The sequence below is a fragment of the Conger conger genome, chromosome 12 (assembly GCF_963514075.1).
Source record: "Conger conger chromosome 12, fConCon1.1, whole genome shotgun sequence".
Lineage (NCBI taxonomy): Eukaryota > Metazoa > Chordata > Actinopteri > Anguilliformes > Congridae > Conger > Conger conger.
In genome coordinates this window covers 46,382,578-46,454,666 of record NC_083771.1, presented here as the reverse complement: position 1 = coordinate 46,454,666, position 72,089 = coordinate 46,382,578, and the positions used below count along the sequence as shown (strand labels likewise).

The 72,089-nt window shown below is 47.1% G+C and overlaps 2 protein-coding genes across 2 annotated transcripts; both read left to right on the top strand.

Annotated features, from left to right (window-relative positions):
* The first annotated feature begins 13,474 nt into the window (after positions 1-13,474).
* Positions 13,475-45,919, top strand: LOC133105520 (PHD finger protein 24-like). The gene is made up of 8 exons (XM_061215671.1): positions 13,475-13,859; positions 23,881-24,357; positions 28,971-29,156; positions 36,838-36,916; positions 37,608-37,795; positions 38,518-38,684; positions 44,721-44,813; positions 45,019-45,919. The coding sequence occupies exons 2-8, from the start codon at positions 23,926-23,928 to the stop codon at positions 45,113-45,115; spliced, it is 1,242 nt and encodes a 413-aa protein (XP_061071655.1). The 5' UTR covers positions 13,475-13,859; positions 23,881-23,925; the 3' UTR covers positions 45,116-45,919.
* Positions 45,920-54,579: 8,660 nt separating this feature from the next.
* LOC133142353 (serine/arginine-rich splicing factor 9-like) lies at positions 54,580-62,029 on the top strand. Its single transcript, XM_061263522.1, has 5 exons — positions 54,580-54,694; positions 57,250-57,427; positions 58,184-58,353; positions 58,763-58,935; positions 61,616-62,029. The coding sequence occupies exons 2-5, from the start codon at positions 57,270-57,272 to the stop codon at positions 61,841-61,843; spliced, it is 729 nt and encodes a 242-aa protein (XP_061119506.1). The 5' UTR covers positions 54,580-54,694; positions 57,250-57,269; the 3' UTR covers positions 61,844-62,029.
* The last annotated feature ends 10,060 nt before the right edge of the window (positions 62,030-72,089 follow it).

Sequence of the window (72,089 nt, the reverse complement as noted above, 5' to 3'; positions counted from 1 at the left end):
AAAGGCAGGAATACACCCTGGACAGGTCGCCAGTCCATCACAGGGCACACACACCATTCACTCACAGCTATGGGCAATTTAGACTCTCCAATCAGCCTAACCTGCATGTCTTTGGACTGTGGGAGGAAACCCACGCAGACACAGGGAGAACATGCCAACTCCGCACAGAGAGGCCCTGGCTGACGGGGATTCAAACCCAGGACCTCCTTGCTGTGAGGCGGCAGTGCTACCCACTGCACCATCCGTGCCGCCCAGACATGAATATGAAAACTAATAAATTACAAGGATAACAAACAATGATGAACTAACAGACAGAACTCAGGAACATAACAACATGAGCATTGATATTAGGACACCCTTATCTCCCCCAGGTGTCAGACAGTATTTGCATACGTCCGTGTTGCGGTAGCAGAGAACTAGACATTTAAAAGTAGAGTGGGATCTGTGGTAGATGTAGAGCTCCATAGATGCCCCATTAAATGCTAACACAGGCAGAACATGATTCGACAGCCCATAATATGCCAACTATAATCCGCTTAATGCCGGTAATTACATTCCAGAAGACCACTGCCATGATGCTGGTGTGTCCCAGGTCTCCTGTGTGACAACTAATCTGGTTGCCATGGAGCCTGATTATTTACTCACCTGACATTGTTAAGAGGAAGGAGTCCTTCTCCTCCTCCTCTGTTCATGGGCGACCAGCCAACACAGACACTACGTCAGTAACACAGACGCTACGTCAGTAACACAGACGCTACGTCAGTAACACAGACGCTACGTCAGTAACACAGACAGTCAGTACCGAACAGCATCAGCTCAGTGAAGATGAGACACCAGACGATGTTTATGGGAGTCAGGTCTCCTGAAAACGGACAGCCAAAAAAATCTATACAACACCTCAAAAATGGGCTCGTGCGAAAACTTTCCCTTTCAAAGCCCAATATCCTTGTACAATTATGCCCATTTAAAAATCGGATTTTAATATAACTCGGCACTTTTTAGGTGATGCCCCCCCCCACGTTTTAGCAGGCTCCTGCGCAGAAACAAAGCAGGGTATGAAGCTCGACATTTCAGGATTTCTATTCCTCACCAGACCACACAAACAACGAAACGATCTGAGGAGATGTGGGCGACACGGAATGGCCCTGCTGTAGCCCTGCTGTAGCCCTGCTGTAGCCCTGCTGTGGCCCTGCTGTGGCCCTGCTGTAGCCCTGCTGTGGCCCTGCTGTAGCCCTGCTGTGGCCCTGCTGTGGAACCCAGGGCGTGTGCTACCTGGCAGCAGCCCAGTTCTAAAACATGGTGATGAGTTCAGTTTGACCTTGTGACAGAGGCCCTTATTTGAGGGCCTACACCATTGCCGAAATAACCAGAACAATAATAATAATTCAGTGCAGCTATATAGCTCTTCTGACACCAGCCATGCTTCACCATGTTGAGGGGGAAACTCGCCACAACCACCACCAACATGGAGCACCCACCTGGGTGACACAACAGCAGCGGCAGAATGCTCCGGAATGCTCCGGAATGCTCCGGAATGCTCCGGATCGGTCTGGAATGCTCCGGAACGTGCCTTCCATATCAGCTGATGCTGAAAGGGAGAGAACATTCATTGAGCCAATTAAATCAGGGGATGATTAGGCGGCAGTTTGTCAGAACCAGGTTGGAAATCTTGCCAGGATATTAATTAACAGGGTGACAACATTGCCACGGCTCAACGTTTCTATTACAAACCCAAAAACCTTTCACCGGTCTTGTGGCATGCGTTCATTAGATTTAACTGCATAAATAAAATGTCAGAAATGAACACGGGTTCTTCATCACCCAAGTTGTCACATTTATGGTCATAATACAAACGCATGTGATGATTCGTCATAATCAAAAACAAGATAATTAAGGTAGGTAACGAAGAGACCCTCAACTACTCATTGAATAGCATTTCCATAGGAAATGAATAGGGGTCCATTATACAGGTCCTTTTGGACCCATGTTGTGCACTGTAGGGGTAATCATACAAAAACAAAAAAATCATAAAAAAATTGTATTTGATCATAAAAAAAAATTATGAATTGAAGATGTCCTAGCATCCTGAATGATAAAATTATTTTACATAAATGTGGTGTCTTGATATTCAATGATGAATCGAGTCCCGGACTGCAATTAACCATTTACTTGGAGTAATTACAGCAAGATGATCAGAGTGTGAAAAGGAAAATCTAATATTTAGCCACGACAGCCTTGACAATGTTTATTTTCAGAACATCATATGTCTCCCATTAATTAAAAACAAGATTTGTTTGTAATTTAGATGGATGCCAAGGCTCAATCATCCTCCGTCTCTGACCTTTGCCTTAAACACTGCTAATTCCCTCTCAGGTCTTATGGTTTTGTAAATTAATTTAACTAAAAATGAAAACACTGACAGAATCCTAACATTACCTCCCAGTTTTCAGGCATCGATTATGAGCCACCAAAATGGCTTTCTGGATCAAGAGCGGCCATTTTATTTAACCTGCACATGAACCCTCACAGGAGTGAGATGATGTCATAAAGACATGCCAGAGACTGTCAGAAAAATCGACCAATCGCGGGCAGACCATTATCCTTCAGAGAAACACTTCCTCCACTCGACACACCGGCTCTGCTATTCATGAAAAGCAAATACATTTTTCATCTTCATCCTGTCCAGTGCCATGAAATATTCACGCTGCACATCTGCTCAGAGATGACTGCAGTAGATCACCTCTGACGGGATTGTGGGCCTCTGGAGGACTAGGTGAAGATAATCACACATTTACAGCGTGAGCCAGCGCACGCACACACACGCACGCACACACACACACACACACACACAGACACACACACAGACATATACACACGCACGCACACATACTCACACATACATATACACACGCGCGCGCACAGACAGACAGACATATACACACGCACGCACACATACTCACACAGACATATACACACACACGCACACATACAGACATATACACACGCACGCACACTCACACAGACATATACACACGCATGCACACATACTCACACAGACATATACACACACACGCGCACATACTCACACAGACATATACACACACACGCACACATACTCACACAGACGTATACACACGCACGCACACATACTCACACAGACATATACACACGCACGCACACATACTCACACAGACATATACACACGCGCGCACACATACTCACACAGACGTATACACACGCACGCACACATACTCACACAGACATATACACACGCACGCACACACGCGCACGCACACACGCGCACACACACAGACAGACATATACACACGCACGCACAGACTCACACAGACATATGCACACGCACGCACACATACTCACACAGACAGACATATACACACGCACGCACACATACTCACACAGACATATACACACGCACGCACACATACAGACATATACACACACACGCACACATACTCACACAGACATATACACACGCACACACACATACTCACACAGACATATACACACGCACGCACACATACTCACACAGACATATACACACGCACGCGCACAGACAGACAGACAAACACATATACACACACAGAAACAGACACAGACACAGACACAGATGCACATGACTTCAGCCTGGATTGATTGATCTCTCCAGTCTGGGCATAGGCTCCGATTGGCAGATCCTCTAATTGGTTTGTATTTCTATTTTCACACTCTTTACATAACACACACTCAGCGAGCACTGTATTCGGTATTTATTAGACTTGAGTCTTCTGCTGCTGTTGTGCATATACATCCCAGGAGTTTCTGGTCTGGCACCAACAATCATTCCAATTCCACAGTCCAAAGTCACTTGGATCGCATTTCTTCCCCATTCTGATGGTTGATGTGGACATTAACTGAAGCTCCTGACCCGTATCTACATGATTTTGGGCATTGCACTGCTGCCACCCGATTGGCGGATTAGATAATCGCATGAATCCTAATAAAGTGCTTAGTGAGTGTATTTTGGTTATTTGCAGGAACAACAGAAAGACCCAGTTTGACCCATCCTAGTTACTTAGGAGCAGTGGGCAGCCACAGTGCAGCGCCCGGGGACCAGCTCCAGTTCTGAGGCCAGAGCCTTGGTCGAGCGCAACGGCAGGAGCACACATGACCTGATACGCACGTCTTTGAGTGTGGGAGGAAACCGGAGTACCGGGAGTAAACCCACACGAACACGGGGAGAACATGCCGGCTGGGATTCAAGTCCAGGACCACCTTCCTGCGAGGTAACGGAGCAATGGGCCACTGAATGTGTGCCCCCTGTCTGGTGAGATGGACTTTGAGGCTGCGGCTTTTTAGGGCGGCCTGTAGCGTAGCGGCTAAGGTAAAGGACTGGGACACGCAACGTCGGTGGTTCTAATCCTGATGTAGCCATGATAAGATCTGCACAGCTGTTGGGCCCTTGAGCAAGGCCCTTAACCCTGCATTGCTCCAGGGGAGGATTGTCTCCTGCTTAGTCTAATCAACTGTATGTCGCTCTGGATAAGAGCGTCTGCCAAATGCCAATAATGTAATGTAATGTAATGTAATTAATTGAATAAGGATCTTTGTTTTAACAGGATGTGATGTGGATGCAGATCCAAGCGTCTGGCCCTTGGTTGGTGTGCAGCTTCCCAAGAACACGTGAACAATCGTGCTAAGCACCACTTAATTTGGCATGGTGCACAAATTTGGCAAAAGAATTCTCATTTCAAAATGCCAACCATATACCCACCATGTATAATATTTTACAAAGTCATGTTATGCAAAGTAATGGAAAACAAAATGCTATGGGAAGTGCTAGTTTTGATCAGGACCATCAATGTTTTGCCACTGATCGCTCACACACATAGTAAGGCCACTTCCACAGATGCAGATTAAGCCTAGTCCAAGACTAAATTCAATTTTGAAAATTTTCCATAAAAAACTCAAAATTCATCTGATGACGAAGATGACAAGTTTAGTTTTTTTATGCAAATGCATTTTTATTCATTTCCTGCCGAACTTCCTTGTGAACTTCCTTTCCCTCCCAGATTGTTTTAGGGAAACAACCAATATAACAATTACAATCATTCCACACTGGCCGTGTAGCATAATTAACTGGGTTGATACTGTAACTCAAAGATTTTGGTTTGGATTCACAGTTGGGACATTATAGTTATAGTCGGTATAATGGACAAAAATACAATGGTCTCAATTGTGTTACACTGGCGGTAGCGTAGGAGCACTAATATTATATTACAATATTATACAATTTACAACACTGTAAAACAATGTAAGGCTCCTCCAACTACAAATGTATGTAGGGCAGATATGAGGCAACAAAAGTGCTTCAAATATGTCATCTTAAGGGCGGAAGTTGAGCCAGCTTGGGAGTGCACTGTAATCGATTGCTGACAATTTTGTAGCTGGACGAGCCTTACTTTTTTATTTTACGGTGCACAACTTACAAAACATAGGCAACGTTCCAAAACGAAAATACCTCAAAAACTCTATTTTTAGGACTAAAAACCCTTCCGTTCAGGAAGCCCCCTTCCCACCACACCCGACTTCGGAGGAGGGAACACCACTTTCGTAGGCGGAGCACTTCCATCGCTAACGGTGCTATCAAATATTAAACGAAGAAGAGGACGTATCGGGCTCTGTCCTTGTTAAGAAGCGAAATGTTCCTGTAAACGGTACTTAGACCTGACGTCTGAGTGATGCTCCCGACGCCGGGCCCCTCCCTCCATCGGTCTAATGCCTTTTCCATTAATTATTCCTGCAAACTTTTACAGCCTCCTTCTTCAGGAAGAGAGTGTGGAGTGCTATCCTGATAAATTAAAGATGCGAGCTTTCTTAATGCAGAGAGGAGTGGATCCACTGCAGCCTTTTCATCTACTCCAATTAACTTTGCCAAAGTGTGTGTGTGTGTGTGTGTGTGTGTGTGTGTTTCACAGGCAAATTTAATCTGAATCCGGCCTTGACGGACACCGACAGTAGAAGATTTGCGGATAGTGCCTTGGCTTTGGAAAGGGGGGGGTTAAGTACTTTTAGGTGAGACAAATAGAAGTCAATTTAGTCAACGAAAACTAACATTCTCCGTCTAATTGTAATTATTTCACTAGAGTGCCCATACTTAATAAATACCAATCATCCTCTTTTGACGGATCATGCTAGATTCATTATAATTTAATATTTCTTCCAAGAATCATCACACCATGGTGTTCAGTTACTCATGCTCAGTTTGTAAAAAGGCTTCATGTTCTATAGTTAATCAGACCCATACTTTGAGTTTGAGTCAAGGGATTTGCGCTTTCCAAATTCTCTCCAAACACTTTCCATAGCAAAGCATTAGGACTGGTTCATATCAAGGAGATATTGACAGAATATGATAACCATCATCCACATTTTCCCGTCACTAATGTGTTTTCCATCCTGGTCTCTTCCATTCATTCACTTTTCTGACTTCTATTCGCTGCTGGTAATGCAGGGACATAAGCCAACACATTAGTTTAAAAAAAAAAATTTTTTTTTTTATTATATTCACTTGTGAAGTAATTAAGTTATCTATTTGGAAGACGAACTCCGCATGCACTTTTCATCTTAGATTGGCTTTAATTGCGCTCCTCGGCTCCGTCGTTGTTAAGACTTTTAAAAGAATTAAGTCCAAGTGTGTTTAAGCTCTGAAATGTTATCGTACTGCGTCGTGTTATTCCTTTGAATGAAATATTAAAGTCGCTTCAGTATGATTACATCGCCGCTTCCTCCATCGTCTTTCAAATGCGTCGCATTCAAAAGTTATTCGGGTTAGCGAATGATGAATGTCCGAATTTGATTGGATGCTTTGAAGTTACATTTAAATGGAAGATGGATTGAAGCTGATGGCAGTGTAAATGTCAGTGGACATTTGACTAAGTTCATTCATTATAGGACCGCTAAATGAAAATAGGCTCATGGGTAACGTTAGGTCTGAAGTAAACTACGACCTAGGCCGATGAGATGTTCCTTTTTAGCTGTTGGAATGTTGCTCGCAGTATGACGACATGGCTAGCTGCAAGATTATTTTCCCATTCGTCAACAACAAATGCCACTGTTACACTGTTTTGAACAGTGCTGTGCAATTTTATAGAACTACTTAAAGCTAGTAAACCGTTTATCCATTACACGCTCAGCTTAACTATTCATCTACCAACGCCAGATGTGAAATTATTGACCACCACCCAATTCAATCACAATTGAACATGTTTTACTATTCCCTGGTGTAAAGTCCAGCGATGGCCAGCTTGACCAGCTACCAGCGGTTTAACTCATATAGCTTGAGCTGGTCAAACCATGTTGACTATAGCGCTCGTCTAACTGGTCAACGAGCTACCAGCTGTTTCAAAACCTAGCTTGAGCTTCTTTTTCCAGCAGGGTTTGCTTGTTTAAATATGTGTCCGGTTGTAAAAAGTTGTGTTTAAAAAAAGTTGGAGCGATTACCATCTTAAATAAAAATGCTAATATTGATAATTGATAATTAAATTGATAATTACATGAATCAGATTAGCTTGATTTAATAAGGTAAAAAAAAATATATATTTTTTTAAACTTTGTAAAAGCACCGAACACTTGTGACTGGCGAGTAGGCCATGGGTTCAGTAGTGTCGGGTTTTAACTCCGCGATAAAAATACAAAATATGGAAGACAACAGCCCCGTCATAGTTTTCGTAGCCAAGTCTCTCCGCTCTCTATGCAGTCAGAGCGTTAAGACATGGGCGCCGGTCTTACGGGCTCCGGCTAATTGGGGGTGATATCGCGGAGTGAGCCCGATGAAAACAGACTCCGATTCCCCCGCGCTCGTCTAGAAAGACCGCTGTGGTGAATGAGGGGGTAGCATCAGCGGAACAAAGCACACAGCATCGACCTGCTGAAGCGGTCCCCCCCCCCCTCCCCCCCCCCCCTCCCCCCGCAGGGATGATATTGTTGAATTAATAACGGGTTCTTTGTAGAAACTCATTCGGCACACAACAGATGAGTCTGGGAAGCTGCAGAAAGACCAGTTCTCATCAAACGGTAACACTCTATTTGAAGGCTCCCACTTAAGAGCTACAAGTCCTTCATAACTACACTACACAGCACATTCATAAGCCCTGAATTATTGCAAATAGGCATTAATGCTGCAATTGGTATTACCATGACATACCAAGTGAACGGACACAAGATCCTTACACTGTACGTTGGTTATTGACATAAGCACTCATGTTATATCACTAATGAAGGATCCTTCAAATAAACCGAAAAATCTTACTCCACAACGCAGTCTCTCTGTAGATATTACAGCCACCCGGTCGGGAGGAAACCGTGAACAGAGGAACACATTTTCTTTTTTATCCCAGAACAACCAATAAAAACCATCAATGAGTAAATAAAAAAGCAAACAATCAGTAAAAATGATCAAACACTCAGGAAGACACTAAACCCCAATAGAAGAGTAACAACTGCAAATCAATAGAACCAATAGATATATTCATATACATATATTACACATAAAGATATGTTCATATATTGTGACTAAATTGATTTATGTCGTGCCCTGAGGCAATAGAAAGTAATAGTTTGGCATCCAGAAGTTGTTTTAGAATTCAGCCCAGGTTGCATTTTGAAGAATATGCAATTTATCTTTAATATTTAATAATTCATCTTTATACATTTAATATTTTACAACCACATCTCAACATTCCAGGGAATGACATTGCTGTAGCCAAGTTGTTTAATTTAATGTAAGCTGCGTTACTCAGAGTGATATATATTTATACACTCAGTGAGCACTTTATTAGAGGTATTTATTAGACTTATTTTTTAGACTTATGGCTCATCTGTTGCTGTAGCCTAGCCACTAAGAGGTTTTATGTGTTGTGTGTTCAGAGATGCTCTTCGGCATACCACTGTTGTAATGAGTCATTATTTGCATTACTACCACCATCCTGTCAGCTTTGACCAGTCTGGCCATTCCCCTCTGACCTCTCTCAGTAACAAGGCATTTCTGCCTGTGGAACTGCTGGTCACTGGATGTTTTTCATTTTTCTAGAGACTGTTGTGCATGATAATCCAAGGAGATCGGCAGTTTCTGAGATACTCAAACCACCCCGTCCGGCACCAACAATCATTCCATAGTCAAAGTCACTTAGATCCCATTTCTTCCCCATTCTGAGATTTGGTCTGAAAAGCAGCTGAACCTCTTCACCAGGTCTGTGTGCTTTTATGAATTCAGCTGCTGCCACATGATTGGCTGATTATATATTTGCATTAACAAGCCGGTGCACAGGTCTACCTAATAAAGTTGTGACGGCCCTCTCGTGTCCGTTTCTGGTTTTTCTTTTTGCTTGTCTTTCACGTGGCTGGCTGAGGAACAGGAGGGCCATCAGGTTAACGAGGGGCACCTGCGGCCGGAGGCTTTGTGCTTAAAACACCTGCCATTCCTGCAGCTCGGGCTTGCTTCCTCCCAGGCTGACAAGCACTTTTGTTTGACTGACTAACATTTACATTTACGTGTATCCATTCATACATCACATACATTAAATACATGACACATAGCTCTACACACCTCATTACCAATTTTTGTATATTTTGTTATCTTTTGTATTATTAAATTGTGTACTTTACGTTATGTCATTTGGTGTCATTACTACAAACCTCACAGACCCAGCACGTCAGAGAAACTTATGAATTGACCATTTTATTAATAAATGGCTTGAATGGAAAGACTCAGGCCACATATTAATTAGACAGTTACATTATACACTCTATACAATGGTTCAAATAGGGTTGTTCTATGGAATCACAGGGTTCCTTGTCTAGTTAATGGGTTCTTTGTCAGGCAAAATAGTTATTCGACTGGGAGCTTTCGCAGTTCACACATATGACAGAGGGTTCTGTAAATAACTAAAAAGGGTTCCTCGATGGAATCAAGCGAAAGAACCCTTTTGGAAACCCTTGCCTCAGGGTGTATCTACATTGCACTGTAATTGGCAGACGCTTTTTATCCAAAGCGATGGACAATAAAGTGCATGCAGCATGTCATTGGAATGACCACAGGGCAGGTCGGATCCGGTACGATGCACAAAGAGTCGGTTCTGCAGGCAGCCCCTGTGTAAATGAGCCGTTAGGTCAGTACAGTGGCTCCTGCAGAATGCTCCTAAATGCCAGGCAATGCTTCTGCAAACTGCTGTTTGCTTTCGGCCCCATTGCTTAAATATTGAGCGTGTCAGTGTTTCTGTTACTCAGAAAGTAAGCAAAGCATTTTAAATATGTTTTTGTTATGTTCATATTTACTAAAGAGGCTCAAAGTTCACAGATTTTTTAAAAGCAGGTTTCATATCCCCCTGCTGTATGAAGGCGCCGAGAGCTCCCGCTTCTGTTCAGCTGGGCAAGGGCTGGACAACATGGCTGCTTGTTTGCAGACAGAGACACATCCATCCATCCATCCATCCATCCAGCCATCCATCCATCCATCCATCATCTTAACCTGCTTATCCTGAACAGGATCGCAGGGGGGCTGGAGCCTATCCCAGCATACATTGGGTGAAAGGCAGGAATACACCCTGGACAGGTCTCCAGTCCATCGCAGGGCACACACACCATTCACTCACACACTCATACCCACGGGCAATTAAGACTCTCCAATCAGCCTAACCTGCATGTCTTTGGACTGTGGGAGGAAACCGGAGTACCCGGAGGAAACCCACACAGACACGGGGAGAACAAGCAGACTCCGCACAGAGAGGCCCCGGCCGACGGGGATTCGAACCCAGGACCTCCTTGCTGTGAGGCGGCAGTGCTACCCACTGCACCATCCGTCGACGACAAAGTCAAGAAAATCCTTGGTTTTGGTTATAAAAGATCCTTAACCGCTGTAAATCGGCAGAACAGTCAGACACCCGTATCATTTATAATTTAGCCAACACGTTTACCCAAAGCGATTTACTAGGCTTAATCCTCATCTAACAAACCAGCCCAATGAGTAACAGCTACATACAGCTACCCTAACTGATTCAGCTGCTACCATGTCTGTGAGTGGGGTTGGTCTCTCTCCTGTGAGTGGGGTTGGTGCTGTCTCTCTCCTGTGAGTGGGGTTGGTCTCTCTCCTGTGAGTGGGGTTGGTGCTGTCTCTCTCCTGTGAGTGGGGTTGGTGTTGTATCTCTCCTGTGAGTGGGGTTGGTGTTGTATCTCTCCTGTGAGTGGGGTTGGTGTTGTATCTCTCCTGTGAGTGGGTTTGGTGTTGTATCTCTCCTGTGAGTGGGGTTGGTGTTGTATCTCTCCTGTGAGTGGGTTTGGTGTTGTATCTCTCCTGTGAGTGGGGTTGGTGCTGTCTCTCTCCTGTGAGTGGGGTTGGTCTCTCTCCTGTGAGTGGAGTTGGTCTCTCTCCTGTGAGTGGGGTTGGTCTCTCTCCTGTGAGTGGGTCAGGTACTGTATCTCTCCTGTGAGTGGGGTTGGTGTTGTATCTCTCCTGTGAGTGGGGTTGGTGTTGTATCTCTCCTGTGAGTGGGGTTGGTGTTGTATCTCTCCTGTGAGTGGGTTTGGTGTTGTATCTCTCCTGTGAGTGGGGTTGGTGTTGTATCTCTCCTGTGAGTGGGTTTGGTGTTGTATCTCTCCTGTGAGTGGGGTTGGTGCTGTCTCTCTCCTGTGAGTGGGGTTGGTCTCTCTCCTGTGAGTGGGGTTGGTCTCTCTCCTGTGAGTGGGTCAGGTACTGTATCTCTCCTGTGAGTGGGGTTGGTATCTCTCCTGTGACTGGGTCAGGTGCGATATCTCTCCTGTGAGTGGGGTTGGTATCTCTCCTGTGAGTGGGGTTGGTATCTCTCCTGTGACTGGGTCAGGTGCGATATCTCTCCTGTGAGTGGGGTTGGTCTCTCTCCTGTGAGTGGGGTTGGTATCTCTCCTGTGACTGGGTCAGGTGCGATATCTCTCCTGTGAGTGGGGTTGGTCTCTCTCCTGTGAGTGGGGTTGGTCTCTCTCCTGTGAGTGGGGTTGGTCTCTCTACTGTGAGTGGGACAGGTGCTGTATCTCTCCTGTGAGTGGAGTTGGTCTCTCTCCTGTGAGTGGGGTTGGTCTCTCTCCTGTGAGTGGGGTTGGTCTCTCTCCTGTGAGTGAGGTTGGTGCTGTCTCTCTCCTGTGAGTGGGGCAGGTGTTGTATCTCTCCTGTGAGTAGGGTTGGTCTCTCTCCTGTGAGTGGGGTTGGTCTCTCTCCTGTGAGTGGGGTTGGTCTCTCTCCTGTGAGTGGGGTTGGTCTCTCTCCTGTGTGTGGGGTTGGTGCTGTCTCTCTCCTGAGAGTGGGTCAGGTGCTGTCCAAGGTCCTGTATCTCTGTTGTGAGTGGAACTTACAATCAATCAGGATGAGACGGTGATATTTTCTCAAAGGTGTTTGAGGTGGCAGGGGGGTCAAAGCGTGTATGTGTGTGTGTGTGTGTGTGTGTGTGTGTGTGTATGGGTGAACGACAGACATTAATTGTAAAGCGCTTTGGATGAAAGTGCTAGCCTATATAAATGCAGTCCATTTTCCATTTACCACTGACCTCAGACCCGCACACCAAAACGCGGCCCCTCCTCCACCGCCCTGCCGTGCCCTACCCTGCATTTCCCGGGGTAAACAAGCAGAACGGACCGGTCTGCGGGGCTCAATATTCCTTTTAACGGTCCCGTTCCCCTCCACTTCCTCCACGGCGGGGAGCACTGGAAGCATTTAACTCCCCTCCAATAGCGCACAATCTTAGACCGAACCCGCTGATGGAATGGTAGTCAAACTCCCTGCTACAGTTCGGACACAGTCACCGTGACGGTAATTAGCCAGGACCCGTATTTCCCAGGCTGACCAAGATCTGTCATATAGAATGCATTTCGATATTATGCCTGTTCATAAAGACCTGACATGTAATCGCTTTTGTTTATATACTTCTAATGTATAGGTGTGTTATTAAAAACAGATTTATGGAGATTTTAACTGTAGGCCAATGAAAGCATTTGCTTTTTCAAACATTCATATAAATGAACTCATATTTTGTCTGTAATATTTTGTCTATCGTAAATGCAAAGATGAAAGATATGCTCCATGGTGTTCACACCAAAAATTATCACGCGTTTTTCGGTTGAACTGCAATTTGTGACAAAGTTGGATCTTAAAAAACACTCGCGCCTGCTATTTTCTGCTGTTGATCTCCATGCGGGGGGGATTTACATGAGACAGAAAACGGCATCCTGAATCCACGCGTATTTTACAATTATTCAAGTTCTGCACACCTTGACTGCCTATCAAACGCTTCCAATGTAAGCTAACGGCGTTGCTTTCACTGACGATTTTTAGCTCAAAAGTAACGGAACCCACCGAACGTCATTGGCGTTTCGCGGGATGAACGTCACTTTCTTGAGAAGCGCAGCCCTCCAATGGAGACAACCTGCTGTCGAGCCGGGGTACAAGTTAGCGAGAACATTACAGCGCAGCAGTGCGTTGGCAAGACTGTCAAACAGGCTACTAGCATTTGTAAACAGACGAATGTGCGCGTGTCCATTTTTGGAGATTGTTGTTTTCTGCCCGCAGAAAAACGCTCGTAGTAATAGTAAGCTGGCTGTCCAATAACGTCTGGTACATATATCAGTCCCGGAGATATCTAAGGGCGTCAGTCAACCACGTTCACCGTCAAAAGATAAAGTGTGTCCTCGTGACAAGGGAACAACTTGACAAGGGAATTGACTGTTACGCACAAATAGGCAACCCAAAGACTTTGAGAATCAGAGGAGAGTTGCAATGCTATACAGATACATTTAAGGGAAAGGAAACCTCAACTCGCGAAGCGCTCAGTGGTTACACCCAGGTAAGTGACGCTTCACGTTTTTGCCGACTTTCGTTGACAGCGGTTGCGGTTTAGTGTACGAGCATTTAATTTTCATTGAATTTATTAGTCTATTTCAAATGAACAAGTATAGATAACCAGCAAATATGAACATGTGCATACGTCGTGTTTATAGACAAAAAATTAATTTCCCTCGATGGGCATTGTATATGCATCAGTTACATCACAAAATCGAATCTGCTGTTTAAATCCATTTAAATGTCATTCGGTGGAATTGTATGTAATGATATACATTTTACAGATTTGAACGCTTCTCCCGCTGCAGCTAAAATTAGTCCGTCGTCATGTCACCGTAATGTCAATAAACAACTTATCAGAACAGACTTTCTGTATAAATGTGTCTCTTTTACGATTAAATAAAGGGCGTACGTGCTGCACGCGTTATGGTGGGGGCGTGCGTGCTTTCGTGGAGATGTACAGCGCATCCTAAATCACCACGACTTTGGCCACGGTTTTCACGCTGCTGGCACCACGCTCTCCGCTCCATACTCTCACGGTCACACGGTTACATTTCTTATGAGTAGGTACTTCAGCCCGTACTGTGGCTTACAGTGGCAATGTAGACGATTCGAGAACTGATTAGCAGTGGCAAGCGATGGCTAAAAAAGATGAACGCATTCAACACGTGTTTTAAAAGTGTATGCACTAAATAAAACATTGAAGCAAATAGTTCCCAGCGTGGGAAAAAAAAATCAATCGAATACGTTTCATTTATAAAGCTTACTTATGTTTCATTCTCAATAGACAAGGTTATTCGAACGCTAAACATGAATGATTTAGAAACAAGAGTGTATTACAATAATTTCACATGATCACACAATGGACCTATATAAGATCGTTGCCCATAAAATCTTCGAGTCATATTATGTTGTTAAAAACGTTTTGAAATGAATAACAAGGTCCTACACTTAAAAACGAAGTACTATATGTTCGACCAATAAAACGTATTCCTTGAGAGGTAGGCTTCCTGATTACGTACATGGCAACAGTTGTTGATTGCCTACGCGCAATTTGGCATAAAATCTTTCGATGCAGTAAAATAAAATCAATTAAATCGGTTTAATAACTTGCCATGGTAACTAGAGACAAACATTTACGCAGTTACGCGCCGCGATAGAATGATGCTTATAGTCGTATGGCAGCAATACACACCCAGTGAGCACTTCATTAGGTAGACCTGTTCACCAGCTTTTTAATGAAAATTTTTTATCAGCCAATCATGTGGCAGCAACTAAACGCATAAAAGCTAGAAAAAGCAAGAGCTTCAGCTTCTCAGGCCAAATGTCAGAATGGGACACGTGATTGTTGGTGCCAGACAGAGTAGTTTGAGTATCTCAGAAACTGTTGGATCTCCTGGGATTTTCACGCACAGCAGTCACTAGAGTTTGCAGAGAATGGTGCGAAAAACAAAAAACATCCAGTGAGCAGCAGTTCTTTGGGCTAAAGCACCTTGTTAATGCGAGAGGTCAGAGGAGAATGGCCAGACTGGTCAAAGCTGACAGGAAAGTGACAGTAACGTTAATAACCACACATTACAACAGTGGCGTGCAGAAGAGCATCTCTGAATGCACAACGCGTCAAACCTTTAAGTGGATAGGCTACAGCAGCAGAAAACAAATAAGTAAAAAAAAACAATAAGTCTAATAAATTCCCAATAAAGTGCTCAGTGATTGTAAATGGCAGCAGTCAAAGCAAGTCAGTTTTCATACTGCAGGGGATTTTTTGTTAGATTTACACCACATTTCCTGAAGTAACGCATGGCTCCTGAAAACCCAGCGTCCACTCCCTTTACATACAGGAAGAACGCACAGGCCGGAGGCTGCTAATGCTCGCTGGGCTCCCAGCTTCCGTCTCCAGATCGTCCTCTGCCCGTTTAGATTCCCAGAAGTTTTAGTTTTTAGTATTTATTCTCGTTATATTTTCCTGCACTCTGGTATAATAAACTACAATGAAAGTATGCGTTATCCTCAGAGGAATTAAAAGGTGTGTGTGTGTGAGTGTGTGTGTGTGTGTGAGCAAGCATGCGTGGGGGGGGTGTACATGTGCGTTTGTTTTAATGCGTGTGCGTGTGTGTGTGTGTGTGTCTGTTTTAGTGCGTGTGGGTGTGTGAATGGGCGTGTCTGTTTTAGTGCGTGTGGGTGTGTGTGTGTGTGTCTGTTTTAGTGCGTGTGGGTGTGTGTGTGCGTGTCTGTTTTAGTGCGTGTGGGTGTGTGAATGTGCGTGTCTGTTTTAGTGCGTGTGGGTGTGTGAATGTGCGTGTCTGTTTTAGTGCGTGTGGGTGTGTGAATGTGCGTGTCTGTTTTAGTGCGTGTGGGTGTGTGTGTGTGTGTGCGTGTCTGTTTTAATGCGTGTGGGTGTGTGAATGTGTGTGTCTGTTTTAGTGCGTGTGGGTGTGTGTGTGTGTGTGTGTGTGCACGCTCACCTGTGTATGTGTGTGTACAGGGTTTGTGCTGTATGGCTTCTACAGTGCAGTGTGTCGAGGACCTTTACGATGCCCACGCTCCTACTCACAGCTGAATGACCACAGCTTGGATTGGTCAATAATTCAGTAACCGTGAGAAATTATGCCCCCCCACACCTCATAATTCCCTCTCCCACAAGCTGGAGGCCCCACACCATAGAATTCCACCCTCTCCCACAAGCTGGAGGCCCCACACCATAGAATTCCACCCTCTCCCACAAGCTGGAAGCCCCACACCATAGAATACCACCCTCTCCCACGAGCTGGAGGCCCCACACCATAGAATTCCACCCTCTCCCACGAGCTGGAGGCCCCACACCATAGAATTCCACCATCTCCCACAAGCTGGAGGCCCCACACCATAGAATTCCACCCTCTCCCACGAGCTGGAGGCCCCACACCATAGAATACCACCCTCTCCCACGAGCTGGAGGCCCCACACCATAGAATTCCACCCTCTCCCACGAGCTCTTGGACCCTCACCATAGAATTCCGCCTTCTCCCACGAGCTGGAGGCCCCACACCATAGAATTCCACCCTCTCCCACAAGCTGGAGGCCCCACACCATAGAATTCCGCCTTCTCCCACGAGCTGGAGGCCCCACACCATAGAATTCCACCCTCTCCCACGAACTGGGCACCCCTCTCCCAAGCACCGGATTCTTATTCCGTCTGTGTGCCCGACCCCTCTGTGGCACATTCACACGCTGCTTCTCCCTCCTGCCGCTGCAGGCTGCCTGGCGCTCCCTCTCTGTTGTTGGCAGGAGCTGAATAAATTTGGGGGGGGGGGGGGGGGGGGGGGTCTTGTTAGAAATGCATGGGTGAAACTCTCATGGACAGAATTCAGACCCCCTTGTTAGAGAGAGGTAGGGCTGCTCGATGTATCGTATAGTTATCGTCATCTCGACATGCGAGAGAAGCACATCACAAGAGACTGAATGAACGGAGATGAATAGTTTTTATTTGAATCAGGTTCTGTTAAATAGATTGCCTGTTCACATTTGTTCAATAAAAGCATCATTGAAATTTTACTATAAATATAATTTTTTTTATTCAGTGGGCATAAGATATTCATTGTCTGGGGTCTATGTTAGCAGGGTACCCAAAGCAGAAAGACATCCAGGGACAGAGGTCGCAAATTAGACTTGGCTAGAAACCCTACATGCAACACATCTGTTTCATGGTGCTGGAACCTGTTATAATGTGCTCTGCATTGACCCTGTCAAATAAACCAATAAATTAATGAATTAGAACTGTGCACATTTCAGTATTTGTTTATTTATCATTGGTCACATCGTCATCGCAATATTCAACAATGTTATCGCATATTTTACTCATATCGTGATGAGCTATAGCTCCCGAATATTATTTCATAAACGCAGAAATGTGCATACAGACAGTTATATAACAAAGCAACACAGTGTAAAGGTTGGGGAATTGAACTCGCAACCCCAATTTTCTCTGCTCGGTTCCAGTGGGGCACAGCCACTCAATCTGAATCTGAATTAAATGCCCGGCATTATGAATCCGCATGCAGAAAGGGTGCAGGCGCTGGAAGAGGCTCTGTTATGGGCTAAAACTCAAGGCAAATACCCTTGTGTTCATTCGGCACCACCCAGAGTGGGATAGATTGATTGAAGAGGTCCCCCCCCCCCCAAAAGAAAGACAATCTAAATAATTTGTTTTGCTCTGAACTTGTGCAATACCTTAACATCCTATCGTTTTTTGTTTTTTTTAAATAGCATTTTTCTCCAGATTTAATATGCGGATCGTGATTTTCATTCCAAGATGTGGATCAAGTGCCGTCTTCTTTTAATACAAGAGAAAATTGGGCGACGTCAGAGAAAACAGCTGCTGCTGGAAGGGGAATTGATGAGCTAGAGGAGAAAGTTTGTTGTACCGAAGATGAAACTAACGCAGTTTTGAGAGACATGGAAACAATTCTCAGTTAACCCTTTCAGTCCCAAGCCCAATATGAAGTGGCTCCGTCAAAATCTCAAGGGGCTTTGGCTTCGGTCGAGAAAGTTGAGGATTTGGTATGCTTCTAATAGGGGCTCAAAACAACAGTACAGCGGCCATTTTGATAGGTTGGAAAGGCATAAAGTCGAAAGTGCCCTATGACAGGGTTAAACAACACCTGAATATCAAAGCCATCAAAGAACCCGGGGGTACTTCAGGAAGCGGGATTGCTGGACTGTGCGGTCCGTGCTCCAGATTTGGGAGGGTTCCGGGTTTTCCTCGGCGCAGTTACCCAGCGAACTCGATAACCCCACATTTGGCGAGAAACCCTGCACAATACCGATGTCTTTTAATCCGTCGTCCACCGAGAATGAAAAGACGCATTGTGCAGGGCCCGTCGACAGAGTTCCACACGGAGGAAAAGCCGGAGAAACGTGACGGAATTTAAGAGCTACTTGAGGGCAGTCTGGAGACGGGTCGCACTGAGAGTTCCTCATCTCTTTTAAAGCCAAGGTTAAATTCTAGTTTGTAAATCCAGTACCCTCTGGGTAGGATGGAGTTGGCTTTGATGGATTGCAGAGAATATAATAAACTGGAGCTCGGTTTCACATTAATAAACATCCATCTCAGAGGTATCTACATATGCTTGGCAATCATATCAGGTCACACACAACAAGCACTTTATTACGAATATTTTTACTTTATTACACCGACTTATTCATGCGATTATCTAATCAGCCAATTGTGTAGCAGCAGTGCAATGCATACAGTCATGTAGATACGGGTCTGGAGCTTCGGTTAACGTTCACACCAACCATCAGAATGTGACTTTGACTGTGGAATGATTGTTGGTGGCAGAGAGGGTGGTTTGAGTATCTCAGAAACTGCTGATCTCATGGGATTTTCACGCACACTAGTCTCTAGAGTTTGCAAAAAAACTAAAAGAAATCCAATGAGCAGCAGCTCTGCAGACAGAAATGCCTTATTAATGAGATGTCAGAGGAGAAGGGCCAGACTGGTCACAGCTGACAGGAAGGTGACAGAAATGCAAATAACCACACATTACAACAGTGCTATGCAGAAGAGCACCTCTGAACACACAACGCATCATAACTCTACGTGGATAGGCTACAGCAGCAGAAAACAAAGAAGTAAAAAAATAATAATAAGTCTAATAAATTCCCAATAAAGTGCTCAGTGATTGTAAATGGCAGCAGTCAAAGCAAGTCAGTTTTCACACTGCAGTGGATTTTTTGTTAGATTTACACCGCATTTCCTGAAGTAACACACGGCTTCTGAAAAGCCAGCGTCAACTCCCTTTACATACAGGAAGAACGCACAGACCGGAGGCTGCTAATGCTCGCTGGGCTCCCAGCTTCCGTCTCCAGATCGTCCTCTGCCCGTTTAGATTCCCAGAAGTTTTAGAAGTTTAAATTCCTAATACAGTGCTCAGGGTGTACACCATCATACTGAAGCACGCTGTAACTGATGAATACTGTGTAAAAACTGCACAATTACAGGCTTGAATAATGTCAGTGTAAGTTATTGTAGCTGTCAGGGAATTGGTGTTTAGGGATGTTATTGGGATCTGGGTTTAACCCACTCGACACCCAGGGCTGTTTGTAAGAATTCCCGCCCTACGAAATACCAGTACGGTCCTTTAAATGAGTTAGCCTTGTAGTAGCTGGTTCAGAACGATTACATTACATGTCATTTGGCTGACACTTTTAACCAAAGCAACGTACAGTTGATTAGACTAAGCAGGAGACAATCCTCCCCTGGAGCAATGCAGGGTTAAGGGCCTTGCTCAAGGGCCCAGCGGTGGTGCGGATCTTATTGTGGCTACACCGGGGATCGAACCACCGACCAGCGGTCCCAGTCATGTACCTTAACCACTACGCTACAGGCCGCCCTGGTGTCATCCGTGACACACAGATTAGCAACATCTGCACCATTACGCGTGATGTGCATTCTACAGCCCCATCTGTTCACTGTTCTGCGTATTCCCCTCATTCATGACGCATTACTGTGATGTCACTTCTTGGGAACATTTCTATGACAGACTTGCCCATTGAAGGCAAGTGCAATTAATCACCAGACGATTGGCCCGTGCCAAATTAAAACCTTTCCCAGCATGCACCGTGTGAACCCTGGTCTGTCAGCCAGCCGATATGAGCGTCGTTATTAAAGGACTCCGCCAGAACAGGAACAGAGCATCATGGGTAGGGATTAATCACCCTAGGAGACGCCAAATCCGCTACTCTTAATTAGCTGGCACAAGCGCATTTCCAGCCGTGTTTTTATCCGTGTAATTAAACACGGCTCCGTCGAGTACCCCCCACCCCCCCCCCCCACCCCCCGCTTCAGGAAGACGTAGCGATATTAAAAGGAGGGGGTGGGAGGAAAGAGAGTGGGCTCATGTTTCTACTCTTTTGTCTTTTTCTTGCCTTTTTTTCTACTCCTCGCTGCATCCATCGGGAGAAGGTAGGAAGAAAAAAAATGAAGACGGCAAAATCGAGAAAATGTGAAATGGGCAAACGGAGTGTCCGCGCTCCTTCAAATGTCAGTTCGACGCCACGTCAGTTACAGACGTGGCAGATGGGGAGAGGTGGATCCACAGGTCAGTTACAGACGTGGCAGATGGGGAGAGGTGGATCCACAGGTCAGTCACAGACGTGGCAGATGGGGAGAGGTGGATCCACAGGTCAGTTACAGACGTGGCAGATGGGGAGAGGTGGATCCACAGGTCAGTAGTTACAGACGTGGCAGATCGGGAGAGGTGGATCCACAGGTCAGTTACAGACATGGCAGATGGGGAGAGGTGGATCCACAGGTCAGTTACAGATGTGGCAGATGGGGAGAGGTGGATCCACAGGTCAGTTACAGACGTGGCAGATGGGGAGAGGTGGACCCACAGGTCAGTTACAGACGTGGCAGATGGGGAGAGGTGGATCCACAGGTCAGTTACAGACGTGGCAGATGGGGAGAGGTGGACTCACAGGTCAGTTACAGACGTGGCAGATGGGGAGAGGTGGATCCACAGGTCAGTTACAGACGTGGCAGATGGGGAGAGGTGGATCCACAGGTCAGTAGTTACAGACGTGGCAGATCGGGAGAGGTGGATCCACAGGTCAGTTACAGACATGGCAGATGGGGAGAGGTGGATCCACAGGTCAGTTACAGATGTGGCAGATGGGGAGAGGTGGATCCACAGGTCAGTTACAGACGTGGCAGATGGGGAGAGGTGGACCCACAGGTCAGTTACAGACGTGGCAGATGGGGAGAGGTGGATCCACAGGTCAGTTACAGACGTGGCAGATGGGGAGAGGTGGACTCACAGGTCAGTTACAGACGTGGCAGATGGGGAGAGGTGGATCCACAGGTCAGTAGTTACAGACGTGGCAGATGGGGAGAGGTGGATCCACAGGTCAGTAGTTACAGACGTGGCAGATGGGGAGAGGTGGATCCACAGGTCAGTAGTTACAGACGTGGCAGATGGGGAGAGGTGGATCCACAGGTCAGTAGTTACAGATGTGGCAGATGGGGAGAGGTGAATCCACAGGTCAGTAGTTACAGACGTGGCAGATGGGGAGAGGTGGATCCACAGGTCAGTAGTTACAGACGTGGCAGATGGGGAGAGGTGGATCCACAGGTCAGTAGTTACAGATGTGGCAGATGGGGAGAGGTGGATCCACGGGTCAGTTACAGACGTGGCAGATGGGGAGAGGTCGGTCACGTTTACGTCAGGCTTTCTCTGAAAAAAAATACTTCCGCAAACGATGCACGGGTGTTGGGAGTTTTCCTAACTACTAGCTCCGAGAAAGAACATTCAACGGGCCGGAATGTCCTTAAAGATGGCGGACCTTGATGGATGTCCAGGTCAGCACGGAAAAAGAAAAAATAGGAGAAAAATAAGAGGATGGAACGAGCCCAGTGTATCAGACACCCTGGGTCCATTACGCCCCCGCCCCCCCCAGAACACAGCGCTGTCTGAAAGGTGGATTTAGAGGAAACCTCATTGTGAGATGGAAGCCGAGATCAGTTTAAGGCCAATATTAACTATATTAAACGGTGCTGTAGATGCCCAATAGCTATTTTCAGGATGGATAGGATACATTTGGCGAGGCTGAGTGTGGAAAGTGATGCGCTGGGCTGTTGGGATGTTGCACATTTTGTATAACGGTGTGGGGAACGCGAGGATGGGAATGAGGCTGGGAACCAGGCTAGGAATGATGTTTGGAATGAGGTTGGGAATGAGGGTGGGAATGAGGAGACTGGGAATGATGTTTGGAATGAGGCTGGGAATGATGTTTGGAATGAGGCTGGGAATGATGTTTGGAATGAGGCTGGGAATGATGTTTGGAATGAGGAGACTGGGAATGATGTTTGGAATGAGGCCGAGAATGAGGTTGGGAATGAGGCTGGGAGTTTCTGAGCAGAGGGGCGGATGGGATGAGAAGATACTTTATCGAGCCCCGTGGGGTAATGTGCCCTCAGCATTTACCCCATCCTGCGTTTAACACCGTCATTGAGTTCAGCATGAACAGGCACACCGTGTGAAGAACGGCCTTTTCGCACACTGGGCTGCCACCACAGGCGGATGGAGGAATATTCCGGCAGTTTTGCCTCCACCTTTGTGCCACCTTGACGCTACCACAGCCAGACCTGGGTTAAACACATAATCATTTTGGATTCAAATACTTTTTTTCTCTGTGCTCATAGGGTCTTGCCTGCTGCAACTGAACCAACCAAGAGGACCAGAAGGCAGCGTTTGCACATTTTGAGAGCATTCCCTGTGTTCCATTATGCCAGACAAGCTCAGTAAAGCTTAGAAAAGTATTTGAATCCAAAACATTACGTATTTGACCTAGGTTTGACCAGAAAAAGGCTTTTCCCCAGCTACCGAGGTAGTGTACTAGCGACAGCCATTTTCTGCGCTAATTCCCCCATTGAACTCAACAGGAAAATTAGCGTGGATGAACACTGCGCAAGTAGCCCTTGACACTGTAAGCCTTGGGGGCTGAGAGCTGAGAGCTAATGTTTTCGGCTGCTTTGAGCAATGAGACGTGATTGAGTTCCATGCCGCACCGGAGTGTCCAGGAGCAGAATGCACTGCACAGCGGAAACTCTTCTGAGACTAGATCACAGGGCCTAATGTGAATGTGAAGAGATTTAAAAACAATTCTGTAGGACAGGGCGGTTCTGCATTTCAGCCAGGCGCTCTTGATGAAGCTGGGCCCCGTTTAAATGCACATTTTCTTCATACTGATTGTGTGGATTTATTTGGGGACTTCTGATACTTTCGCAGTGTTTTTTATAGCACCTTCAACTCCTATATAATCCACATAGCAAGGAGAAGTCATTTTCTACAATAAGGGACGTTTTAACCCTTTCAGCCCCAAGCCCATTATAAAAATGGCTGTGCCCAAATCCTAAGAGGTTTTGGCTTTGGTTGAGAAAATGTAGTAGGGTTTTAGTAAGGGATCAAAACAATAGCATAGCACCATACGGCACTCTTGGAACTGAAAGGGTTAACTGTTATCCTCTGCTGTTGCCCCCCTAGTTGCCCCCCTAGTTGCCCCCGGCGCTCTCCCCGCTCTCCGCAGCCATGGGCGTCCTGCTGTCCAAGAAGCAGCAGGTGGAGAAGGTGCAGAAGTGCAACACGGTGATCTCCGCGTTTAAGGAGGGGATACGGGACCGCCCCGCCCCGCCCAGCCAGGCGGAACGACCCGCGGGGGGCGGGGCGCGGGGCGCAGACCCCGCCCCCCAGCCCCGCAAGGCAGAGGAGGAGGAGGAGGAGGGGGAGCTGAAGGAGAACGGCGGAAACCGCAAGTCCCACAATGCACAGCGGCCCTCGGCCCCGCCCAAGGAAGAGGGCAAGGCCAATCAGGAGGCTTGGTCCCGGCTGCGCGACGGGAGAGGGGCGGAGCCAGAGGATATGGACAGGATGAACCAGCTCACGCCTCCCGCGTTCGTTCGGCCGAAGAAGGACGTCAACGACGACCGGCCGGTGGAGGTCGACCTCGGCCAGAGAGAGCAGGTGGGTGATCGCAACGAAGGACATTATACTCCATTATACACCATTATACACCATTATACTCCATTATACACCATTATACACCATTATACACTCCTCAGGGCGTTAAGTGAGCTCTCAATCTTATTCAGTCATTAAGGATTGATCAAATGGTCGGTCATTTGAAGTTCAGGTGTAATTTAGTAGTGAAATGCTAATGACGCAATGTCTCATCAACGATGTGTATGACAGTTAAAGACGGAAACGGATTTACAGCAGCACTAGCTTCTGCGACATACACAAGTCAAACGGTTCTGGAGGGGGGTTGGGATTTGAAGGGCGGGGAGTTGATTTGACTGACCTTAAATGCGCATCACTACGTGTAAAGGATATGGACTGAATTAAGTGATTTGAGGGGCACGGAACATGATCGGCACACGATGACATAATATCTCAATTCAAATCCTTGTCCAGGAAGGGGATGGCAAAAAGCGTCTCTGTGAAATACACACACAGCTGGCCAACCCCCCTGGAGCAATGCGGGGTTACGGATCGTGCTGTTTTCTTCTGTGTGTGCGTGTGTACGTGCGTGCGTGCGTGCGTGCGTGCGTGCGTGCGTGTGTGTTCGTGTGTGTGTGTGTGTGTGTTTGTGTGTGTGTGTGTGTGTGTTTGTGTGTGTGTGTGTGTGTGTGTGTGTGTGTGTGTGTGAGTGTGTGTGTGTGTGTGTGTGTGTGTGTGTGTGTGAGTGTGTGTGTGTGTGCGTGTTTGTGTGTGTGTGTGTGTGTGTGTGAGTGTGTGTGTGTCTATGTGTGTGTCTGTGTGTGTGTGTGAGTGTGTGTGTGTGTGTGTGAGTGTGTGTGTGTGTGTGTGTGTGAGTGTGTGTGTGTGTGTGTGTGAGTGTGTGTGTGTGTGTGTGTGAGTGTGTGTGTGTGTGTGTGTGTGAGTGTGTGTGTGTGTGAGTGTGTGTGTGTGTGTGTGTGTGTGTGTGAGTGTGTGTGTGTGTGTGTGAGTGTGTGTGTGAGTGTGTGTGTGTGTGTGTGTGTGAGTGTGTGTGTGTGTGTGTGTGAGTGTGTGTGTGTGTGTGTGTGTGAGTGTGTGTGTGTGTGTGTGTGTGTGTGTGTGTGTGTGTGTGTGTGTGTGTGTGAGTGTGTGTGTGTGTGTGTGTGTGTGTGTGTGTGTTTGTGTGTGTGTGTGTGTGTGTGTGTGTGCACGCACCATCACGAGTGAGAAGTGAGGAAGCATCTCCTTGAAGATTTTAATTAGCATTTCTCCGTGCAATTTGGGGAATGGAGGACTTTTTTTTCAGCACCATTGTCATCCTCAAACAAACAAGAGAACAAAGACAAAAAAAAAACGTTTTTTAAATTTTTTTATTTAGGTGCAGTTTTGTTTTGTTGCAGTAAAACTATTATGGGCAGCTCAATAAGCTACTTGTAGATTTTTGACAATCCAATCTTGTATTTACACAACAGTGATGCAACAAAGTCTCACATTTACAGACCCAGGGGGGTGGGGAATGACCCCATAGCAACGGGTCTGTAACAGCGGCAGGGCATGTAGTACGTATATTATATTGCGTGGCCTAGTTTTATTGCCACTCTGGTGTAGTTGTGAGGGGGGTGGCCTGATACACATTAAATACTTAGCAGTAATTTAATTCCTGCAGCAAATAGCCTAATTCACAGGTCCCTTAAATAAATGTATTCACTTCTATTACACTGCTACTTTAAAGTGCTGTTGCTTAATTTAGTTTTGGCAAATTTATGTCAAGCAATTTACTTTATATTGCAGATGAAAACGGTTATTGCCTGCAGAACCGCTGAAAATGTCAGCTTTAATAACCAACGGTTCAGTGAGGATTTGGTGCAAATAAAGTTGCAGCCACATCCAAATGCTTTTGCGAACAGTTCAGTTTTTGACATTTCAATCATCAAATCTTTTGTCATTCAACGCGTTTCTCATCCAGGGACCCCACACAGGCAAACGCGGGACCTGCATCATAAACAAAAAATTGTTGTTTTTAAAAGGCTTGATTTTTATATTTTCCCAAATCTATATCATTGCATTAGAAGTGTATCCCTACTGTACCTCCTCACATACTTGCACTACTTGTGTCAGCCCCGGGTTAAAAGGTTTTCAGATGGAGGGTGAGGCCACTTTCCATGGATAGACGACGGGGGAGGGAGACAGTTCACAAGCAATGAGAGGGGCTGGTGACTCCTGTTGCTCACAATGGTCAAAAAAGCTGTGAGGCACCAGAACACGGAACCCAAGAGCAAGACCACAGAAGTTAAAGTCTTTTCAGAGCAGCTCAGGCAGGCAGGGGGGTCGATAACCAGCAAACAGTAATGGCAGTTCGTAAACAATGAGCTTACTCTCTGTACCCGTTCTTGTTTCTCCTGGTGATTACGAGATCTTGAATATCAACACCGACAATATGAACAATGAAAAGACCTCGGCTGGAAGACCTCGACTTAGTGGATGAAAGGATGAATGGCAGAAAATAGAGCTGAACAAGGTTTAGAGAACGGGTTGTATGTCAGGGGGGCTATTTTAGTAGGCCCTACTAAAATGCCCCCCAGAAAGTAGAGAGTAGGTATGTAGCAGTATGGAAAATAAATCAATAACAATGAGGTAATAACAGCAAACTTTATTTTGAACATGCCTTCACAAAGTGCTTATAATCTAAACTGGCCAAGATGCTACTACGTCAATCGCCGCTCTTGCCGTCTAGTCAGACTCGTGCACGTTTGCATCCTTTTAGTCACGTGATATGAATTATGAATTGCGATTCAAAATGTTTGATCCACGATGCGAATTGCTAATATTTTACGATACGACTTTGCGATTCACAATTCTTTAGAACGCCCCTTGTAAAGAACGAACTATGAACAATTGTAGCAGAGATGACAGTTGAACTCTTTCGGTCTGGATGCGAAGCCTTACTTACCGTGGCCTCGTGCCAGCGTCCACGACACGAACTGCCATTTCACTACGCTTTCGCGATTGATGGTCCGTGTCGTTCTAGCCGCTCAATCTTCCACGAACTCTTCATTATTCTCCCCCCGCCCTGTCCGTTCACATTAACATTATAAACAGCGCCCAGTCGAAAAGCATTTCCCTTTGAAGTTTATTTCCGTCCGCTCGGAGGAATTATTGCCTTGGTCTCACTTCCCAGCACATTACAGAGTGCCTGCGCGTATTACATTACAGCACGGCCATAAATCCGATCGCAGAAATCATAACCGGCACGGGGCGGACAGACGGCGTCAGATTGAGTTTAGAGCGCCGTAATACAGGCAGCTGCTTGCAAGCAGACATTTTTAGGCTCGCAGGAAGTTATGGGAAACATTTATAATCACGTAAATTTTTCTTGGATGTTATTTTACTGAGAATACTGAAAATAGAAATTTGAGTTTGTGACTTTACTAATTTGCCAAAAAGCTACAATGTTCTTTTTTTGTTGTTGTTACTTATTACTTATTTTGTGTTTTTTATTGGAAGGGTTGTGTCCTGTTGTCTTGGCCAGGACAGGATCTGAATCTCAATGGGAATTAAAATGAATAATAAAATGAAATGATAAATATTTGAAATGGCCAGAGCTGTATTGTGGTAATAAAAAATAAACCCCAAATCAAACGTCTCCCCCAGCCAATCAGAACTGATTTCTGCAGTGACTTCAGGGCACATATCCAGCCTGGCTCATCCTTCATGCACATACTTCCCAAAGGCAGGAATGCTTTAGTGCTCCAGCCCAGCTCTGGAGAGAGAGACACGACTGCCTGGATCAAACTAAAATAAAATGGTAAATGTCTGCATTTATATAGCGCCTTTATCCAAAGCGCTGTACAATTGATGCTTCTCATTTGCTCACTCACACACACTCACACACACACACACACACAGCGATTGGCTGCCATGCAAGGCACCAACCAGCTCGTCAGGAGTAATTGGGGGTTAGGTGTCTTGCTCAGGGACACTTCGACACAGCCCGGGCGGGGGATCGAACCGGCAACCCTCCGACTGCCAGACGACTGCTCTTACTGCCTGATGATGTCACCCGGAAATAATATAGAGAAGGATTTATAACGGAGTAGACCGAATACAAGCCACAGTGGAATGGCCAAGCATATCAATGCGGCATCGCAGCCGAACTGTTGTTGTGTTTTTACATGGACTGCATGGCCTGTTCTCAGTCTGTATTCACACATTGTAATGTTCTCTAGCAGTGAATCACAAAACTGTCAGCCTGGTCCAGGTAATTAATGTGCTCCACCTCGCACACACCAGAAGATCAGGAACGGTGGTTCCCAAGCCTAAGTAAACACCATTGGGGGTATTATATTAGTTATTTATACATTTATTACTATTTAGTTATTAGTATATTTATACATACAGCTAGTTCACAAAGCAGGATTACAGAGTTAGCAGGACAACAGCACTGAGTAAAACCCAGAACTGCTCTTTTTACTTCAGTCCATGTTCCAGTTTTGTGAGGCTTCCTGGTTTTACTCAGCGCAGTAATCCCGCTCTTGTGAAGCAGGACCCTGTTCCCCTCGTTCTGTATTCTGATGTTCTAGATGTGCGGCCCGGCAGTGTTTGTGTTGTAATGTTGTGGCCCCGCCCCCTGCCTGCAGCTGGCCAATGCGGAGGCGTGTGAGATCTGTGAGGTGTGGACGGCAGAGGACCTGTTCCCGTGTCGGACCTGCAGCCGGGTCTTCCACGACGGCTGCCTGAGGGAGCTGGGCTACCTGCGGACCGCCGCCCTGGAGGACATGAGGGAGAGCGCCCACACTGCCACTGGGTGGAGCTGCTACTACTGCGTGAGTTTATCCCCACTGCAATACCGCCAACGCACACGCACACGCACACGCCAACGCACACGCCAACGCACACGCCAACGCACATGCACACGCACACGCCAACGCACACGCACACGCCAACACACACACCAACTCACACGCCAACGCACACGCCAACGCCAACGCACACGCCAACGCACACATCAACTCACACACCAACTCACACGCCAACTCACACGCCAACGCACACGCCAACGCCAATGCACACGCCAACGCACACGCCAACGCACACATCAACTCACACACCAACGCACACGCCAACGCCAATGCACACGCCAACGCACACGCCAACGCACACATCAACTCACACGCCAACGCACACATCAACTCACACACCAACTCACACACCAACGCACACGCCAACGCACACACCAACGCACACATCAACTCACACACCAACTCACACGCCAACTCACACGCCAACGCCAACGCACACGCCAACTCACACATCAACTCACACACAAACTCACACGCCAACTCACACGCCAACGCCAACGCACACGCCAACTCACACACCAACGCACACATCAACTCACACACCAACTCACACACCAACGCACACATCAACTCACACACCAACTCACACGCCAACGCACACATCAACTCACACACCAACGCACACATCAACGCACACGCCAACTCACACACCAACGCACACATCAACTCACACACCAACTCACACGCCAACTCACACACCAACTCACACGCCAACGCACACATCAACTCACACACCAACGCACACATCAACTCACACACCAACTCACACGCCAACGCACACACCAACGCACACACCAACTCACACACCAACGCACACACCAACGCACACACCAACTCACACACCAACTCACACACCAGCGCACACACCAACGCACACACCAACTCACACACCAGCGCACACACCAACGCACACACCAACACACACGCCAGCGCACACACCAGCGCACACACCAACGCACACACCAACACACACGCCAGCGCACACACCAACTCACACACCAACGCACACGCCAACGCACACACCAACTCACACACCAACACACATACCAACTCACACACCAACACACATACCAACTCACACACCAACTCACACACCAACTCACACACCAACGCACACACCAGCGCACACACCAACGCACACACCAACGCACACACCAACTCACACACCAACTCACACACCAGCGCACACACCAACTCACACACCAACGCACACACCAGCGCACACACCAACTCACACACCAGCGCACACACCAACTCACACACCAACTCACACACCAACTCACGCACCAACTCACACACCAGCGCACACACCAACTCACACACCAGCGCACACACCAGCGCACATACCAACACACATACCAACGCACACACCAACTCACACACCAACACACACACCAACTCACACACCAACTCACACACCAACGCACACACCAACACACACACCAACGCACACACCAACGCACACACCAACTCACACACCAGCGCACACACCAACGCACACACCAACGCACACACCAGCCCACACACCAGCGCACACACCAACTCACACACCAACGCACACACCAACTCACACACCAGCGCACACACCAACTCACACACCAGCGCACACACCAACTCACACGCCAACGCACACACCAACTCACACACCAACGCACACACCAACTCACACACCAACTCACACACCAGCGCACATACCAACACACATACCAACGCACACACCAACTCACACACCAACTCACACACCAACTCACACACCAGCGCACACACCAGCGCACATACCAACACACACACCAACGCACACACCAGCGCACACACCAACTCACACACCAGCGCACACACCAACTCACACACCAACTCACACACCAACTCACACACCAACTCACACACCAGCGCACACACCAACTCACACACCAGCGCACACACCAGCGCACATACCAACACACATACCAACGCACACACCAACTCACACACCAACACACACACCAACTCACACACCAACTCACACACCAACGCACACACCAACACACACACCAACGCACACACCAACGCACACACCAACTCACACACCAGCGCACACACCAACGCACACACCAACGCACACACCAACTCACACACCAGCGCACACACCAACGCACACACCAACTCACACACCAACGCACACACCAACACACACACCAACGCACACACCAACACACACACCAACGCACACACCAACGCACACACCAACTCACACACCAGCGCACACACCAACTCACACACCAATGCACACACCAACTCACACACCAACTCACACACCAGCGCACACACCAACGCACACACCAACGCACACACCAGCCCACACACCAGCGCACACACCAGCGCACACACCAACTCACACACCAACGCACACACCAACTCACACACCAGCGCACACACCAACTCACACACCAACGCACACACCAACTCACACACCAGCGCACACACCAACTCACACACCAGCGCACACACCAACTCACACGCCAACGCACACACCAGCGCACACACCACTGCGGGCTGAAGCTGTGTGTCTGTATGAATCCTTGGTCACATATTTGGCATTAAAAACTTTTTCTTTAGAGTCATACTAGAGGGCATGTCTCCCACCGGCTACTGACAAAGTTTTCTAAATTGTTTTCAAAGCAATTTGTCATTTCAGTAAACACACGCTGTGGTCTAACGACTACCCAACTCCTGTGACTTCGGAAGAAATATATTTGGAAAGAGAGTAAAAAAAAACAAAAAACTGGACACTAAACGGCTAAAATAAATGACTGTGGTTCTGCTTGGACGCTTGCAGCTCCGCTTTTAGCGGCATTTCGCCTTTCAGTCTGGCGGCTGAGGCTTTCAGCCTAAGTGGCTCGCAAAGGAACATTTAACTTAAAACAAACACCACGAGAGCTTGAAATAGGCAAAGTCACAATTAAACCAGTGCCAGCTACAAAATATGGAGCCAAGTATATAGGCTTAATTTTATGTTTTATATTTTTTGTTATTTATCATTTAATATCTGCCATCTCTCTGCCTGGGTGGACAGTTTCTGATTTGTTTGCTTTAAATGTCGACGCCAGAAGCTTAAATAATTCGTGAAGTGCATTTTTCCTGTTTTCCACCATGATGACCAGGAATCACAGTGATGCAATTTCTCTGGATTTGCTTCAAAATGGACACATTTGCATTACTAACCTACATAAACAGCCTCCTGGCAGAGGGTGCGCTTGTTCCACAGCTCCTCCCACCCCACTGAGGGCCTGTCGTCTGTGTGTTCTCCCCGTGTTCGTCTGTGTGTTCTCCCCGTGTTCATCTGGGTTTCCTCCGGGTGCTCCAGTTTCATCCCGCAGTCCAAAAGCATGCAGTTGGCTAATTAGATGGTTGGCATATTTATAGTGTCTTTATCCAAAGCGCTGTACAATTGATGCTTGTCATTTGCCCATTCATACACACACTCACACACCAACAGTGATTGGGTGTCATGCAAGGTACCAACCAGCTCGTCAGGAGTATTTGGGGGTTAGGCGTCTTGCTCAGGGTCACTACGACACACCCAGGGCGGGGGATCAAACCGGCAACCCTCCAACTGCCAGACGACTGCTCTTACTGCCTGAGCCAATGAGATGACTGCTCTTACTGCCTAAGCCAATGAGACGACTGCTCTTACCGCCTGAGCCAATGAGACGACTGCTCTTACTGCCTGAGCCAATGAGACAACTGCTCTTATTGCCTGAGCCAATGAGACGACTGCTCTTACTGCCTGAGCCAATGAGACGACTGCTCTTACCGCCTAAGTCAATGCCTCCCCAGGCAGAGACTCAAAATTGTGCATAGGTATGAGTGTGTGAATGAATGTTGTGGGTATGAGTGTGTGAGTGAATGGTGTGTATGTATGAGTGTGTGAGTGAATGATATATAGGTATGAGTGTGTGAGTGAATGGTGTGTAGGTATGAGTGTGAGTGAATGGTGTGTAGGTATGAGTGTGTGAGTGAATGGTGTGTAGGTATGAGTGTGTGAGTGAATGGTGTGTAGGTATGAGTGTGTGAGTGAATGGTGTGTAGGTATAAGTGTGTGAGTGAATGGTGTGTGTGTAGGTATGAGTGTGTGAGTGAATGACGTGTGTGTAGGTATAAGTGTGTGAGTGAATGGTGTGTAGGTATGAGTGTGTGAGTGAATGGTGTGTGTGTAGGTATGAGTGTGTGAGTGAATGGTGTGTAGGTATAAGTGTGTGAGTGAATGGTGTGTAGGTATGAGTGTGTGAGTGAATGGTGTGTTGGTATGATTGTGTGAGTGAATGGTGTGTAGGTATAAGTATGTCAGTGAATGGTGTGTAGGTATGAGTGTGTGAGTGAATGGTGTGTTGGTATGATTGTGTGAGTGAATGGTGTGTAGGTATAAGTATGTCAGTGAATGGTGTGTAGGTATGAGTGTGTGAGTGAATGGTGTGTAGGTATGAGTGTGTGAGTGAATGGTGTGTAGGTATGAGTGTGTGAGTGAATGGTGTGTAGGTATGAGTGTGTGAGTGAATGGTGTGTAGGTATGTGTGTGTGAGTGAATGGTGTGTGTGTAGGTATGAGTGTGAGTGAATGGTGTGTGTGTAGGTATGAGTGTGTGAGTGAATGGTGTGTAGGTATGAGTGTGTGAGTGAATGGTGTGTGTGCCCTGCCATGGATTGGTGACCCGTCCAGGGTGTATTTTCCTGCCTCTTGCCCACTGCATGCTGTGATAGGTTCGATCTCCATTCTCTCACCCAAAAGTTTAGCAATGTTCAACAAATCTGGGAATACCATAGTTGGATTAATAATATTTTAAAATTGTTCTGGACACGTATTCTCAATGATGTTCTCTTGTGACTAAGCAATGAGCAGGGCTGTAACACTTTTTTATTCATTTTTTTACATTGGCCTTGAAAGAACTAGTTTTGTCCTCTGTAAAGCGTCTTTGTGACAGTCTTCTGTAAAAAGTGCTATAGAATTAAAACTGAATAGAATTGCATTGGGAAACTGCTCTCCTTATAAGAGTTATCTCACAGCCATTAGAGGGAGAGCTGGGTAGAGACGTGGCTGAGTGCGGTCCAGTTCCGCAGGGACACCTTTTGTCCACGAAGCCTGTGGAGCTGCAGTCTGAAGCCCTGCCGCTGCAGTCCGAAGCCCTGCCGCTGCAGTCTGAAGCCCTGTCCGTCTCTGTTACGAGCCCTTTAAGTGCGCTTTAAGAGCGCTTTAAGAGCGCTTTAAGTGCGCTTTAAGTGCGCTTTAAGTGAGTTCACAGCTTTTCTTCCGGGGCTCCACGTCATTTCTTTAACGCTCTTTCCGTTTCGGGGCTAAAGTGTCGGGCCATCCCGCTGCTTCGCGGGTTATTGACATCACCGAACAACATTAAATTGAACCTGAACCTTCTTTTAAGCCCTCTATCAGTAGACGGCGTTACGCTTTATCGAACAAACTTGCACAATCTCTCTGGGAGTTGCGAGTGGAAGATAAGACGGCTTTATCCCCAAGGACACATTTCCCATTCATTATTAATTACGGCACATCTTTTCAACAGTTTCGACAGCAAACTTTTATCTGGGGATTAAATTAAAGTGAAGCATGGCAGGAATAATAATGATGGCTCCCTGATGTGAGCCGTTATGAGTGTATCACCTCATTATTGATTTTTGTCTTTTCATTTGATTTATTTTTTCCTTTGTTTAAAACATACATTTTACTACAAAGGGGTGTAAACCATATCTGTGGTTCAACACAGAATGTATTGCGCATTTTGTGCTCAAAACTGTGGCAGAAAAATCCCGTGCCCATATTTCCTGTAATTCAGATCCTTTTTTTAAATGTGTCATTATAAAAACTATTTAGGTAGGCATGTATACCTTAGACATAGTATTCATGGTTGAATGTATAGATACATTTGCCAGACAATGTTAATACCATCGTAATGGGTAATTGAGCCCCTATGGATATTTGAACGTTTGGAACTTATGGTGTGAGAGAGAGAGAATTTTCAACAGAAAATACACAGCAGAGGGTTGCATGAAATATGATCTGTTAAACGGGGTGCTGAGCTGAAAATAAAAAACGATTTCAGCCCAGAGGAGAAATAGGATCAGATAAGGTCTCTGTGAATTAGCAGAGAGACAGATTTTATAAAAATAATTTAGAGGCAGAACTTTTACAACTTGGGGAAGTTTCTCCCCGTGCTGAATATGACATTTTATGGTTTCTTCACCAAACCTTCCACTCCCCATCTAAAGTCATTAATCTTGCAGAAAGATCCCCGGTAGCCACAATAAGATTCGCACAGCCTTTGGGACCTTGGTCTCCTGTTTAGTCTAATCAACTCTACGTCACTCTGGATCAAATGGAGTGTCTGCCAAATGCCATTACTGTAATGTAACCGATTGAAGGTCTTAGTGCCTGGTATAATCCAAAAGAATCCTGTATGGTTGTGCATTTGTACGTAGCCCATCCTGTATTGTTGTGTGTTTGTACGTAGCCCATCCTGTATTGTTGTGTGTTTGTACGTAGCCCATCCTGTATTGTTGTGTGTTTGTACGTAGCCTGTGTGTATCTGTCATAATGCCTTCTTTCCATCGCAGCGGGCAAGCAAGGGCACAATACTGCGCCAATAATAACAACAATATAATAGCTCAAAAACTGCAGCCAGTAAAATAAAATAAAACAGAAGTCGTACAGAGGTAGCCTGAAGTTACAGCAGGAGGTGTGAGTGTGTAACAGGCAACGTGCCAAAGGACTGTGTGATCTTGCTGTTGGGCCTGTTGGTTTAATGCAGTTTAACATTTCTGCCATTGTTTCCAGGACTTTAGCCTAACATTAATCTTAAACTAATGGACTATTTAACCCATCATACTCACAAAATGTTAGAAAGGGGAAAATAATATGGTCTATAACTCATCCAGTGGTTCACTAACAAAGTCTTAAATTAAGGAACTCAGTATTCCACTATCAGTAGGCCATTCAAATGTGCAAGTTCTTGCACATTAGCTGTGTCATGATTGCTCTGTTAGTTAATGACAGTGTTTGTGTTAGCCTATAAATGAGTTAATACACAAGAGTGATGGGTTCAGCTTGGATCTAGTGTAAAATACAACAACATGAACATGTTGTTGTGGTAACTCCTTATCCTGCCCTGATTAAGAACATCTGCCAACCAAATAAATAAACAAATGAATATGATGATGATGGCAATAATTATAATGACAATGATGATGATGATGATGATGATGATGGGGATGATGATGGTGATGATGATGATGATGATGGTGATGGTGATGGTGATGATGATGGTGATGGGGATGGTGATGGTGATGGTGATGATGATGATGATGATGGTGATGGTGATGATGATGATGATAAAGATGATGATGATGATGATGGTGATGATGGTGATGATGATGATGATGGTGATGATGATGATGTGGTGATGATGATGATGGTGGTGATGGTGATGATGATGATGGTGATGATGGTGATGATGATGGTGGTGGTGATGGTGATGATGGTGATGATGATGATGATGATGGTGATGATGATGATGATGATGGTGATGATGATGATGATGGTGGTGATGATGGTGATGATGATAAAGATGATGATGATGATGGTGATGATGATGTTCCCACAGGACAACGTCAATCTCCTCCTGACAGAAGAGGAGATGTACACCCTGATGGAGGCCTTCAAACGGAGCGGGATCCTTCCAGGTTTGTTCCCCGGGCCTGTGTTAATGCAGAAACGGCCCAGGGTCAGAGACCTGCATCTATTAATCCACAGCACAGTCCCTGAGCAGGGATGAATAAGAGATGACAGTCCAGTCCCTGAGCAGGGATGAATAAGAGATGAACAGCTCTGTTGGCCAGAATCCACTCCAACCTGTCCACCTCATCATGTTCAATACTGAAGCCGAGCAGATCTGGGCCCAGCTCACACTGCAGGCTTAATGCCTACTATGTCTGCTTTTATCCAAAGAACTGTACAACTGATGCTTCTCATTCACACACGCTCACACACCAACAGCGATTCTCATTCACACACACTCACACACCAACAGCGATTGGCTGCCATTCAAGGCACCAACCAGCTTGTCAGGAGCAGTTGGGGGTAAGATGTCTTGCTCAGGGACACTTCGACCTCCTGAAACAAACATTAGGTTAGCACTACACAGCTACTATATTCAGTTGCACAGTGTGTCCTGAACACAAAATGTAGTTAGTAGGGCATAAGCTCCTCATAAAGTAATGTACAGTCACACTATTTTTCGGGACATTCTGAACATTTCACCTGGACATTTCATTCGGGACATTTCACCATGTGCGGCTGCCAGCTCATTTGGTAACCGAACTTCCATGAGCGAAAAGCTTGGCTGAGTTGTGGATCTTTGTTTCTGCTCCTCAGAGTCTTGCTTGGCGTCGGAGGACTTCCTGCATTACAAGCAGCAGCTGGAGCCGGACCTGACGGTGCGACAGGAAGAGGAAGTGATGGCCCAGTTCTCCGCCCTGGACCCCGGGAAGAGAGGAAGGGTGGAGTGGGCTGACTTCCTGTACCATGAGTCTCTGGGGCTCCTCCGGAGGTCCCGTGCCATGGTGCGAACCCCCTTCGCGGGATCTGCTCCCGGAAGGTTCTAGAAGCAGGGCTAGTTCCTGGAGATCGGCCTTTCCGTAGGCCTTCATTCCAATCCTAGCCGAGTGCACCTCATTTTTCGACAAGCGATCTCATTGAGCTGCTCATTGGAATCTATGTGTCCCGAATTAGGGTTGAAGTGAAAATCTACGGGTCCGTAGACCTCCAGGAATGAGGTTTGGCAGCCCTGCTCTAGCTGTTGAATGAGGTGTGCTTTGTTAGGGTTGGACTGAAAACCTACAGGATGGTAGATCTCCAGGAACAGGGTTTGGCAGCCTTTCTCTAGCTGTTTAATGAGGTTTGTTTTGTCAGGTTTGGAGTGAAAACCTACAGGATGGTAGAGCTCCAGAATTGAGGTTGGGCAGCCCTGCTCTAGCTGTTGAATGAGGTGTGATTTGTTAGGGTTGGAGTGAAAACGTACAGTGCATTCGGTCTTCAGGAACAGGGTTGGGCAGCACACAATATTTAATTTAATAAATTTAATGTTGAATTACATTTTCTTCCAAGTGACCAAAAGATGTAAAACATTTTAGAAAGTTTTGTTTATACAAAAACTCAAACCAAAATGATATTCATTATTATTATTCATTATTAATATTATTCATAATTGGATGGATATTCAGTTTCACATTTCAATAAGACCCCCTCTCTCTCACCGATCTCAATACTCCCTATTTTCTCCCAGAATTCCCTGGTGCGGCTGCTGACGGCGAAAGAGAGGGAGCGTGCGCGGGCGGTGTTCCTGGGTCTGGACCGGGACCGAGCCGGTCTCGTGACGTGGACCGCCGTCCAGAGGGCTCAGCAGTCCTGGTTCCAGAAACCCACCGAGGAGTGCCAGTCCTGCAGCGTGAGGTAAGAACCAGAACCCACCTGCCCCAGACCTGCAGCCCAGAACCCACCTGCCCCAGACCTGCAGCCCAGAACCCACCTGCCCCAGACCTGCAGCCCAGAACCCACCTGCAGCCCAGAACCCACCTGCCCCGGACCTGCAGCCCAGAACCCACCTGCCCCAGACCTGCAGCCTAGAACCCACCTGCCCCGGACCTGCAGCCCAGAACCCACCTGCCCCAGACCTGCAGCCCAGAACCCACCTGCCCCAGACCTGCAGCCCAGAACCCACCTGCCCCACACCTGCAGCCCAGAACCCACCTGCCCCGGACCTGCAGCCCAGAACCCACCTGCAGCCCAGAACCCACCTGCCCCAGACCTGCAGCCCAGAACCCACCTGCAGCCCAGAACCCACCTGCCCCAGACCTGCAGCCCAGAACCCACCTGCCCCAGACCTGCAGCCCAGAACCCACCTGCCCCAGACCTGCAGCCCAGAACCCACCTGTCCTACCTGGGCGACAGTCTGGATCCAGCCTCCATCAACAGTTTGTGCTGGATGTGGTCTTTGCCTGCACCATAGGGGCCCATCCCTGGGGGCAGACGGTCGTGTTTTGCTCGATGTTACAACCAAAGCGAAACATTTGCCTTTGCTTTGACTCACTGTTAAATATGAGTCAAGTGTTAATTTTTGTCTTCACCAAAACATACTGGCGACTTCAGCAGTCTTGTCTGTGCATCAAATTCAAGGGCAAGCTTTGAATCTCGTTCATTGTCTTAACCAGACCTTATAGACCTACACCCATACACTGAGGAGCAGGGATAGGAATTAGTATTCAATAGATGGATGTATGTTAACGCACACACACAAACACATGCACAGACCCACATGCATGCATACACACACACACACACACACACACAAACACATTACATATTATTTAACTGATGCTTTTATCCAAAGTGACTTAGAGTGGTTAGACTAAGCAGGGGACGATCCAGGAGCAATGTGGGTTTAAGGGACTTGCTCAAGGGGCCCAACAGCTGTTCTGATCTTATTGTGGCCACAATGGGGACTGAACCACCAATCTGGCGGGTCCCAGTTGTGTACCTTCGCCACTAGGCTACAGGCCGCACACATGCACGCACACAAACACACTTACAGGCACAGACACACACATATGTATGCACACACACACACACACACACATATACACACACACCAGCAAAATCTTTTATTGTTTATGCATTCTTTTTAATTTGTTATTATTTCTTCTCAGACTAACACCGTCTGTGAAAGAATCCGTAACTTAGAAAGCTGTAAAAAGCTGTCGGTTGAGACTTCCTGCCTATTTCTGTTCTGCTCCTGCTTGTGTGTTTTTTCCACGTCTGTCGGGGTCTGAGCCAAGGCCTCTGTTGGCACTCAGGGTCCAGGTCATTAGAAGCTGCTTTCACACCATTTCCCGGTGCCAGAACCTCTCTTTCTCTCCTCTGAAGCTTTCTATCAGAGCCTGACCAATGCCAGACCCTCTTTCTCTCTTCTGATGCTTTCCATCAGAGCCTGACTCTGGGAAGCCAGGAAACCATGCCCTCATTTTCACACTGCTCTCAAATATATTTCCCGGTTTGTCACACAGCTCAGAGATAGAATAACGATCTGTGTTGGGTTTTTTTTTGTCTTAATAAATTGCACTGCAAGATTCGTGCTCCCAGTTCTAAAAGTTTTTTCTTTTTTTTCTTTTACTTTGATCTAAAATCCTGGCACTACCCATTTAAAAAAAAAAAAAATGTTTTGTACACAAGAACAAGAAACACAAAGATGTCTGTGTTTTCCTCATCGCTCATCATCGCCCCCAAATTCAAAAGCTCCAGTGCACTGATGTTACACATCACCCCTGACTCACTAAGCAGCTCCACTGACTCACTAATCAGCTCCACTGACTCACTAAGCAGCTCCACTGACTCACTAAGCAGCTCCACTGACTCACTAAGCGACTCCCCTGACTCACTAAGCGACTCCCCTGACTCACTAAGCAGCTCCACTGACTCACTAAGCAGCTCCACTGACTCACTAAGCAGCTCCCCTGACTCACTAAGCAGCTCCACTGACTCACTAAGCAGCTCCACTGACTCACTAAGCAGCACAATCAGCCTATAGTTTAACAGTCTCCTAAAGCAAGAGGCCAACATTTCAAATGATACTAACACTAATACCAAACCTGGTGTAAAATCCAGCTAAGACCAGCTTCAAATTACCAGCTACCAGCTGTTTCAAAACCTAGCTTGAGCTATTACTGCTAATAATAATAATAATAATAATAATAATAATAATAATAAATATAGGTTTGGCATCGAGTTGTAAATTCATTTTGCAAAAAAGGCAAATCCTTCCTCGCTTCGCTGGTTTATTTTTTTCAAAACTTTTTGTGGTGGGAGGTGGTGAGGCAGCTCTTTCCCTCCCACACGCTAATTCACATTCAGACCGAATCTGGTTTTCAAGGGCTCGCCGCTATTCATGTCGAGAAGGAACCTTCTGGAAGGTAATCGCGGCGTCGTCCAGGTGAATCGTCACCTGGTTTTTGATTGTGCGCGACCGCACACTACCCTGGCTGGCTTCATTAATCTGTGCACAAAGCAGACGACTCGGGCCCTGCTTTCCCATTTACTTCTGAATAAGTAACGAAAGCAATTATTTCTTGTTTTTGTTTCAGCGATGGCGCGATTTCAAATGCTCGTCTGCGTTCGCGCTGCTTTGTTTGTCCTCTGTACCCTTGACAAGCGGTTTCATTCCAAAATGAATTTGCCACATTCGTGTTTTTGCGAAGACAAAAAAAAAAAATGAACGCTTGCATTTCTTTCCAAGTTAATTTAAAAGTGAAATTCTGGGCAGTGTTTGCAAAGGCTTGCCAGCATGTCTGTTGCACACTGCCAAATATTCAGCAAGAAATGAGCTCGGATTGAACCTCGACAGACTACTTTGAACCCTCATAAACAACGCGTGGTCTCTACAGGATTCACATGAACTTTGTCTGGGTTGACTGAGCAGCAGATGATTTGGCTGGGCGCTGTGTGCAAACAGTAAACATCAGACGTGTCTGCATCCGCTGCATGCCAGCTCTTCCATTCTGTTGGTTTTGCGTGACCTTGGTGTTGGTTCATGCTTTCCTGTGAGACATCTCTCATCTCACATTCGGGGCCATCACCTGTATCACCTCTCTCACCTGTATCACCTGTCTCACCTGTATCACCTCTCTCACCTGTATCACCTGTCTCACCTGTATCACCTGTCTCACCTGTATCACCTCTCTCACCTGTATCACCTGTCTCACCTGTATCACCTCTCTCACCTGTATCACCTCTCTCACCTGTATCACCTCTCTCACCTGTATCACCTCTCTCACCTGCCTGCGCCACCTGCACTCAGACTGACCGCTCTCTGCTCCCCCCTGCTGGACCTGAGGTGAGTCACTGTACGGTTCATTCATGCTTCTGCCCCCAAGCATCTTTACATTACATTACATTACATTACATTACATTACATTAATGGCATTTGGCAGATGCTCTTATCCAGAGCGACGTACAGTTGATTAGACTAAGCCGGAGACAATCCTCCCCTGGAGCAATGCAGGGTTAAGGGCCTTGACCAAGGGCCCAACGGCTGTGCGGATCTTATTGTGGCTACACCGAGGATCGAACCGCCAACCTTGCGGGTGCCAGTCATGCACACTGGAGGCCGCCCTCTTGCGATCTTACTATAGCTGGTTACCAGTTTATGCTTCTGTGGCAAGCTGTCTTTCCACACAACGTCTGCTGACAGAACTTTGTCCGACGACAGTTTGCGTTTGTTGTTCAGAGATGGTGTTCTTTGTTACTGTAGCACCGGGGATGCACAACAATGGCCGAGGATTTTGTGCCAACGTTTGGTCAACTTCTTCATTATTTAATTGACGCAATCATATCTTATCTGACATGTGTATGAGAACCAGCCATAGCTGCAGACTGCAAGAGTACAAGCTCGAACCAGGGTAATGTATAGAGCTGTCAGCCAATTAAAAACAAGGCAATTGGTTGGAACAAAAACTAGTACGCAAGACCGGCCCTCGAGGACCGGAGTTGTGCACCCCTGCTGTAGCTAGTTACCGGCGTCTCCTCAAACCAGTCCGTGTTGCTCACTAGCTATGTAAACAAAACATATTAATTTGTAAAAACAAGTAGCATAGTTGGCATGGCAACCATTCAGTCAACGTCTCATGGCTGCACGACACTTCTGACAGGCATGTGTCGGCTCAACGTTAAAATGGTCAAATTTGCATCCTTTTTGTTTGCGGATGCATTCCGATCACGCTGCAGGCCAACCCAATATTATTCAGGTGCTTTGGCTGATGAAGGTGTGCTAAAGGCTAAGTGCTAAATTCTAATGTGATAAAGACTAAGTGCTAAAGGCTAAGGTGATATAGACTAAGTGCTAAAGGCTAATGTGCTAAAGGCTAAGTGCTAAAGGCTAATGTGATAAATGGTAAGTGCTAAAGGCTAATGTGCTAAAGGCTCAGTGCTGAAGGCTAATGTGATAAAGGCTAAGTGCTAAAGGCTAAGGTGATAAATGCTAAGTGCTAAAGGCTAATGTGGAAAACGACTCACATAGATCTGCACACTGAATTGAGTTCACTGGTTGGCTTACCCTTCCCCCATCGTAGAGGGGCAGCCTGTAGCCTAGTTACTAAGGTGCTTGACTGGGACCTGGAAGGTTGGTGGTTCAAGCCCAAGCCAAATAACTGGTCCATGAGAGGGCCGTGATGGGGAAAGGATCTGTCAGGGAGGCAGCCAATCAAAACACTTTGGCACACCTGAGTGCAATAGAAGTGCCGTAGAAAACCAAGAACATTTACAGAATTGAAAGAGGAAAGTCACCCTCTGATAATGCACTGACCAACACACTGGATGCAATCATTCGTTAGCAGTTAGCCGTTCATATACTGTACATAAATAGACAAACACACACACACACGTACACAACTTCCCCCTAAATGGCCTCCATTATTGCATTCATATCATAATAAAGCATTCTATCTACAGCTCCTCACTCGGCTCCGTCTTAGTGCAGGAAAATATGCTTAGAGATGATTTGACAGGGGGTTTGGAACGTGTGATTAAGGCTGTTCAATCATCCGAAGCTGTGATGAGCTCTGGGGATTAGAGACGACGGCGGCGTGTCTGTGACTTGGCACACCTTCCAGACGGTCTTGTGAGACCCAGCTTGGGCTGGAAAAACGGGAGGGTCGTCCCTCTCCGTACGGCTCTCTGGTTAATTAGGAAAGGCGGCCCGGTAAGTAGGCTCATTTCTGGAGCGGAATTGAGAGCTGGAGCCGTCCGTGTGAAACGGAATCGCTTTGTAAGTGCACTTTAGAAGCTCTTTGCTGTCAGACTGCTTGCCGGGGATCCTCAGAGACCTGATATGTAGTCATTCAGTCATTAATTCACGTATGCAGTCCGACAGTACACTGTCAGCTGCACGCCCAACCCCAAACCCCACGCAGCCATACTGAAGCTGGGATACAGGTAAACGCAGCATTATATTGACGATATTGACTTTATTATATTTAGTTCCGTCATTTAATCAGTATTTGGAGCTAGTTCTTGGATCACAGTGTCTTTGATAAGTGATGGGCAGTGACAGGGCAACAGTGGGTGACATCATCGCAGGGCGATGGTAGGTGACATCACGGGCAACGGTGGGTGACATCAGCACAGGGTGGAAGTGGGTGACATCACAAGGCAACAGTGAGCGACATCATATGGCTACAGTGGGTGACTTTATCACAGGGCAGCAATGAGTGACATCATCACAGGGTGACAGTAGGAGACATTACAGTGGGACAGTGGGTGACGGTGGGTGAAGGTGGGTGACATCATCACAGGGCGACGGTGGGTGACGTCATCACAGGGTGACGGTGGGTGACGTCATCACAGGGTGACGGTGGGTGACGTCATCACAGGGTGACGGTGGGTGACATCATCACAGGGCGACAGTGGGTGACGTCATCTCTTTCATGTCCTCTGTTTCAGCATCAGCCACGTGGGCCCCATCTCAGAGAGCAGCCCTGCCAGTGGGCGGAGTCCAGAGAGAGCACCAATCACCTCTGAGGAAGACGACAACAGGTCTGCTGATCTCACAATGAAAAAGCCCTTCACTGCTAAAAGTCTGTCTTGTCAACTTTGTTTGGGGTCTTGTAAAATCTTTTTTTTTCATAAAAATAATTTTGATACATTCACAGTCTTTCTGTAGCTCCTTCAACCCCTTTATGATCCACATAGCAAGGGAAATGTCATTTTGCACAATGTGGGACATTTGTTCTCCCCACAGACGGGTGACCTGGCCGGAGTTTCTGAAAGAGAGTGCCATCTACATCCTGGCATCCCGGCCAAACAGCCGTGCTGTGCACCTCTGCCCTCCGCTATAACCACGCCCCTCTATGACCCCACCCCTCTATAACCCCGCCCCTCTATGACCCCACCCCTCTATATCCCCACCCCTCCATAACCCCACCCAGTGGAAAGCTCTGAGAAAGCCTCGATCCCGGACAGAGACGGGCTGTGGAGAGCGCGCCTGGATCCCGGAGAGGGGGAGGGAGATGGGCTGTGGAGAACGTGACGATCACGACGAGAAAAGGAGAAAAGAAAGTTGATGGCGCGGTTGTTGGTCTTTCCTCCGCTCTGCAGAGACGGAGACGGCTCGTCTCTGTTCTCCTGGCATTCAGCTCCTTCACAGACCGCCTGCTCTTTGGTGAAACGGGCACAGAACCATAACCACATGTATTTCACGGCACGGGGCCCCAAATTGTCCTCCTGTAGCCCTTTCGGTCCCAAGCCCAGTGTGAAGTGGCTCCACCCAAATCCCCAGGGGGTTCTGGCTTTGGTTGAGAACATTGAGGTTGAGAGTTCCTTATGTCACTCTTGGGTTTTTGCAGTAATTACACTTGAGTGCCATATCTTACATACTCTACGCAAGGAGCACAAACAGGGACGCACACAACAACACAAGGAGCACAAACAGGGACACACACGACAACACAAGGAGCACAAACAGGGACGCACACAACAACACAAGGAGCACAAACGCACACGACAACATGAGGAGCACAAACAGGGATGCACACGACAATACAAGGAGCACAAACAGGAACGCACACAACAATACAAGGAGCACAAACAGGGACGCACACAACAACACAAGGAGCACAAACAGGGACGCACACAACAACACAAGGAGCACAAACAGGGACGCACACAACAACACAAGGAGCACAAACAGGGACACACACGACAACACAAGGAGCACAAACGCACACGACAACATGAGCACAAACAGGGACGCACACAACAACACAAGGAGCACAAACAGGGACGCACACAACAACACAAGGAGCACAAACAGGGACACACACGACAACACAAGGAGCACAAAGCACACGACAACATGAGCACAAACAGGGACGCACACAACAACACAAGGAGCACAACGCACACAACAACACAAGGAGCACAAACGCACACGACAACATGAGGAGCACAAACAGGGATGCACACGACAACGCCAGGAGCACAAACAGGAACGCACATGACAACACAAGGAGCACAAACAGGAACGCACACGACAACGCCAGGAGCACAAACAGGAACGCACACGACAACACAAGGAGTACAAACAGGGACGCACACGACAACGCCAGGAGCACAAACAGGAACGCACACGACAACACAAAATAAGGGGTGTTTCGCGCGGCCCCGCGTAACCAAATGTGGCGTTAAAATTTTGTAACGTGATGCAAACTGCTGTTCCATTAGAGGCGCTACACGTAACCGGGATGCAGACACTGTTCATTGAGCAACTACACACTACAACTACACTCATCCTTTCTGCTCACTGCCACCTTGTGGACAGGCAGCGTATCGCCTCAGACAGGGCTAAAACAAGCTGGTGAACGCACGCACGGTATGTAAAGCAAAGAGCTTGCCTCTGTCCTGTGTCTCGGTTTGCATTCCTCGCGTAGAGTACGTTTCACCCTTAACACTGATGTTCAGGCACTGTGGCCTGCCTTTGTGAAATCAGCATGATAATCATGTACAGGGTAGGGCTAAGGTATCAGCTCCTGAAGCCTGTCTGATGTATTGAAGTCTTTATTGTGTTTTAATATGTGCTTTGCTACAGCTATAATCGCAATGTACTGGGAGCACGGACATTAACCTGAATCAGATACCATGCTACACGTGCTCAAGATGGTTTTCAGATACAGTGATGTAACAATGTCTACAGTTTGTCCCCTAAAAGTATGTACTTATTATTTGGGTCTGGTTTTTATCAGAGACTCGTTTTGAGGATGTGTAGGGCATTTTAAAGACATGTTGGACCTGCAAGGCCCACTGTGTTAAGGTTGTTGAAAACATTTACATATTTGTGCTACCCTCTCACTGAATTTAAAACATTGCGGGTTTTACTTTGCCGCTGACCGCAACTGTCCCTACCCCAGCCACACTTTTGCATGGCTATCTGTCCGCTGTTTCAGTAATTAGAACCGGACTGATTTCACCTGCCAGTTTATAATTTAATAATTTAAAAATGTAAGTTAGGATTGATTTATCTTGTACCCCGTTGCGGAGAGGGAAAGAGATGATCGGACTGAGCACATATTCCTGACATCGTGTGACCTACAGTAGGAGGGTAAATGATCCCTCTAATACATCAAAGGAAGAGCAGTTGGGAGCTTATTGCAATTCAGAGGCTGTAAAAATGGTTGTAATAAAATAAAATAAAAACAGTGTGTACAGAGTCACCCCAGGGCCATGTTTAAATACACGGATATAAGAAATGGAAATCTTGCTTCGAAGAGACGGGTGTCGAACCCATGTCCTTGTGCATTCTTTAGCCGGTCATTGATTAATCGTTGGTGCTGAATTCTGCAGATACCGTGGCCCTCAAGGACAGGATTATGACGTGTGTGGTGTAAGACAAAAAGAGGCATAAAAGTGTGTGTAAATAGAAGATGCCGATTTAAAGACACTGATGAGAGGATGCTGAATGATTACATTACATTACATTATTGGCATTTGGCAGATGCTCTTATCCAGAGCGACGTACAACAAAGTGCATACCCATAACCAGGGATAAGTTCGCTGAAAGACCCTAGAGGGAAGTACAATTTCAATTGCTACCTGTACAACAAAGATAAGGATAAGAATGATAACTCCATCGTGTGATTGGGGCAGTCTAGGCAAGAGCAGGGATCATCAAATCAGTGTCCTTGAGATCTGAGAGCCCTCCCTTTACCTGGGAGTCAGGTGTGTTCACCCTCCCTTTACCTGGGAGTCAGGTGTGTTCACCCTCCCTTTACCTGGGAGTCAGGTGTGTTCCACCCTCCCTTTACCTGGGAGTCAGGTGTGTTCACCCTCCCTTTACCTGGGAGTCAGGTGTGTTCACCCTCCCTTTACCTGGGAGTCAGGTGTGTTCACCCTCCCTTTACCTGGGAGTCAGGTGTGTTCACCCTCCCTTTACCTGGGAGTCAGGTGTGATCACCCTCCCTTTACCTGGGAGTCAGGTGTGTTCACCCTCCCTTTACCTGGGGGTCAGGTGTGTTCACCCTCCCTTTACCTGGGAGTCAGGTGTGTTCACCCTCCCTTTACCTGGGAGTCAGGTGTGAAGACAGTCTGGCCAATCGGCAGCACTAATTGTTCAGTTAATTACCTGGGAGAAAAGAAAACCAGGGCTGGATTTGGATTCGAGGTGCAGATTTGATGATGGCTGAAGTACTTGACCCAGATGGTCGGTGGTTCAAGCCCCAGTGTAGCCACAATAAGATCTGTCCAGCTGTTGGGCCCTTGAGCAAGGCCCTTAACCCCACATTGCTCCAGGGGGGATTGTCCCCTGCTTTGTCGAACGCAGTGATCTTCTTTCCTGGTCCTGTTGACTAGAGCAACAGGGTGTGGCTGGTTTCTGTTTTCAATTTAATATCAGCAACCAATTGAGACCCAAGAAGCCAGGTGAGGTACGTTAACTGTGTAAATACCTGTTTTAATTGATCTATTAAGCGCTGAATGACAACAAAGGCCAGCACACCCTGCGGCTCTCTCCAGGACCAGGAGTGAAGGCCGCAGGTGAAATGAATGGATAAAAAGCATCAGGTAAATACCTATCCTGTAGATGTGTGGTGCCTACTGCCCTCACTGACTCTGTGATGTTCCGCCACCCCACCCCACTGTGTGTTATTGTCCGCTTTCTTCTGCAGCTAGCCGACGTCGTCTGGGAGAACGTGCATGTGGGCTTGTCCTGGACCACCGTCCCTTTCCCTGCGCTTGGAAGTGTCCGGTTGGGCGGCGTGTCTCACTTCCGTATACTGTACGCATCAATAAACTGATCAAATAAACACACAAAGCCAACTCCTCTGGTGATACTGGTCTCTGTGAGTGTGTGTGTGTGTGTGTGTGTGTGTGTGTGTGAGTGTGTGTGTGTGTGTGTGTGTGTGTGTGTGAGTGTGTGTGTGTGTGTGTGAATGGGTGAATGAGGAGAAAAAAACCAATGACAATAAAACCTAGGTAATGCTGTATGTCAGATTGGACACAACTCACTTTATGAACTACGCAATATGTGGCTTATTAATAAACGGCATCAAAACTGTTTTTTGTATAAATTTGAAAATAAATAAAAGGTAGCTGCTACATTTTGACAAGTTATTTTAAAGTGTTAGTTTGCTTTATTTTTCTAGATTTTCTTGATATAATTTCAGTTTGAGTGAATGCTTTTTGGCTGTTTAATCACTCACTTCTTAGTAAGGTATCATGAATTAACATTTAAATATAATTATAATTTAATCTTCAGGTAGTTCCAGGGCAGCTTGGACTGCAACCTCACTGTTAAATATCACGTTTTTTTGCCTGAAAAGAAGAGATAAATACAAGATATGTCATTATTAGAGCAGATCTATTCATATTCCATGTTCTGCGAGAGCCAACAGCCATTTTACCTCAATGTGCTTTGTCATTGCGTGCTGAATACAGGGATTTCAACTTCAATACTAACCATTCGGTTCTCTGCTTCTGCATCGCCACATCTCAGATGCTGTTGACAAGCAGGGCGCCCTGTTCCGTATATAGATAGCGCACTAAAACAATACTGACGTTTCACTGGACACCCACACGTTTAGCCTTTCTCCACCCGATGAGGCAAACTAATGCAGATTTATTTTCTGCTCTCTGAGAACCCGGAACACACAGACATAGGTACAGCAGCCTGGCTAAATGTAAATTATTTGGTTGTTCCGTGCAGCTCACACTCACACACACACACACACAAACACACACACTCAGACACACACACACACACTCAGACACACACACACACACACACTCAGACACACACACACACACTCAGACACACACACACTCACACCCACACACACACACACACACACACATAAACACACACACTCTCTCGCACACTCTCACACATACACTCTCACACACACACATAAACACACACACTCTCTCGCACACACTCACACACACACACACACACATAAACACACACACTCTCGCACACTCTCACACATACACTCTCTCACACACACACATAAACACACACACTCTCTCGCACACTCTCACACACACACTCTCACACACATACACACACACAGACACTCAGCACACACACACACACACACACACATAAACACACACACTCTCACACACATACACACACACTCTCACACACGCGCACACACTCTCACACACTCACACACACACTCTCTCACACACTCACACACACACACTCTCTCACACACATACATACACACACTCTCTCTCACACACACACACACACACACTCACACACACACACACGCACACACACACACACACACACACACAAACACACACACACTCTCTCACACACACACACACACACATACACACACACACACACACACTCTCACACACACACACACACACACACACTCTCACACACACACACAAACACACACACACTCTCAAACACACACACACAAACACACACACACTCTCACACACACACACAGACACACACACACTCACACACTCACACACACACTCACACAGTAAATCTTGAGTAAGTGACACAAAATGGCAGTTGGAAGCTGCTCCTCAGGCCTGTCCACTGTCTCTGCCTCGCTGTGTCACCATTTTCCCCTGAAGGCACGGAATTCGCCCGGTCCTCGAGTTTGGCAGGTACAAATTGGTAGGCTTTTGAAAAGCAGAAATACAACGCCCCAGTGTAGTGGTCGGGTGCTGTTCTTCGAGTGACATTCCAGATGACACAATTCTTTCTTCTGCTGTAAATTTGGCACCCAATGTTGGGCTGAGCTAGTCAGATTTGGAAAGCCCAACTGTCTGCAACTGCAGCCACGTGTGTGGGTTACCTCCACTACAAACACGGGAGAGTGTAGATTATAACTCATAATTTGTTATTTAGCTGACCATTAACCACTTATTTATCCAAAGTGACTTACAGTTGATTACACTAAGCACACGTACAGCTCCCTGGAGCAATGTGGGGTTAAGGGCCTTGCTCAAGGGCCCAATAGCTGTGCAGATCTTATCCTGGCTACACCGGGGATCGAACCATGACCTAGCGTGTCCCTTATTGAGCCACCAACCTTCCTGGTCCCAGTCAGGTACTGTACCTTAGCCGCTAGGCTACAGGCTACAGGACAGACTGCTACAGTTCTCCTGCGAAGCGGGTGGTGTCACCGGCTGCTTCTCTTCACACCGCGGCCCACAGCTGAGCTCACAGCGTGGAGTCAGAGGAGGACCTTTAATGCAGCTTCAGCATGCTGTCTCACCAGCAAGAGTCACTAGAGAGCACGGACATGCAGAACTCCTAATCGACTGACCTGTCCCAAACCGCGGCCAACACGATCACGACCAGCCAGCGCTGAGGACAATGAGCCGTCTGAGTGACAGAAACAGTCTTTGAGCCTTATTTCTGTTTCCCACCACCGACTGAATCCTGGCATTTTTTCTTGTACATTTTTAGAAGTGATTCAATGAAATATTGAAGAGTACCTCTGAGAGCCTTGTCTGCTCTTATGCAACCTGACCCCCGCCCACACACACACAGACACACACACACACACACAGACACACATACACACACACACACACACACACACACACACATACACACACACACACACACACATACACACATACACACATACACATACATACATACATACACACACACATATACACACACACTCACACACACATACATACACACACACTCACACACATGCATACATACACACACACACAGACACACACATACATACACACACATGCATACATAAACACACACACACACACATACATACACACACACACGCATACACACACACATACATACATACAGACACACAAGCACACCCCCACATACACACATGCACACAAACATACATTTACACGCACACACACTCACCCCTGCATACACATACACCCCCTCATACACACACACACACACACACCTGCATACGCAGACACATAAGAACACCCCGCATACACACGCACACACACACGCACACACACACAATAAGAAAGCTTTCCGTATAATTTTTATTTTAATTTCTAGGCTTTTGATTGGCTTTGGAGTCTGCTATTTACGTTTGTCAATATGAGGACCAGAGCTTAGCAAAACAGAGACACAGGCCAAACACTACGCTTACCAAAATAAACTCTTAGGTAAGCAGTACCTTAAAGAGGCACTTCGAAAACAACAGTTTATGATTTCAGATTCTTCTCTGAAGCGCATAATAACTTTCCTTCGGCCGCCTAAGCAGAAAACACTTCCATCTGCTGGTCAGAGCCGGTACTGCATCCTCTTGTTGCAGCTTTTTTAAAAATTGGAAGTCGAATTTGTAGTGGTGGAGTCCTTTCACGTAGGGCCGAGGGGTTCCCAAACTATGTGTCGCATAGGCTGATTTGAGGGTGGAAAATATATATATTACTACATCTACTACATATAGGATACTCAATCTCTCCCAGAAACTTCTGAGTTCAGAGGTTGTAGTAGTGTATGTCGCACAGTTCAATTCAAACAATAAAATAAACGGTCGTTTTCACTAGTGACCACAAGGGGGCGATGACAAATCTCTGGTTCAGAGGGAGAGGGAGCGAGGGAAACAATCCATTTTTTGGCTCCAATCATCAAAGCCAAATCTTTTATTTCTAAAAAGAATAGTTCAATGTCTGCGCTTATTTTATATTATTTTAATTTCAGTGTATGCATTTGATTTGTTGCAATAGATATTTTGTCTTTCAGAAGTTTCAAAATGGTGGAGTATTTGGGGGTTTGTAGGATTTTTTCTAAATCTAAATAATCACTGCCGTACTCTGTCCATCCAACAAAATCTTCTTCTTCTTCTTCTTCTTCTTCTTCTTCTTCTTTTCTTCTTCTTTTCTTCTTCTTCTTCTTAAAAATACAATCATTCTTATTCTGGTAAAATCAGCAGTGTTGAAATGGGGGCTCTGTGTATATGCAGTGCAGTAATTTCTACATGGTGAATCCATGTGTATAAAAAATACCCTTAAAAGCTGAGAATGTGCACTTTAATACTACAGCATACGGTATCAAATACAGCGGGCCCCATCACGGGAGAAAAATTAACCAAATCGTTCTCTCAAACGGGGGCCAGCTCCCCCGCCCTGGGTGTGTTGATCCCCTGCCGGGAGAGAGACACCTAACCCCCAATATCTGCTCACACCTATCACCGTCTGTGTGCGGCCAAGTGTGTGTGTGTGAACTGGTAAATGAGATGCATTCACCGTAAAGCGCTTTGGATAAAAAGCACTGTGTAGAACGGGGCCAATTGCTCCCTGAAATAACACATTTGCACCTCAGATTACCAACCTGAGAATGTCACAGTTCAGGGGGTAAAAATAATTTATTTGAGGCCACAAATTAGAGTCCTTTGAGAGCACCTATTATTCATTTTGAGGACATGGATTATTAACTTGTGGGAATTTTCTTGTTAAATTCCTGAGCATGGAAAATGAGTTTGAGGACAGCAGTTTGTAGTAGGAGAACACAGATTGCTAATCTGAGTGAATGATACTTTTCTGGGAACAATTTATCGATGCATATGCACTGGAGACCTAGAGGGCTCTTAATGAAACAGTACCAAGTGCAAAAATAAGAAGAAAAAAAATGTAATCAATAAAATAATAAAATGATAATTTTACCTTTCAGATCACAGCAGTGCCATAGTTCTGGACTCTGGCCCAACAGGGAGGACTATACATAAACACTGCTGTAATTTATACATGGTGAAACCAAAATGTATAAAAATGCCCTTTATTAAAATCTGACAATGTGCACTTTAACCACATGCGATTAAAAAAATACTTAAATTATGAAGTACAGAGGCACATAAATAAATTATGGGTTTTTGTCCCAAACATTATGGAGGGCACTGTATATAATTATGATTCACATTTCATTTCACATTGCACATTTCTCTACCATTTGGGATAACCCTTATTTATCTAGATAGCTAAAAGAAAGCACTATGTATGTTATCTTTAAAATAACATTTATTTAATCATTTATTTAGAACCCTTTCTGTAAATGAAAAAAAAAATGTGTTTAAACCAAAACGGTTTTTACCGTATAATAAATATGTACTAATAGGAACTGGGCTTGGAATAACACTTGAGTGAATTAAATCCATTGAGGCCATCCCTTTTTTGTGACTGAATGATGAGAAGTGAAACGTGTGGGTCGGGCCCATTTGTTCGAGGGGCCTCGTCAATGAAATGTGTGCTAACGAATCTCTGGCGTAATGTACGCAGACATCCCAGAGAGTGACGCACGCTACGCAAACTTCGTAGAGGCGGGGTCACAGGGTGGACTCGTGCAGCAGGGAAGGCGGTCAAAGACACAACTTCCTGCTCCGGGGGTAGCAAGAAGCAGGCAAAAAGACGGGGGCACCGAAAATACACACAAGAACAGACGCAAGGTTTGTACAGTATTGCTCATTTTAATCCTAAAACGTTGCATATATCGTGGAATGCTACATGTGAATGGCTGAATAAAATATATTCGCCCGATGCTTTGCTCATTAGACGCTGGCTGGTACCATGTCTTGCTAGCCGGCTGACGAGAGCGCGATACAGGCGGATGGCTAGCCGGGTTTGGACTCAAGTCGCGACATAAATATGATTATAACTGCTCTGATAAATTAACTAAAGTTAGCTGTTGATATCCCATTATTAAATTAAGATTGTAGCCCAAAGATGTTCCCGTAGGGGTACTTGCTATCGCTAATATGTGGCCTCTTTTTGCGGAAACACGCGACCACTAGCCTGCTAGCTAACGCTAACGAGATGGATTGTGAGACTTAGCTAGTTGGCTATCTAGCTAAGGGTACCGTTCAGTGGTAATCAATGTACTAGGCACACATGGAAACATAACTATGTGAACTATGTTATGTCGAAGCAGTCTGGATTAGCTGTGATATTACGTCTGCCGGGTCGCATATTCCAACTGTTCGGTGAATGTATTGAACAGTATAGACCGACTACTGTGGCGATGAGTTTTCGGAACCCTTGCCATAATACTGTGATTTTTGGAATGGTCTTGCCAACTACTCGGGCCAATTTTTACACGAGTAGTGCATAGTGCGCGGGTTCAGATAAAACCCAAATCTTATGCTGCATTTTAGACTCGCAGGTAGTGATTTCCCGACTTCCTAGAAAAAGTACAATGGAACGACACTCAAAGTCTGAGTTCCTGCTTGTGAACTCGGGGCAAATCCATCTACCCCGACTTCATGAGAAGCAGTTGCCTGACGTCACACAACAATGGCAGCAACCACGGGGGCGCACTTCGTAAATAGTAAACCATCAACCAATAGGCAATATAAAGCATTTTTCCTGCATAACATTAAAATAAAACTTACTGTCACAGTAAAATCTGTTCTGCATGTAAATTGATGTCAAAATATGTTGCCAGTGTTATTAGTTGGCAGGTTCGGGAAAATTATCTCTGAAAGTTATCTTCTCTGCACAAAAGTTATTTTAAATATACAGAATACCCCAAAACACGTGGAAAAATTCGGAAATGTACCCTTAATGACTTTTGAATGAGATTGGCTACCAATGTAGCTAGACCGTTAACTGGTGGTGTATTTCCGCTGTTGGGTCAGTGGAGAATGCGGACAGTTCGTGTGGTTATGAATTTGCCACATAAACGCCACCAGTTTTTCACGGTCAGCCATGTTTTTTGTTTGGCGTCGTGCACCTGGAACGCTCGGTGTCGAAATTTCAGCTTCCGACCTCCGACTCTGAATGGAATGCAGCCTTACCCTTTGAAGCTTTCTAGCAAAGTCAATGCGACGCTAGCCAATCGGAATTTAAAAGACCGCCAAGCCCCTTGGCCAACTAACGTTAAGGATACCGGTTACAACATTTGAGGTCCGTGAATAAAGGCTTCTTTGGAGATACCGGTTTTGACCCGTCCAGGTAATCAGCCAGCTACGTTAGACCCATTTTAAGGCTGGTAAGAGTTTACTGTTTTTGTTGAGATTTCTCGGTAGTAGTAGCTGTTGTGGGGCGTCAATTTGCATTTAAATGTGTTTAACAGTGACATACTACGTGTTAATTGGTGGTTTTATGAATATATTAACTGATCATTTCATTCAATTTAAATGTTAGTGAAGTACATGAAGAGTGTCTGCTACAGAAAATTGCAGAATAATGTTGTTGTTGTTGTTATTATTATTATTAATGTTCATGGGGCAGTCCCGAAGCACTTTATACCTGAGTGAAAGTTAGATTTGAAGGTTCTAGCTGCCCAGGAGGGGAAGGTGGGCAGACTAGCTGCTCCTTTGCACCAGTCTGTAAGTAAGTGAAGGCTCTGCCTGCCCAGCTTTGCTGCAACAAAGGCCAGTAAATGTATGCACAAGCTCGATTGAGTAAAGATTAGCACTATGTTAAAAAACACAAATAAACTAATGATGAATCAGAATTCAGGCCACTGTTAGTACTGCTGCTAGCTCATGAGGAGACGCCGGTGTCTGACAGGAAGGACCTCGGTGGTGTCCAGCCTATCACGTCCCAGCTTTAAGATCACATGCCTTTTTGCAGTATATACATTCAGCTGAAATAAACGATGTCTCTTTCCTACCGTGGGTATCGGTCCGTAGTGGTCGTACAGGAGTCATACCCAGGAAGAAGCGCACTGTCCGTGCCAGATGGTCATAAAATGTCGGCCGTAAGCTCTGCTGCCCGTTTCCGGTGTGAAGACAGTCTGGCCAGTGGCACTAATTGTTCATCTGCCGTTACCTAGGAGAAACGCAGGCCAGGGCTCTATGTGGATTCACCGTCCAGATGTAACGCTTGCTGCTTTATAACGGAGCGCCGTTCTTGCGCCCTGTCACGTCTGTGAAAGAGCGTGTCACGTGTCGGTCTCGTTTGACTGGTCACGGACTGCGCCTCGACCCCCCCCTCGTGTGGTGCGTTGTCAGGGCGATGTGACCCCCCCCCCCCCCCCCCCTGTTCTCTCCGTTGCCAGGGCGATCCACAGACGGGCCAATGGCGGACGGGAGGATCTACGTGGGGAACCTTCCGGCGGATGTGCAGGAGCGGGACCTGGAGGACCTGTTCTTCAAATACGGGAAGATCCGGGACATCGAGCTGAAGAACAACCGCGGCACCATCCCCTTCGCCTTCGTCCGCTTCGAGGACCCGCGGTGAGCCCCGCCCTCCCTGCCAATCATGCCCCGCCAATCATGCCCCTCCCCGCCAATCACGCCCCGCCCCGCCAATCATGCCCCGCCCCGCCAATCACGCCCCTCCCCGCCAATCACGCCCCGCCCCGCCAATCACGCCCCGCCCCGCCAATCACGCCCCGCCCCGCCAATCACGCTCCACCCTCCAGGATACGCTGTGGAGTGGTTTGTGTGTCTAACTGTGATGTGTGTGTGTGTGTGTGTGTGTGTGTGTGTGTGTGTCTGTGTTTGTGTTTGTGTTTGTGTGTGTGTTTGTGGTTGAGGTTGTGAGTGTGTGTGTGAGCGTGTGGTTCTGTGGTTGTGTGTGCGAGTGTGTGTGCGAGTGTGTGTGCGAGTGTGTGTGCGCGAGTGTGCGCGTGTGTGTGTTTGTGGTTGAGGTTGTGTGTGTGTGTGTGTCTGTGTTTGTGTGTGTGTTTGTGGTTGAGGTTGTGATTGTGTGTGTGAGCGTGTGGTTCTGTGGTTCTGTGGTTCTGTGCGTGTGTGCGTGTGTGCGTGTGCGTGTGTGTGTGTGTGTGTGTTTGTGTGTGTGTGAGAGCGTGAGCGTGAGCGTGTGTGTGTGTGTGTGTGTGTGTGTGTGTGTGTGTGTGGTTGAGGTTGTGAGTGTGAGTGTGTGTGTGTGTGTGTGTGTGTGTGTGTGTGTGTGGTTGAGGTTGTGAGTGTGTGTGTGAGCGTGTGGTTGTGTGCGTGTGTGAGTAATGTGCGCTCTCTCCCCCTCAGAGACGCTGAGGATGCAGTGTATGGGCGGAATGGGTACGGGTTTGGGGACTGTAAGCTGCGTGTGGAGTACCCGCGCTCCTCCTCCAAGTTCAGCGGCCCTGCAGGGGGGGGCCCCCGCGGCCGCTTTGGGCCCCCGTCACGCCGCTCCGAGTTCCGCGTGATCGTCACGGGTACGTACGCGCCATCGCCACACAACTGAAATAAGGCCGTGTGATGATGTCACTGTGTGCAGCGGCTGTGTAATGTCCTCAAGGTGTGCTGTCTGCAGTGGTTGTGGGCTGTGTGATGTCATCAGTGTGCACCGTCCACAGTTTTGTGGCTGTGTGATGTCGTCAATGTGCACCGTCCACAGTTGTGTGGCTGTGTGATGTCATCATTGTGCGCCGTCCACAGTTGTGTGGCTGTGTGATGTCATCATTGTGCACCGTCCACAGTTGTGTGGCTGTGTGATGTCATCAGTGTGCACCGTCCACAGTTGTGTGGCTGTGGTGTCATCAGTGTGCACTGTAGCTGTGTGATGTCGTCAGTGTGCGTGGCGGCTGTGGCTTTGTGCTGACGTCATCAGTGTGCGCCCCGCAGGCCTCCCCCCCACGGGCAGCTGGCAGGACCTGAAGGACCACATGCGCGAGGCGGGGGACGTGTGCTTCGCTGACGTGCAGCGTGACGGCGAGGGCGTGGTGGAGTTCCTGCGCAGAGAGGACATGGAGTACGCCCTGCGCCGCCTCGACAGGACAGAGTTCCGCTCGCACCAGGTCAGTGCACCTGTGTGTCTGCTCACCTGTACACACCAACACCCTCACCTGTACACACCAACACCCTCACCTGTACACACCAACACCCTCACCTGTACACACCAACACCCTCACCTGTACACACCAACACCAACACCCTCACCTGTACACACCAACACCAACACCCTCACCTGTACACACCAACACCAACACCCTCACCTGTACACACCAACACCCTCACCTGTACACACCAACACCAACACCCTCACCTGTACACACCAACACCAACACCCTCACCTGTACACACCAACACCCTCACCTGTACACACCAACACCCTCACCTGTACACACCAACACCAACACCCTCACCTGTACACACCAACACCAACACCCTCACCTGTACACACCAACACCCTCACCTGTACACACCAACACCCTCACCTGTACACACCAACACCCTCACCTGTACACACCAACACCCTCACCTGTACACACCAACACCCTCACCTGTACACACCAAGACCCTCACCTGTACACACCAACACCAACACCCTCACCTGTACACACCAACACCCTCACCTGTACACACCAACACCCTCACCTGTACACACCAACACCCTCACCTGTACACACCACCACCCTCACCTGTACACACCAACACCCTCACCTGTACACACCAACACCCTCACCTGCACACACCAACACCCTCACCTGTACACACCAACACCCTCACCTTTACATGTCTGTTCTCACCTGTACTCCTCAACACCCTCACCTTTACATGTCTGTTCTCACCTGTACTCCTCAACACCCTCACCTTTACATGTCTGTTCTCACCTGTACTCAACACCCTCACCTGTACACACTTGTACTCACCCACACCCTCACCAGTACACACCACACCCTCATCTGTACACACCTGTACTCACCCACACCCACACCCTCACCTGTGCACAACGGCAATTGGCTATCATACAAGGCGCACCAACCAGCATTTCAGGAGCATTCAGGAGCTCAGGGACACTTCGACACACCCTGGGCGGGGGATCGAACTGGCAGCCCTCCGACTGCCAGACGACTGCTCTTACCGCCTGAGCCAATGTCGCCAATGTGTCTGAGACGTGCCAGGGCCAGTTCTTCATAGCCAAGCCCACACCAGGTAGATTGTTGTGTTTCTGGGTGGTATCCCTTCCCCCAGGCGTCTGGTCTGGCTTGGAGCAGCAGTCTGAGTGTCCTATGGCTCTGATGAGCTCTGCCAGGGAAGAGGGCCTGTATCCTGCGTCCAGGCCTGTCACTGCCCCGGCTGGAGTCCTGACTCCATGGTGCCGGTCGTAAAGGGATCCTTAGGGCTGCTCGGACGCACAGGGGTCTGCCGGTAGCAGCCGCCACTCAAATCTCAGCTGCTGACGCCCATCCACGCCCACACGTGACCCTGCGTCACTCCTGTGCGGGGCCCGGGCTCAGTGCTCCCGGGTCCGTCCGCCCTGCCTGTGATGGTGCAGGAAGCTGGCCGCAGCCTGCTGAGCCGGCGCTACGAACCTGCAGCTGAGTCTGTGTGTGGAGACGGGGATGCGCTCCTCCTATGGCACCTCCTGAGATCTACAGGAGGACTGCCTATGGCACCTCCTCACAGCTACAGGAGGACTGCCTATGGGGCCTATGGCACCTCCTGAGAGCTACAGGAGGACTGCCTATGGGGCCTATGGCCTTGGTCTTCCCAGACTTTCCCACTGTGGGGCCGGGGTTGGCTGATGTCGGGGCGTGTCCATGCTGTGGGCCTCACACCTCGGGGCTGTGAGTAGGCCTGGCAGGAGTGTGTGCGTGTGCGTGTGCGTGTGCGTGTGTGAGTGTGTGTGTGTGTGTGTGTGGGGGGCAAGTGAAGACTTGCACACTGCTCCCCTGTTCACCACAAGGACTAGCCAGTGGCAACACGCTGAAAGCGAGAAGTGGGAAGTTGCCGTGCACCTTCCCCCCCCCCCCCAAACTACACGACTGCGTCACAACACCCTGTGGGCATGCACACACCTGCTCATAGCCACACCCACACCTGCTCATAGCCACATTCACACCTGCTCATAGCCACACCCACACCTGCTCATAGCCACACCCACACCTGCTCATAGCCACATTCACACCTGCTCATAGCCACACCCACACCTGCTCATAGCCACACCCACACCTGCTCATAGCCACACCCACACCTGCTCATAGCCACACCCACACCTGCTCATAGCCACACCCACACCTGCTCATAGCCACATTCACACCTGCTCATAGCCACACCCACACCTGCTCATAGCCACATTCACACCTGCTCATAGCCACACCCACACCTGCTCATAGCCACACCCACACCTGCTCATAGCCACATTCACACCTGCTCATAGCCACATTCACACCTGTACACACCTGACAGACGGTGTGCTAGTGTAGTTCTTGTGTCCTGCAGGGGGAGACGGTGTGCTAACGCAGTTCTTGTCGTGTCCTGCAGGGGGAGACGGTGTGCTAACGCAGTTCTTGTCGTGTCCTGCAGGGGGAGACGGTGTGCTAACGCAGTTCTTGTCGTGTCCTGCAGGGGGAGACGGTGTGCTAACGCAGTTCTTGTTGTGTCCTGCAGGGGGAGACGGTGTGCTAACGCAGTTCTTGTTGTGTCCTGCAGGGGGAGACAGTGTGCTAACGCAGTTCTTGTTGTGTCCTGCAGGGGGAGACGGCGTATATCCGGGTGCTGCAGGAGCGGGGGTCCAGTTGGGGTCGTTCTCGGTCCCGGTCCCGGTCCCGTTCGCGGGGACGCTACTCCCCGCCCTACCAGAGCCGCGCCTCCCCGCCCCCCCGGTACCACTCCCCCCCGCCCCGGCGCCACTCCTTCTCCCACCACAGCCCCCCCTCCCCCCGCACCCCCCCCCGCAGCCCCCCCCGCCACTACCGATAAACACACACACACACACACACACTCACACACTCACACACACACACATAACCCCACTACCCATAAACACACACACACACACACATAACCCCACTACCCATAAACACACACACACATAACCCCACTACCCATAAACACACACACACACACACACACACACACTCACACTCACACACACACACACACACATAACCCCACTACCCATAAACACACACATAACCCCACTACCCATAAACACACACACACACACACACACACACACACACACCACAGCCCACCCTGCCATTACCAGTAAACAAACACACACACACACACACACACACATACACACACCACACACACTATGCATATATACGTATATGTGCATAGCTCAGTCCACCCCCAACTGGCCTTTCTTTTGTATTCTTTTCATTTTTTCCCTGTAATTGACATTCCGGTTTTAGGGCTGTAGTTCCCCAGGTCTTACTGTGTAGCCCCTCCACTGGGGGGTGGGGTTTGGAGGGGGGGGGGGGGGCAGGGTGCTGGGGTTTGCTGCCCCTCCACTGGGGGGTGTGGTTTGGAAGGGGGGGGGGCTGGGTGCTGGGGTCTGTAGCCCCTCCCCAGGGGAGAGAGTGCTTTGGGGGTAGCGGGTTTGGGGGTGGGAGGAGGGTGGGGGTTGTTTTGGTTGTACCTGCTGCTGGATGGCGCTGGTGGCGGTCTCACACACAGACCCGTCTGAAAGACTGGACGCACCCGCTTCCGACGGTTCCGACAGTTCTGCCCCGGTGGGCGTGGTTTCACCGCAGAGAGCCGGGATACCCGTTCCCTTACAGCTCGTTCCTTCAATCTGGAATGTTCCCAAGCGCCGGCTGTTGTCACGGAAACCCAAATTTCCTGGCCTGTCCCTCTGGCCAGCTTCTGCTTCTAGACAATTCTTTGTATTTTTTATTCACCCCCCCACCCCCCCCCTCCTCCTCCATTAACTCGAACAAAAGTAACCATTTTAAACCGGTTTCTACACCCAAGTTCTCATTGTGTACTTTGTATCTTGTAATGGCAGTTTATAAAATTGTTTTTGTTTGTTTCTTTTTTTTTTTTTTTTTTTCAATTAAAAGATATGAAAAGAGCTCTTGCTGGTGTCTGAATAATAATTCATACAAAATTGAGATTGGATAAAGGCATCTGTCTAAATAAAGTGATTTACAGTTGATTAGACTAAGCGGGGGCTTTCTCCACAGAACAGTAGAAAGGGTAATTATGTTTGGGTGCATTTTCCCATGCATTCATTCAACATCCCAACTGAGTGTTTTAGTTAAGATGTGGAGAGACAGTTTTGGTATAATATCCTTAAATTAAAAGTTGTTGCTTCTTTTTTTTTCTCAGTCACTTACACACTAACTTGTGCATTGCACTCTGTGAGTGCCTTTCATTCTGAAAATGAGTCTTAATTTTTCTTTCCAAAACGACTCGATTATCATTTCCGGCAGCATTCATGAATGAGCCTGCTGGTGCTTCTTTCTGTAAAGGTAATTTTGGACTTCTAGCCGTCGAGAGGAATTGCAGCAACAAACGTACTCAAACCACAGCACTGTTTATCCCGCCCCCTTCTCTGTGAACGCGCTGACATTGAAGCGCCATTGGCTGTGGCAATTGGAACCAATTTTCAACCAATGAGCTTTAAGTATGATACAGCTATACGGTTTTTTCTGGTACAGGGTGACGGCTCGTCTACCGCATATTTTGAAACCCTGAATTTAAGGACTATAGACACAGGCAGAGGGCGAGTCAACATGTCAGTGAGTCTTTTTTCAACGATAGGAAGGGATTTACAATGGTCTTTATACGTTTTAACGGTAAAGTGATCGTTCACCTCGGTATAAGAGGGGCTTCGCTCATCTACGATTAATACGTCTTTACCCAAGAAATTCCAACGCCTGTGTTTGAGTGAGGTGGGAGGGAGACCCCGCTGAGATTTGAACTCGGATCACTGGACTTGGTTCTGTTAGTGCCCCAGCGCTGGAGTTCTGTGGAGCCTGGGAATGGCTTCTGAAGGCATACAATACGGTGAGTTCTGTTCTGTTCTGGTGTCCGGATGAGAGGAACGGAGCGGAGGCAGCCGGCCCGGGGGGAACGGGCTCGAGGGGTTAGAGCAGGGGTCGGCAACCCTGGTCCTGGAGAGCCGCTGGGTGTGCTGGCTTTCGTCTCCACCTTAAAATAAGCAAGCGACTCAGACCCAAGAAACCAGGTGAGGTGAGTTAATTGTAATCAACGGCTTTCATTGATCAATTAATGCCAAGCAACAACGAAAGCCAGCACACCCTGCGGCTCTCCAGGACCAGGGTTGCCGACCCCTGGGTGAGGGTGTCACCGTGCCGGAGGTCGCGGTGTTGCCACGTCTCTCTTCAGCTCCTCTTCCGGACCCTCTTCCCTGAGTCCCGGCAGCGGAGATCAAGATGTACACAGACCGCCTGACTGGGCATGCCCGTCCCTGTCCCAGCTCCAGTCTGCTCTTCACCCTCGTGAGGGAGGGGCGAGAAAAGGATGTGAAGACATCTTTTTCCAAAGAATGGAGAAAACGGGAACTGGGCGTGCGGAATGACGTCGCTCCTTCGGACGTGAGTTTCGGGCGTGGCAGATGGGGAGAGGTGGATCCACGGATCGATCATTTATATCAGTCGATCAATCGATCAATTTTTATTTGTGTGGCGCTTTTAACAAAGGGCCTTTGTCACAAAGCAGCTTTACAGAGAAACCCGGGGCCCCAAGAGTTACGCCAAGGGCAACAGCGGCAAGGAAAAAAACTCCCTGGCTGACGGGAAGAAACCTTGAGCAGAACCTGACTCGGTAGGGGAACCCATCTGCCGCTGGTTGACACCCGATTGTAGAAAGAATGGTTTTAAAAAGAAAAACCGATTAATAAAAGTACATTAATGTCCAATTATAAAGTTGAAGCAGAGATGAGGTAGAGGGATGGCAGGAACACCAGTGGGTGGCGCTGTCAGGCAAGGGGGCAGGCTTGGTGCTACTGTAACAGGTGAGAAATTGCCTGAGTCCGAGGTGGGATTTGAACCCCGGCCTCTCACTTGTCCAAATATTTTGTTGAACGAACGCGTTACCAGTCAGCTAAAGACGAACTCGCCCCTAGCCAAGGGCAACAACGTTCTTTTGAATTTGAGGGTTACGTCATCGGGGAGTGTTGTCGCGATAACCTGCTACCAGCCTTCGCTTTTCACCTCACCGTCCGTGCTTACTAGCGAACCAGCTGAGCTAACCATGCTACACTACAGCTGAATCAGCAGTGGGTGGCACTGTCAGGCAAGGGGACAGGCTTGGTGCTACAGCTGAATCAGCAGTGGCAGGAGGGAGGTGTGTGGCTGGTCTTGGGCTGGAGCTCTGGGCCAGGAGGGGGTGTGCAGGAAAGGTTGGGCTAGCGCTCCGGGCATTTATACACCTACGTACTTCCCCACAGGATATACTCGTGTTTATTTGCTCGAGAAACGTTCGGGAGCCTTCTATCTTCTGGAAGGAACATTGGGTTGAAATGTATTACTGTTGGTTTCCCCCTTTACTCCTCCCTCCCCTCGATTGTAGACGTTGTCCAGTTGGCAACAACAAGCACTTTAACGCTTATTACTTTCTTTTAAAGTAATGGACGGTTGACCTCCTGGACACTGTACCTCGCAAGACCCCACCTTTAATCAAGTAACAGCCCGACCTTTCAGAAACAATCCCTCGGCAGTGAATTTCTGGAACGACTGCTTGTTATTTGATTAGAGGTTGTCTTGCAAGAGGCAGTGTGTGGGAGTTTCGATCTCTTTCAGAATTGTCTTTGCCTCTCAGCACCTGTTAGATGATTACGATGATGATGATGATATACTTTATTGAACCACGTGCGGTAATTTGTCCTCTGGATTTGACCCATTCTAGTTACGTAGGAGCGGTGTGCGGCACCCAGGGTGTAGTGTGAGCTGAAGCGGCCTCCTCAGGGGCCGGATCTTACTGGTCCCAGTAACGCACGTCAGCCAGGCTAGGGCCACAGGCTGCCCGCGATGTCAGGTGTGCATATCTTCCTGTGTTTTTACAGTAACGAATGACGGAACTCCTAACCTCCCCAGAGCCAGCAGACCGCCCCCCCCCCCCCCCCCCCCCATCTTCCCCCATCCCCTGCCTCAGTTTATCCCCCTATAAGGAGCGCCGCCAGTGAACTCAGAGTACGCCTGGCCTGGCCTGTCTCTGGACGTCTCTGGGGTGCGTTCGGATGGTTGGGAAGCGGTGTGACTATAAATCCTCCTATTTTATGTTTGTCTGAACTGCTTCCAGATGTTCAAGGAGCTCTTCGCCACTATGTTTTGGGTGTCGGGGGAGGTAGGATCATTATTGTAAGTAGGAAAAGCAAGAGGGGCTTACAACGAGGCAGGGCGACAGGAGGAGGCCCCCCCTGCCTTCACAAAGATTCAATTCTGCAACACAAGAAGGTAGGCAGCCCAGTTATAAGACTGAAAATCGGGTCGACGTTACATTATATTACATTTCATGTCATGTGGCTGACGCTTTTATCCAAAGCAACTTACAGTTGATTTTGGACTAAGCAGGAGACAAGAAACGCTCATTCTTATATTTCACAATTAGTTAGAAAAGGCTCCAAAACCAACTTGCATAAGGGGAAGAACCTTCAAACCAACAAGGCCGGAGGGTTTTGGGCCTACTGGACCCAACGGGAGAATGATTACAATGAGTGCCAAGGCGGCTGTGCCCCAACTGGATCTGAGTTTAGGAATCTCCAGAGACCTCAGTCGAGTGTACATAACCTCTGTGGGTCCTTTTTTTGGGGGATTTTACACTCCGGAGGGAGAAAACGCAGAACCACCCTGGAGCTGGATCCTGGGGAAATCTTCTCACATCCAAGAAAAGTTCTGAGGGACTGGTTTGGAGAGAGGAAGGGTGAGGTGTTTCAATCATCGTACTGCAGTCGGATGACTGTTACTGGTCTGGTTTAAAAATGATCGGAGACTGTTGCAGAAGCAGTCGATGGTTTTGACCAATCTGGGAGATGGAAACATTGGTTTTGGGAATGGGGGGGGAGTGTCATAGTTTACCCGTCTAGCCTAGCTTTTCAGTAATGTATTCACCAAGCTCTTTTCTGATTATAGCATAGATTACAGTACCTTTAAGCTTCTTATATCAATTTCAATCAAAAAGATAATTATCATGGAAATAATTAGTGTCACCTTCTCAAGTGGCAACTTTTAAATGTAATTATTGGATCATTTTTATGAAAATATTTGTGTCCTCTGATGTGTGTGAAAGAAATTATATCAGGTACATTTAAATACGCTAAAAGGCGTGTCTTTTTAAATCTTTGTTTACAGTATATCCTGATTCTGTAAAATACCTTAACTGAAAAAAGGATAAAGATAATTAAGGGTAATCTGTGTCTCAATGTTCTCAGGTTGTGTATGTCTGCGTGTGTGTTTGCATGCATTTCTGCGTGCAGTGTGCATTCACTGTGATAACCATAAGCGTGATTATTGTGAGTGAAAGCACTTGTATGACAGAAAACCACTCTTGGCACGGTGCACTGTAAGCAAACATGATTACATAATGCTTTACTTATTAGCATTTTTGGCAGTTTCTTATAATGGCAGTACACTGACATTTTGTTTGAAAGAAGTAGCCAGTTTCACCAGAGTTGTTTTTATCTGTCCATCAGCCCTGGGTGGGATTCTGGATATGAAAACTCTGGTATGGATGAATAAAAACAGAACCTTGAAATGAATCGAAAATCAACTCCACAAATGCAAAAACACCCGCAGAGCATTAAATTAATTTCCTGAATGGACATAACTGAAGTGTAATTGAACCCTGACCTTGACTGGAGATAGCGTCAGGGTTGGGAGGAAGACCAGGTGGGGAGAAGACCAGGTCTGGAGAAGACCAGGTGTGCTGAAGACCAGGTCTGGAGAAGACCAGGTGTAGCCACGATAAGATCCACACAGCCGTTGGGCCCTTGAGCAAGGCCCTTAACCCTGCATTGCTCCAGGGGAGGATTGTCTCCTGCTTAGTATAAAAAATAATGTAAGCATCAGCCAAATTACATGTAATGTACTAATTGTGAATCATATTGTATTGTGTTGTGGATTTGTCTGTTATCCTTTTAAACCTGTTTGGCTGCTACCATGGCCAGGTCTCTCTTGGAATGTGAGATGTTTGATTTCAGTGCGACTTCCTGGTTAAATAAAGGCTAATAATATAACCCAAACAGTGCTGTGTAACTGAGGAAGCGTGTACAACAGGTTTGTAGTGGCTTAGCATTTGATTGGCTGTGTGCTACGAAGAGTACGATGTCAAAATGTGCCCAGGTGGGGTTGTTGAGGTTGAGAGGACTCTGCTCACAGATGAGTTTGATTGATTGTTTTTTTTTTTTTTTTTTGATTGATGGATTTTTTATTATTCATCCGATGTCATGCATCCTGGAAATTTCCAGCCCACATGGGCTTATAAGACACCGTTACTTTTGTAATTAAATTTAAAAAAATATATATATATATATATATATATATATATATATAAACAATCCAAAACGCTGACATTACTTATAAAATAATAAATATAGCTCCTATCAGGGTCCATAACATGTGCTTGCCTTTTCTTCCTGGCCTTGGCAATAAAACTGGCTGTCTTACTTAAGACTGTCTTACTTACTTAATATTAATTTTTAAGTAACCATTCTAGTTGGGGTGGCCTGTAGTGTTGTGGTTAAGGTAAATGACTGGGACACGCAAGGTCGGTGGTTCTAATCCCAGTGTAGCCACAATAAGATCAGCACAGCCGTTGGGCCCTTGAGCAAGGCCCTCAACCCTGCATTGCTCCAGGGGAGGATTGTCTCCTGCTTAATCTAATCAACTGTACGTCGCTCTGGATAAGATCGTCTGCCAAATGCCAATAATGTAATGTAGTTGATCACCTTCTCCTGCCCAGAATAATTCAGGTCTCAAATCTGTTTGTTTTTTTAATGTCAGACACCATAAAAAGTGTTCTTTCTGTGTTCTGTAAACTTCGCCTGGCCACATCCACAGACGGTGATCGTTTAGTTGCAGAAACTCGTACAGGATTGTTTCAAAATAAGATCGTGTTCATGATCGCTTCTGAAAGATTATGACTGATTTCGCTGAGATCACGTTCAGACGCTTTGCTTTGGCATGGGTGTGATTTGAAGGTAATCCCGCTTCTGACCACTAGGGGGCATATGGAAACCAGACAGTGCTCTGTACGTGCTGATATTTCTGCCAAGCTCTTGGAATTCCACTCTTTGTCACATAATTGTGCTCTGAGTGCCAGGAGGTATACAAATGAACACAATGTGTGCACAATGTGTGCTCATTTGCACTCATTTCGGGGATGACAGGATTTTCTTTGTGACCCTCATTGCCAGTATCGGATAATGAATATGAATAAATATTACACGGTTCCCAAACTCTCGCGTGCTTGCCGTGTTTTCACGAGCGTTTCTCACGCATGAGGCACGAGGCGTACAATTTCAGGCTCGTTCTCATGCTACCCAAAACGCATCTAAAAGGCGAACAAATAAATGTAAAACCCGCACCAAAAAACAAAGCCGCTCCTTGAAAGTAGACACCAGATCAGATAACAGGACAAAATGAGATTAGTATGCTATACAGAGGCTGTCGATTGCTTAATCTTTGACGGCAACCATCCCACCCTTTTCCGTCCGCGATCTCAGTCACCCGTAGCCTAGTGGCTAAAATGCATTACTGGCACCCGGAAGCTTTGTGGTTCAGGACCCGGTGTAGCCACGATAATATCCAAGCAAGGCCCTAATCCCTTCATTGCTCGAGTGACCCTACTCAGTCGAATCAACTGTGAATCGCTTTGGATAAAATAATCGGCTAAATAACTAATTATATCATTATTATATTTATATACAATTCTCCCTCCAACTGGTTGAGCAAAGTTGCCAGGCCCAATCTCCGTATCTGGCGCAGTACAGTGTGTAGTGAATCTGTAAGGGTGGGAGCCAATGAAAATCCGCAAATTTACTTGAAAACAAATTAACTTCCTCTGCCAACTCAATCAGACCCCCGCAGAGAACAGAGAAAAATCTGTTTCTGTTTGCCCCCCCTGCCTCGCCCCCTCATTCTATTAAAATGGCGTGAAGTGGCACAGAACGGCGCAGGTTTGATGAGAAACTTTTTCGCGATCTCACTTTTAGCTCAATCTCCATCTCTCGCTATCTCGGAACTTATTTTCAGTCATTTTACTGTTACAGGAGTGAAGTCGAGCCAGCTTTGGTGTGAACGGCCATTTTTAAAATTAATCCAGGGAAAGTGGTTAGAGCATGTGACTACAGGACTGACTACGGCATACACACTGCGCCCCATAGACATATACATACGTATGTATGTATGTATGTATATGTATATATATTTATGTATATATGTCTATGGTGCGCCCCCCTCGCTGTGCTCAGTTTCTTTTGCATGGTGACGCTCTAGTTCACAGCACAAGTGTTAGCTCACTCGCGTTTAACAGCTTTGGTGTGGACGGCCATTTAGAAAATTAATCCAGGGTCATTGGTTGGAACAGAAACCAGCGTATTATCGGTCTGACGAGGCTAGTTGAATGAAACCGGGACTGCCCGTTTATTACACACTAGCAGGCCAAAAACATTATTGATACGGACTTTAAGACCGTGCGTCTGTGCTTCTCCAGAAGGTCATAAAACATTCGGAGAGTGAAGACGTGAGACCTTTAGATTTATATTCTGAGATAAGACCCTCCGCATGGTTTTTATTTGCCTAAAGACATTCCTTTTTATGGCTGTGGGGAGAGGGGATGGAAAAAAGGCAACATTCCTGTGGTTCTCCATATAACATGCACTGAATCCCCTGATTCAGTTGGCAAAAATGCTGTTCTCTCCCTCTTTACCTCAGCTGGTGTGTGGTGAGCGTTCTGGCACAAAATGGCAGCCGTGTATCACCCAGGTGAGTTGTGGAGGGTTTCCATCTCATCACTGTAAACACAGTGAAGGAAAGCGCTATATGAATGTAATTTTTTATCTATCTATTTGTCAAACGCTATTAACCAGAGCAACGTTTTTATCCTTCATTTTACCAGGTGAGTCCCGTTGAGGTGTCCATCTCTTTTTCAAGGGAGGGTTGGCCAAGAGATGAAAGCTGTTTACCCGCACACCGCATACAGGAATACAGAAAGGAACCACAGATTATTCAATTCAAGTAAAACATTTACAAACATCAGTTTTTAAGGTTTGTAATAGCATAAAATCTATAAGCACCGTAAACAACAGTTGTATATAGGAGCCCATTGAAAGCCAGCAGACCAGTGGCCTGTTTTACAAAGCAGGATTACTGAGTTAGCTGGATAAACTGCACTGAGTAAAACCCACAAAGCAGGATTACTGAGTTAGCTGGATAAACTGCACTGAGTAAAACCCACAAAGCAGGATTGCTGGGTTAGGCTAGCTGGATAACTGCACTGAGTAAAACCCACAGAGCAGGGTTACTGGGTTAGCTGGATAACTGCACTGTGTAAAACCCACAAAGCAGGGTTACTGAGTTAGCTGGATAACTGCACTGAGTAAAACCCACAAAGCAGGATTGCTGGGTTAGGCTAGCTGGATAACTGCACTGACTAAACCCACAAAGCAGGATTACAGAGTTAGCTGGGTAACTGTAAAACCTGGAACCCTCCCGGAACCCTCCCAAAACTGGAACATGGACTGAAGTCAAAAGAGCTGTTCCAGGTTTTACTCAGCCCGGTTATCAAGATAACTCGGTAGTCCTGTTTTGTGAAATACCACACTAGGCTGCTCTCCAGAATTGCCAACACGACCAGGGTTTTGTTCCACGAAGATTACGGTGAAAAGTCTGTGATTGACGTGTTCCTTCAGTATTTTGCCTATTTTTCATTGTTCACATGAATCTATCTACATTTCTCACAAAGACTGGATTGATGGCGAGAGATCAAAGATTAACTGGTTGAATGGTCCAAATTGATTATACGTTTAAACATTATTATCCATTGTATTTATGAGTGCATTCTTGTCTTGAGTGTGCTGTATGAGCGCACCGGTCTTTGCCTGTCAGTGTATCAGTTGTCTCATTAGTGCATTGTTTTATTACCGTGCATTCATTGGCTCGAAAACATTCTGCCAGTTCTTTGGAAAGGATGTTGCAATACAACAAGTAAGGCTTCGTTGATTGATACGCTTTCATTGACTTCTGTACTTGGC

Coding starts and splice junctions, on each gene's coding strand:
- LOC133105520 (XM_061215671.1), top strand. CDS start 23,926: ATGGGCGTCCTGCTGTCCAAGAAGCAGCAGGTGGAGAAGGTGCAGAAG. Junction 36,917..37,607: donor ACGGAGCGGGATCCTTCCAG/GTTTGTTCCCCG, acceptor TCTGCTCCTCAG/AGTCTTGCTTGGCGTCGGAG. Junction 37,796..38,517: donor TCCGGAGGTCCCGTGCCATG/GTGCGAACCCCC, acceptor ATTTTCTCCCAG/AATTCCCTGGTGCGGCTGCT.
- LOC133142353 (XM_061263522.1), top strand. CDS start 57,270: ATGGCGGACGGGAGGATCTACGTGGGGAACCTTCCGGCGGATGTGCAG. Junction 58,354..58,762: donor GTTCCGCGTGATCGTCACGG/GTACGTACGCGC, acceptor TGCGCCCCGCAG/GCCTCCCCCCCACGGGCAGC. Junction 58,936..61,615: donor CAGAGTTCCGCTCGCACCAG/GTCAGTGCACCT, acceptor TGTGTCCTGCAG/GGGGAGACGGCGTATATCCG.